General features: G+C 35.6%; 2 protein-coding genes across 2 annotated transcripts; both read right to left on the bottom strand.

Moving 5' to 3' along the window:
• Nucleotides 1–39,927: 39,927 nt before the first annotated feature.
• LOC142235637 (uncharacterized) lies at nucleotides 39,928–42,442 on the bottom strand. The gene is made up of 3 exons (XM_075306900.1): nucleotides 41,656–42,442; nucleotides 40,234–41,153; nucleotides 39,928–40,179 (listed from the first exon to the last, which is right to left on the bottom strand). The coding sequence occupies exons 1-3, from the start codon at nucleotides 42,440–42,442 to the stop codon at nucleotides 39,928–39,930; spliced, it is 1,959 nt and encodes a 652-aa protein (XP_075163015.1).
• LOC142235636 (uncharacterized) lies at nucleotides 42,439–45,036 on the bottom strand. Its single transcript, XM_075306899.1, has one exon. It carries the CDS (start codon nucleotides 45,034–45,036, stop codon nucleotides 42,439–42,441), a length of 2,598 nt encoding a protein of 865 aa, XP_075163014.1.
• Between the last annotated feature and the right edge of the window lie 27,053 nt (nucleotides 45,037–72,089).

The following is a 72,089-nucleotide window of genomic DNA, read 5'->3' as shown; positions in this document are numbered from 1 at the left end:
GATCTTTAACAACCGTGCCAGAATTGGTCCATATCGGTCCATAATTATATATAGCCCCCATATAAAACGTTCTCCAGATTTGACCTCCGGAGCCTCTTGGAGGTGCAAAATTGATCCGATCCGGTTCAAATTAGGAACGTGGTGTTAGTAAAGGTTGATTCTTTTGAGGTTAGGATTTTCATGCATTAGTATTTGACAGATCACGTGGGATTTCAGACATGGTGTCAAAGAGAAAGATGCTCAGTATGCTTTGACATTTCATCATGAATAGACTTACTAACGAGCAACGCTTGCAAATCATTGAATTTTATTACCAAAATCAGTGGCAGAAAATCCGCTTTTTTATCGACAAATTTTGTTCAGCGATGAGGCTCATTTCTGGTTGAATGGCTACGTAAATAAGCAAAATTGCCGCATTTGGAGTGAAGAGCAACCAGAAGCCGTTCAAGAACTGCCCATGCATCCCGAAAAATGCACTGTTTGGTGTGGTTTGTACGCTGGTGGAATCATTGGACCGTATTTTTTCAAAGATGCTGTTGGACGCAACGTTACGGTGAATGGCGATCGCTATCGTTCGATGCTAACAAACTTTTTGTTGCCAAAAATGGAAGAACTGAACTTGGTTGACATGTGGTTTCAACAAGATGGCGCTACATGCCACACAGCTCGCGATTCTATGGCCATTTTGAGGGAAAACTTCGGAGAACAATTCATCTCAAGAAATGGACCGGTAAGTTGGCCACCAAGATCATGCGATTTGACGCCTTTAGACTATTTTTTGTGGGGCTACGTCAAGTCTAAAGTCTACAGAAATAAGCCAGCAACTATTCCAGCTTTGGAAGACAACATTTCCGAAGAAATTCGGGCTATTCCGGCCGAAATGCTCGAAAAAGTTGCCCAAAATTGGACTTTCCGAATGGACCACCTAAGACGCAGCCGCGGTCAACATTTAAATGAAATTATCTTCAAAAAATTAATGTCATGGACCAATCTAACGTTTCAAATAAAGAACCGATGAGATTTTGCAAATTTTATGTGTTTTTTTTTTTAAAAAAGTTATCAAGCTCTTAACAAATCACCCTTTATATGGTCGCTAACAACCATACCAAAATTGGTCCAATCACACAAAAATTGGTCCATATCGGTCCATAATCATGGTTGCCACTAGAGCCAAAAATAATCTACCAAAATTTTATTTATATAGAAAATTTTGTCAAAATTTTATTTCTATTGAAAATTTTGTCAAAATTTTATTTCTATAGAAAATTTTGTCAAAATTTTATTTCTAGAGAAAATTTTGTTAAAATTTTATTCGGTTCATAATAAAATTTTCATAATTGTCAAAATTTTATTTCTATAGAAAATTTTGTCAAAATTTTATTTCTATAGAAAATTTTGTTCAAATTTTATTCGGTTCATAATCATGGTTGCCACTCGAGCCAAAAATAATCTTCCAAGATTTTATTTCTATAGAAAATTTTGTCAAAAGTTTATTTCTATAGAAAATTTTGTTAAAATTTTATTTCTGTAGAAATTTGTGTCAAAATTTTCTTTCTATAGATAATTTTGTCATACAATTTAGAAGATGGTGTTAGGAGGTTATAAGATGCCTTGCCATCGGCAAGCGTTACCGCAACTTAAGTAATTCGATTGTGGATGGCAGTGTTTAGAAGAAGTTTCTACGCAATCCATGATGGAGGGTACATAAGCTTCGGCCTGGCCGAACTTACGGCCGTATATACTTGTTTGGTTTTAAAAAGATGAAGTCGTAGGTGGTGATGGAAACAACCGTGGTGCAATGGGTAGCATACTCGATGTACATACAAACGGTCAGGGGTTCGATTCAGTTTCGACCAAACAGTAAAAGGTATTTTTCAGCGTTGGATTATATCTTCACAGTAATACTGATGTCATTTCTGAATGTTTCACCGAAATGTGGAACGCCGTTTAGACGGCGGTAAAAAGGAGGACCCTTGTTAGCTAAACATAGAATCGGGCAACACTCAGTGATAAGAGAGAATTGAACCACTGTGGTATCACAATGGGCTTAAGAGTTTAAGTGAGCCTGAAATATCGGGCTTTACGTTACCTAATGTAACCTATCCTAGGTGGTGATTCCTCTCGTATTCTTTGTACTAAAGGTGCAGAGACTTCTGTGCAGGAAAGTGGACTACGTCTTTTGAAGTGATCTTGAGCTAGAGTTTTGTGCAATTTGTTTTTCAGTTATTCATTATCTGTATTGATCCATACTATATAATAGAATATCTAATATATCGGAGAAAAAGCAGCCGTCCGTTTTATTCAATTTATCGATTCTACCTTTGGTCTACTTGTATTCTGGATTTTTTTCATTACCTACCAAAAATGTATCTAAGCAAACCATTTTGTATTTTGTACAGGTACATACTAAATAATCGTTCCTTTTTCTGGAATAAATACATTACCCAGCAACTAGGTAACCACATCTCATTACACTTGGCATTACCAGGAGTAAAGCTGTCATTACAGATTGCATTACATTGCGTTGGCTGTTAATGACTTAATAAAATAGAATAAATGGTGGCATTATTAGGTATAATTATTCACATAATTAAGCATTTACTTAAAACACTCAAAACGAATATGTAATGTAACGTTAATTCTGAAGATTTTTTTGTTGACATATTTTTCACAAATTTTTCATAATAATTGTGTTTTAATTTAATGGCATTACCATATAATGGTTTATAAATAAATGCTTTATTATACCTCATTAACATTACACTTCCAAAATGCACTTAAACTAGATTTAAACTGTCATTTGTCTTAAAAAAGGGAAAATTCATTTTTAGTAGATTTCGAACCTAATGTGAATGGTACATTATAACGTCATTCATGAATGCAAATCCCTTAAACAGCCTACATTAATTTCTATTTTAAGTGTGAAATTAATTTACGCGTAATCTTATTTAGATGATTTTTTAGATCTTTTGTTTATGTCTACAGTATTCGTTTCTATTCAAGTAGTGCTCCTGTTACAGGATTACTCGTCATTTGATCCATTGTAATCGGCTAGAGAAGTCACCATTTTCGAGATTTGGTTGCCTGAGACAATAAGTGGCTATTTTGCAAGCTTTGGTATATCTACAAATAAGTGACTACATCTACTTATTTCATGGCCGAATGTATGCCTGGGGAGAAATACTTTCCTCCTAGGACATGCGTTTGTAATTGTAATCCGAAGCGATACCAATTAATAAGTGGTTATTCATTTTTAAATAGGCTTACCAACAAGATTACCGAGTAATGAGAGTTTTTGCTGGGCAGTGTTGTGGAAGCTAACGCAGTTCTTATGCTGTATCATTATGCGTTAAATGGTGTTCACTTTTTCTGACTGTGCGTTACAATTTTTGAAAACAGCAATTCCATCAAAACTGCTGCAGTGAATTATATCCCTTTTCACATTCCACATTCGATTAATAGCATACGTAGTAACTCCAGGTTTTGTATGAACTGTGTACGTCTTATGTTGCTAGTTTTACCTCTTCTTCCAGCATATGAAATAAAATCAGCATTCGATATTTGTCAATAAGAGGCATATCTATCTATTAAAAAAAAATAATGGATAGATGAAGTAATCATATATAGCTTTTGAAATATTTAAAAAAAATATATTTTGTTATTTTAAAATATTTTTTATATTCAAACGGTCGTAACACCCAAATTTTTTTATGAGGCTTATGACCGCGATGAGGGTAGACATAAAGCCCAAACTAAAATTGGGCGTTGTGACCGCGCCAATGGAGGTCATAACGCCAAAAAATCATTTTTGGCGATATGTCCGGTCCCCAAAAAATTCACTTCTGGAACATATACCCCAAACATATTTTGCTTTAAGTATATATATTTTCAGGATTGGTCCAAACAAAATATTGTTTGTATTGTTGAAACATATTATGTTTCACCTAAGGGCATACACTAAAAAAAATAATGAAATTTTCTTTGTGTGTATATATTTTTAAGGCGCCAATTGGTTACTTCCATTATTTTACTTGCAGCATACTCTCTAGGTCTCTCTTTCTAAACACATATATGTTTATAGGCTATTTCTAAATTAATATATGTTTGCATCTAAGCATATTATATTTACAAACAGTTTATGTCCCAAACATAATATGTTCTAACATATTAACATATATGTCCCAAACATGTTATGCTAGTTTATAAACATTATATGCTTGCACTTAAAAATATTGTGTTAAAAAATTAAAATAAACATATAATTTTTACACCCAAACATATGAAAAGCAGTCTTTTTCGTCCGTGTAGGTACGGCCGATGAACTGTTTTCTTCTATGCCAGTAGAATTGATGGAGATAAACATTCTTCTTCATATACAAAATATCTTCATCATCAAGGACACTCAAGGATTTTTCAAGTTCGTCCTCACTTTTTTGTCACTCAAACATTATATTCACGTAAATACATAGTATCGCACATAAATTATGAATTTAGAAAATACTTATGGAACGTCTAGACCAAAGACAATAAACTTGAGAAAGATAGGAAATTGGCTTACGTCATACCAAATGTTGCATTTACCATGTTAGTTCAATACATGTTTCTAATTTTTTTTACTTGTTTTTCGTTTTTATTTTTTAAATGAAAAACTTAATTTTCTTAATGAAAAAATGTTAAATTTTAGGCAACAACAAAAAAATTAAATTTTCCCGTTTAAGGAAATTTATTTCGTGCACTTAATTTTTTTTTTGCATTTTAATGCTATGTCAATAATTGTCGTATACGCGTTTGGTTCGAGTATGAAACTAACACGGTAAATGGTTTGATCTCCTCAGTAGCCAATTTCCTATCTTCCTAGAGTTTATTGTCCTTGGTCTAGACTTCATGTTCTATCACCATTTATTTTTGGCACTAAAAGATGTACAATAGATACTGATCACTATACGATTTTGGAAATAACTTGAAAATAGCTTCATGCGATCGCAAAAGATCGTTATAAATTTTAACAAAGAAATACAAATGTATACAGTGGATAACAGATATCAGAAACTCAGAAAAACACACATTTTTTGTTTCTTATATACGTTTTTTTTCTTATTGGGAATTTTTGTTCGTAAGAAATAGAGGGTATGGTGTTTTTTAATAACTTTCTTATATGAATAGTTTCCTTATATGAGATGTGCTTATATCCGTTACCTACTGTAAATAATAAATCATAAATCTTTTTGTTCTTCCTTTTTTGGTTTGTTCCAATGTAAAATACGACAAAGGCGTAAGGAAATTAAAAAAAAAAACACATAAATTAGGCATATATTATATATGGGCTCATAAACCTGTTATGTCCCAGCAAAAAAAATTTGGAAGTTCTGCGAAAGGCACAACTTTAAAAGCACTTCCAGAAGATTCACTCCCAATGATGTTCTTTATTTTAACTTCCCAGGAAGTTCTTTTAATTCAATTTTTTATAACATGTTTTTTCATACTTTTAATGGGTAATTTTAACTTTTTTTATTTCAAATAGGTTGCAAACAGAGTATGAATATCATATAATGGTACAAATCATTTAAATTTTGTCGAAAAAAATTCTAAACCCAATATGAAAAAATTTTAAATTTTTGATAATTTTTGAGATCAAACGTTTCCGACAAGCGTTAGAATCCATTAAAAATTATAAAATTTACATCCAAAACATTGAATTCGGATCACACCTAAAGAAGTGATGCAAATTCAATGCAACGGCTGTTGAAATGGAGAACTTCCGTCTTATGACAAGCCCATGTTAAATTCATCGCTTCTGCGTCAATTTTGCACCACTTCCGGATCCAAAAAGAACATTTTCATTACTTTTTTGGCGACGCTTTTTTTTGCTGGGGTGTATAAACCTACAACAAAATGTCGTACAAACATAAAATTTTAACAAATCTAATTGAATTCAGTAAATTTCAACAGTTCTTGCACTGATCAGTAAGAACTTTTAATTATGTTCCACCAGTAAGAAATGCGGTGATGATAAATACGATCTAGGTCATCAAATGAACACAATATAATAGCAGGGTTAAAAATAGTATTTTTGGGTTCAAATTGTACAAAATTTCAAAAATATGTTAATGGGTTGGAATATAGTACAGAAAGAATAAAAAATATTTCTCATCTTGTAAAATGACGAACGTGCCATTTGTGCTCAAAAGAGACTTGCAGAAAACAAAAACACCAGTCATAGAATTACCCTTAGTAACACTTACTGCCAATATTTTTGAATATTTAAGTTGGAGGGTACATCGCACTGGCTGAAATATGGTTTGAATAGAGAACATCCCACTGCGCCTCGATATTTCTGGGACTTTTACAGCATTTCGAAGACGAACTGAATATCTCCAAATAGGTCAGCGTAGTACAATTGTACTTTTGGGAAGTTGGGATGTACCAAATTTAGTGCAATTGTACTAACTTTTATCTCCCTGTCACTAAAGTATGTGAGTTTTGAGCGTTATGCGTTTAGTTTCACTGTGTAAGTCTAGTGGAGAGGTCGTTGATGCGAGTGTTTTTTTTTTAATTCTTAGAGAGTGTACACAAGTATATATGTAAAGACAAATATTGTAGATTCTGAAAACATTACACACATTTTATATATAGGACAATTGCAACAAGTATATACGGCAGTAAGAGACCATATACTGACACCACGTATTAAATTTCAATCAGATCGGATGCAGTTTTGCTCTTCCAAGAGGCTCCGGAGGTTAAATCTGGGGATCGGTTTATATGGTGGCTACATATAATTATGGACCGATAGGGACCAATTCCTGCATGGTAGACAATATACTAACACCACGTACGAAATCTCAACAACCGAATCGGATGAAATTTGCTTCTCTTAGAGGCTCCGGAGGTCAAATCTGCGGATCGGTTTATACGGGGGCCAGATATAATTATGAAACGATTTGGACAAATTTTTGCCTGGTTATTAAAGACCATATCCTAACACCATGTACCAAATTTTAGCCGGATCGGATGAAATTTGCTTCTTTTAGAGGCTCCGCAAGCCAAATGTGGGGATCGGTTTATATGGGGGCTATATATAATTATGAACCGATGTGGACCAATTTTTGCACAGTTGTTAGAGACCACATACTCACATCATGTACCAAATTTCAGCCGGATCTGGAGATCGGCTTATATGGGGGCTATAGATAATTACGGACCGATGTGGACCAATTTTTGCACGGTTGTTAGAGACTATATACTGACACCATGTACAACATTTCAGCCGGATCGGATGAAATTTGCTTCTCTTAGAGGCTCCGGAGGTCAAATCTGCGGATCGGTTTATATGGGGGCCAGATATAATTATGGACCGATTTGGACAAATTTTTGCCTGGTTATTAAAGACCATATCCTAACACCATGTACCAAATATCAGCCGGATCGGATGAAATTTGGTTCTCTTAGAGACTCCGCAAGCCAAATCTGGGGATCGGTTTATGTGGTGGCTATGCGTAAAAGTGGACCGATATGGCCCATTTGCAATACCATCCGACCTACATGAATAACAACTACTTGTGCCAAGTTTCAAGTCGATAGATTGTTTCGTTCGGAAGTTTGCGCGATTTCAACAGACGGACGGACATGCTTAGATCAACTAAAAATTTCATATCGATCCGGAATATAGATAATTTATGGGGTCTTAGAGCAATGACAAAGTTAATATACCCCCCATCCTATGGGGCAGGGTATAAAAATCGATAAAGTAAATGATCTGTACAACGAAAACAAGTATGTACGGCCGTAAGTTCGGCCAGGCCGAAGCTTATGTACCCTCCACCATGGATTGCGTAGAAACTTTTTCTAAACACTGCCATCCACAATCGAATTACTTAAGTTGCGGTAACGCTTGCCCATGGCAAGGTATCTTAAAACCTCCTAACACCGTCTTCTAAATTGTATGTAAGTCCATACGTGGTTATATTAAATCAAAAAAGATCGATCAAATACGCATATAATTCAGTTTGACAAAATTTTCTATAGACATAAAAAATTTTTAACAAAATTTTCTATAGAAATACAATTTTCACAAAAATTTCTATAAAAGAAAATTTTCACAAAATTTTCTATAGAAAGAAAATTTTGATAAAATTTTCTACAGAAATAAAATTTTCACAAAAATTTTCTATAGAAATAACATTTTGACAACATTTTCTATAGAAGTAAAATTTGGAAAAAGAAATCTATAGAAATAAAATTTGGGAAAAATTTGCTAAAGAAATAAAATTTTGACAAGATTTTCTATTTAGAAATAAAATTTTAACAAAAATTTTCTATAGAAATAAAATTTTAACAAAATTTTCTATAGAAATAAAATTTTGGTAAATTATTTTTGGCTCGAGTGGCAACCATGATTGTGAACCGATATCATATGCTGACACCACGTACCAAATTTCAACCGGATCGGATGAAATTTGCTTCTCTTAGAGGCTTCGCAAGCCAAATCTGGGGATCGATTTGTATGGGGGGCTATATAATTATGGACCGATATGGACCAATTCCTGCATGGTTGTTGGATACCATATACTAACACCACGTACCAAATTTCAACCGGATCGGATGAATTTTGCTCCTCTAAGAGGCTCCGGAGGTCAAATCTGGGGATCGGCTTATATGGGGGCTATATATAATTATGGATCGATATGGACCAATTTCTACATGGTTGTTAGAGACCATATACTAACACAATATACCAAATTTCAGATGGATCGGATGAAATTTGCTTCTCTTAGAGGCTCCGAAAGCCAAATCGGGGGATCGGTTTGTATGGGGGCTATATGTAATTATGGACCGATATGGACCAATTTCTGCATGGTTGTTAGAGACCATATACTAACACCATATACCAAATTTCAGCCGGATCGGATGAAATTTGCTTCTTTTAGAGCAATCGCAAGCCAAATTTGGGGGGTCCGTTTATATGGGGGCAATACGTAAAAGTGGACCGATATGGACCAATTTTTACATGGTTGTTAGACGCCATATACTAACACCATGTACCAAATTTCAGCCAGATCGGATGAAATTTGCTTCTCTTAGAGCAATCGCAAGCCAAATTTGGGGTCCGTTTATATGGGGGCTATAAGTAAAAGTGGACCGATATGGCCCATTTGCAATACCATCCGACCTACATCAATAACAACTACTTGTGCCAAGCTTCAAGTCGATAGCTTGTTTCGTTCGGAAGTTAGCGTGATTTCAACAGACGGACGGACGGACGGACATGCTTATATCGACTCAGAATTTCACCACGACCCAGAATATATATACTTTATGGGGTCTTAGAGCAATCTTTCGATGTGTTACAAACGGAATGACAAAGTTAATATATAAAATAATATATAAAAATATTGTCGTGAGGCCAAAGATTTCATGTCCATAAAATATGAATTTTGCTTGGCAAAATTCTCTCTGATATACAATTTTTTCTTTGTTCAAAAGTCGATAAACTTTTCAATGCAGTCGATTTGTCCTTATAGTTAAGTGATTCGACTTAAAATTGGGTATCCTAACATGAATGAAAATTTCGTTTTACGAACGGTTGGGTTTTTGTTTTTCGCTTAAATTGAAAAACATGATTGGCGACATTCTGTCTGCTGCGTTCGAAATGTGTGCATAAATATTTTGAATACAATAACAAGTCATTCCAAAGGGTTGAAATAAATAAAGTGTGCAACAACAAATGGCCATGCGTAAAGGACTGAAAAAATATATGACAGAAGCATTTGGAATTATCTGCGTTTGTGTTTTGCGGTATTGTAAAAATGGAACACAATCTACATTTATTGAAGGTAAGCAATTGTGAAATATGAATACAGTTTTCCATTGAAGCCTATTTATATTAAACAGACTAAAATAATATTCCTTTCTTTATGAAAATATAAAATTAATTTCGTTTAGTGAGCATTTTTATACACACCACCATACACTAGTAGAAAATGTTTCGTTATATTAACGAAATGTGTTGTTAAAAGTCAGCCAATGAAACAAATTCGTTAATACAACGAATGTTTTCGTTAATATAACGAATTTTCTGCAAATCAACGTAACGTTTCGTACTATTAACGAATATTTTCATTATATTAATGAAAATGTTTCGTTATATCAATGAACATGTTTCGTTGGCTGAATTTTAATGAAATTTCTTTGTGTATGGAATGCTAATGGGGGTATAATAAGTTTGTCATTCCAATTGTAACACATCGAAATATCGATTTCCGACTATGTTATATAAAGTATATATATCCTTGATTCTAAGACGATATAAGCATGTCCGTCTGGATGTCTGTTGTAATCACACTATAGCCTTCAATAATAAAGCTATCGTGCTTAATTTTGACCCAAGCTCGTTTTTTTTTTTGGCTTCAAGCAGGTCAAGTTTGAAGATGAGCTATATCGTTGCAGGTTTTGATATAGTCCCCATATAAACAGACCTCGCGATTTTGGTCTTGGGCTTTGGAAACCGTAGTTTTTATCCAATTTGCATGAAATTGCAAATCTAGTGGTATTTTATGACCATAAAAAGGTGTGCCGAAAATCGTGAGTATCGGTCCAAAGTTTGATACAGCCCCTATATAGACCGATCTCCCGGTTTTACTTCTAGAGCTTCTATAATACGTTGTTTTTATCCAATTTGCCTAAAATTAGAAATCTAGAGGTATTTAAGGACTATAAAGAGGTACCGAAACTGGTGAGTATAGGTCCATGTTTTGGTATAGCCACCATATAGACTGATCTCCCGATTTTACTTCTTGGGCTTGTAGAAACCGTACACGCAAAAAAATAATTCCTTCCTCCCAAACGAAATTCTAGACAAACAATGTTCGTTTCTCATTTGCTTTTCGCTGTAAGGAAGTGTATTTGGAAGAAAAGTATATACTATTTGTGATAAACGTTTATTCTTTTCCACACTGGTAGAAAAATGTTTCGTACTATTAACGAACGGGCTTCGTTGATATTTTTTCGTTAATATTACGCAATTTTTCGTTATAAGAACGAAAGTGATCGTTAATACAACGAAATCAATCGTTAAAAGACAATTTTGCGTTTTGGCTTTTCGTTATATTAATGAAACACGTTTCGTTAATATTACGAATATTAACTTTGTAATTTTATCAAGAATTTCAATAAACAAATTCTCTAAGATGGAATTATTATAATCATTTGCACATAGAGAGTAAATTTTGGAAACTTTTAGCCCTTAAAATAGTCGTTTTATATACTCCGAAACTGGAATTGAAAATTTCATTTATAAAACGAAAGCGATCGTTAATATAACGATATGGATCGTTAAAAAATAAATTTTAAATTGTTATATTTCGTTATATTAATGAAATATGTTCATTAATAATACGAATGGGAGTTTGAGTATTTCTGCCTATCCGTACTCTCTCTCTCTCTCTCTCTCTCTCTCTCTCTCTAAAACATCTCTCCATACTCTCTCTCTAATACGTGTGTAGCGTCTATGCAATTTGTACATACACATCTAAGCATGGCAATAAGCACATGTTTGCGTGTGCGTCTTGAAAAACAAACGGTAAAAAGTTCAACAGAAAACTTGTCTGATGGGCAAACCTTAACAACATTTACGTTCTTTTCGCTGAAGAGTGCACAGTCTCATTACAGTTTCGTTGTGAATAAAAAACCTAGATTGTGGGTGAGTTAAATTGGTGTTTTTTGTATATTCGCAAGAAATTTAGTATAAATTTTTAATCTTTAGTGAAAATGCCCCGGGGAAGTGAACTTTCAGATGAAAAACCTTGGTTGGATAAATGGAAACGGCGATACGATTATCATTTTTTGGTCTTAGAAATAAGATGTTTTTTTTCTTAAGTGAAAGTCACAATATATGATTACTAAATTACTTAATTTATCAATAAATATTATTTCCTACTATATATAATTCATATTTCAAATATATTAACAAAAATAATACACTACCAATAACTACACTCAAATGCAATACTTGGTTGGGTTTCATTAATATAACGTTTGTGTTCATTTATACAACGTTCGCCTTTCATTCATACAATGAATGATTTTCATTCATACAACGTATAAGCTGCATCCATACAATGAATAAATTTCATTCATACAACGAATAATATTCGTTAATACAACGAAAAGGCTACGTAATAACAACGTAATTATTCGTTAATACTACGAAATGTATTCCATAAAAGGTTTCGTAAATATAACGTAAAATTACGTTGTTATAACGAAATGCTACGTTGGCTGACTTTTAATGAAGAATTTCGTTAATACAACGTAGAAATTCATCGTATTAACGAAACTTTTTCTACCAGTGCAGGATGTAAAAACAAATTCATAGAGACAAACTCACAAAAAAAACATTGTTTTCTTGCTAATTGCATTTTCCTTCACATCTTTCTCACATCCACAAGGTTTTTAGTTCTTAACACCTTTTCCTGTAATACCAACAATGTAGAAGAAATTATACGATTTTACAAATTTTTAAAATTTTTTTACCTTTCGCCTGGACGGAGAATCCAACCGCGGACCATGCACTTTGTCAGCCAATACACTATCCACTGAGCTATGTACCTGTTATGGTCATCAATAGATAAATATCTATATAAGTTATATTTATATAGCATAGCTTGCGGCGCCCACGAACCGAATAAACAAAGTTTATTTAACAGAACCAAACATTTAGTTTGGCACCGTGGAGCAGTGGTTGCTACGCCCGACTTGTATGCCAAGGGTCGTGGGTTCGATCTCTGCTTCGACCAAAGTTTTTTTGTTTTGTTTTTTTTACATATATTCCAGATATGTTCGGAAAATTCCGAAAAAATGTTCAACATTACATTGTAGTATATTAAATTTTGAACTGTAAAATGTGTCTTATTAAAGACCTAAAGTCAGAAAAGAACAGTGTTTGATATAAACGAAATGGACTGTGTTGTTGTTTCAAACATAACTTTTTTTATTGAAAAAATAAAAATTTTGTAACAAACGAATTTTTTTGGTGATAAAAGTTTAAAATTTTCGAAGCAATTCAAAAAACTCTAACAAAAGAAAAACGTTTTCGGTACACGTTTTCCAAACGTTTTTTTTCTTTGCGTGTAGCTTTTATCTAATTTGCCTGAAATTTGAAATCTAGAAGTATTTTAGGACCATAAAGAGGTGTGCCGAAAATGGTGAGTATCAGTCCAAGTTTTGATACAGCCCCCATATAGACCGATCTCCCGATTTTACTTCTACACCCTCAAAAAAAATCGCTTCTCTAACATATGTTCCAAACATATTTTGCAGGAAGCACATATATTATTCGATACTGCCGAAACATTAATATGTTTGTTTTATGTGAACATATTATATGTTTGGAAGCATTTTGAGCCCAAAAATTGTATATGCTTGGAAGAATTTTCCCCAAAGATGATTGTGCTCATCCCCTCACATAATTTTCACTTCCACGATATTTTTTAGTTCTTGGCACAATTTCATAAATTTTTTTTAAATTTTACCTTTCGCCTAGACGGAGAATCGAACCGAGGAGCATACAGTTTGTAAGCCAACACACTATCCACTGGGCTACGTAGCTGTTATAGTCACCAGTAGACAATTATCGTTATAAGTTACATTTATATAGCATAGTTTGTAGCGCCCACGAGCCCATGCAAACATAACATTATTTAACATAAATATACATTTGTTTGCCACGTGGTGCAGTGGTTAGCATGTCTGCCTTGCATGCAAAGGGTCGTGGGTTCAATCCCTGCTCCGACCGAACATTTTTTTTAATTTACACATTTATATTTATACTAAATTAACTTTTTATAATGAAACTTGATATAAACGAAATGGACTGAGCTTTTGGATAAAATATTATTTTTTATTGCAAAAATAACAATTTTGTAACAGAAAACTGTTTTTGGTATAAAAGTTTGAAATTTTGGAAGGAAATCAAAAACTGTAACAAAAGAAGAACGTGGAGTCGAGTTTAAACATACATAAATAATTTCGTAATATACACATAAATTTATTTAAGCGTGAATAGTTTTTTACTAGCATTTAACACCATTTTAAATGCACTTAAAACTGATCGTGTTTTGCACTTAATTTCATTTTTACCTTTAAGGCCGATATTAAGTTGGCATTATCGCTCTAAAATGACCCTGTTTTGCCTTTTACTTTTCTTTAATAATTCTTTTTAAAGAAAATAAACTTTTTAAAATGTATTAGATGCAAAACTCGAACTTAATGTCCGCTTTTATATTTGAAGGTGTCCGTCAACTCCTCTTGGACTACTTATTCATAAAGAGGTACTAAACTTTGTTTTTATACATTTTACTTTAATTTTTTAATTAATTTTTCACTATTTCCTCCTTTTTTCATTTTTCTGTCCCAACTCCAAAACGAGTATAGTGCCCTTTCGTTATTTTTTATGAAGATCCCTTTGTAATTTTTGTATATTTTCCACCGTTTTTTAAATTTCCTTTGCCTGCATATTTTGACTTACTCCTCGTACGTATCGATTTCTTTTAACGAAACACATGTCCAAACTTACACCAAATGCTGCTCTCAAGGCGAAAACACATGCTGTTTTTCTCTTTACTCAGAATACTAATTCTAATATTCAAATTAAATAATATTTAGACTTAAGCATATCATAAAACAGTTTTCCGAAACAAAATACAAGCGGTTTCACAGAAATTGCTCTCTTTTGATTCTCTCGCTGTGTTATGTTGATATCTTTCGTCAACCCTGCCGATTTTTTTCTCTATACTCTCTCTCTCTCTGTCGATCTCTGAATAAAATATCACAACATATATATGTTTACTCGAAATTTGTAAATTTATATATGTTTACATTCACACATATTATTTTTATGAAACATTCATGCCCCTAACATAATATATTGTAACATATTAACATATGTGTCCCAAACATTTAGTGTTAGTTTAGGAACATTATATGTTTGCACTTAAATATATTGTGTTTAAAAATTGTTCCAGAAACACATTTTGTTTATATCGGAACATATGAAAAACATATTTTTCTAACAGTGTAGGGCTTCTATAATCTGTAGTTTTTATCCAATTTACCTAAAATTGAAAATCTTGAGGTATTTTATGACCACAAGTTCGGGTGCCGAAATGGGGTGTATCAATCCATCTTTTGGTTTTACTTTTTGGGCTTCTAGAAACGATAGTTTTTGTCGACTTTGCACGAAATTGAAAATCTGGAGGTTTTTTAGGACTATAAATAGGTGTGCAGAATGTATTGTGTATCGGTACAATTTTTCATATATACCCTTATAAATTGGCCCTCCGATTTGAGGTCTAGATTCTAGAACTGCAATCAGATGTGCTGAATATTGTGTGTATCCGTCCACCGTGGTGCAATTATTAGCATGCCCGCCTTGCATACACAAGGTCGTGGGTTCGAGTCCTGCTTCGACCGAACACCAAAAAGTTTTTCAGCGGTGGATTATCCCACCTCAGTAATGCTGGTGACATTTCTGAGGGTTTCAAAGCTTTTCTAAGTGGTTTCACTGGAATGTGGAACGCCGTTCGGACTCGGCTATAAAAAGGAGGTCCCTTGTCATTGAGCTTAACATGGAATCGGGCAGCACTCAGTGATAATAGAGAAGTTCACCACTGTGGTATCACAATGGACTGAATAGTCTAAGTGAGCCCGATACATTGGGCTGCCACATAAGCTAACCTAACCTATCCGTCCATGTTTTTGCCATAGCCCTCATAAGACCGATCTCCCGATTTATCTCCTTGGGTTTCTAGAATCCATAATTTTTCTCCGATTTGCCTGAAATTGTAAATAACTGGTATTGTAGACCCACAAAAACGTGTAACAGGTTGGCTGACACATAGATGGCGTCGCTAGTATTAAATACATATTATTTTTATATAGTACCAACCTTCAAATGATTCGTGTCAAAATTTGACGTCTTTAAGTCAATTAGTTTGTGAGATAGAGCGTCTGTTGTGAAGAAACTTTTGTTATTGTGAAAAAAATGGAAAAAAAGGAATTTCGTGTTTTGATAAAATACTGTTTTCTGAAGGGAAAAAATACGGTGGAAGCAAAAACTTGGTTTGATAATGAGTTTCCGGACTCTGCCCCTGGGAAATCAACAATAATTGATTGGTATGCAAAATTCATGCGTTGTGAAAAGGGGACGGAGGACGGTGAACGCAGTGGACGCCCGAAAGAGGTGGTTACCGACGAAAACATCAAAAAAATCCACAAAATTATTTTCAATGACCGTAAAATGAAGTTGATCGAGATAGCAGAGGCCTTTGAGATATCAAAGGAACGTGTTGGTCATATCATTCATCAATATTTTGATATGCGGAAGCTCTGTGCAAAATGGGTGCCGCGCGAGCTCACATTTGACCAAAAACAACAACGTGTTGATGATTCTGAGCGGTGTTTGCAGCTGTTAACTCATAATATAACCGATTTTTTCCGTCGATATGTGCCAATGGATGAAACATGGCTCCATCACTACACTCCTGGGTCCAATCGACAGTCGGCTGAGTGGACAGCGACCGGTGAACCGTCTCCGAAGCGTGGAAAGACTCAAAAGTCCCCTGGCAAAGTAATGGCTTCTGTTTTTTGCGATGCGCATGGAATAATTTTTATCGATTATCTTGAGAAGGGAAACCCTTCAACAGTGTTTGAAGGTCGAAATCGCGGCAAAACGGCCCCATATGAAGAAGAAACAAGTAAGTAAAGTCTAAAGTCGGGCGAGGCCGACTATATATATTCGAGATATAGGACAATTTGAGTTTGAGAATTTAATATTTACAATTTTTGCTACTCAGCAGTGGCGATTATTGTTTAAATCTCGCCAAGATATGTTATGGGTTGTGATATATTATTTGGCCAATTTGGGCGATATATCCACAAGTCGGAGCTTTATTTAAAATTCGACCATTCTGTGGAAAGTTTGGCATTACAGTGTGTAGAATATGACTACGATATGGGAAGACCATCACAGAATTTTGTGTAAAATGTTGCCATTTTGGCCATATTAGATCAAGATGATACACTTAAATAGCATATTAAATGTATTCTCTGTGGATACTATCGAGGCAATTGGAGGAAACTCCCATTAAAAATGGGTCTAAAATATGAAACATTCTACCATATTTTCCCTACTCTGGCGTACATATATATCGGAGCTATATCTAAATATGAACCGATTTTGACTAAATTTGAAATGCATAGTTAGAATAATTATCCTGCTATCTCAGCAAAAAACGTAAATGGGAGAATAATTTTGGCCTCCGTAAATCGGGCGATTTACACCCATATGACCATATGCAAAATTTGAAGCAACTCAGGGCAAAACTATGGCTTTTGAAGCCATATAAGTGCAAATCGGACGAAAAATATATATGGGAGCTACATCAAAATCTGAGCCGATTTGAACCAAATTTGGCACGCTTAACGATACTAGTAAACGTACTCCTTGTGCAAAATTTGAAGCAAATCAGGGCAAACCTCTGGCTTTTGAGGACATAGGAGTCAAAATCGGGCAAAATATATATATAGGAACTATATCTAAACCTGAACAGATTTTAACCAAATTTAGCACACTGAATGATACTCTTAAACGTACTCCTTGTGCAAAATTTGAAGCAAATCAGGGCAAAACTCTGGCTTTTAAGGCCATATTAGTCGAAATCGGACGAAAGATATATATGGGAGCTATATCTAAATCTGAACCGATTGCAACCAAATTAAGCACAATTAACAATACTATTAAACGTACTCCTTGTGCAAAATTTGAATCATGACAAAACTGTTGCGTTTTTGGCCATATAAGTTCAAATCGGACGAAAGAAAGAGAAGGACGATCAGACTTAAACTGCAAGCTGTACTTTGCGCACAAAATTACATACGGACGGACGGACATCGCTAAATCGACTCAGAAATCGACTGGAAGGTCGTTATAATCGTTGTATCGCTCTTGAAGGGAACTATGTTGAATAATAAAAACGAATTTTGACAAAAAAAAATGTGTTTTTCTTTGTTAGACCGGGGACTTATCAGCCAACCTGTTATTTTATTGATTGAATATCTGCAAAAGGGTAAAACAATAAATTCAGAGTACGTTTGCAACCTTTTGGATCAATTAAATGTATAAATTCGAGAAAAACGTCCTGGCTTACAACACAAAAAAAATTTTTTGTTTCATCAATACAACGCACTACCGCACAAGAGTGTTTTAACAATGGCTAAATTAAACGAATTAAAGTACGAGTTGCTTGAACACCCACCTTATTCTCCTGATTTAGCTCCCAGTGACTTGTACTTGTTCCCAATTCTAATAAAATTCCTTGCTGGCAAGCGGGTTACCTCAAATGAAGATGCAATTACAGTTGTAAACCACTATTTTGAAGACCTTGAGGAAAACTATTTTTGAAAAACTAACTATTCTCTTTCATTGATAGGCTAAGAAGTTTCCGAACATCCCTCGTATGTAGTTGCGCCTAGATTTCCAATAAATCAGCAGTCTGTGAGCTAAATTGGTTTCCCTCAAAGTAAACATAATAATTAGAACTTTTTTTAAATCTGAATTTGTGGATGACAGTCTTTCGTAGAAGTTTCTACGCCATCCATGGTGGAGGGTACATAAGATTCGGCCTGGCCGAACTTACGGCCGTATATACTTGCTTATTTTAATTTTACCTTTTGCCGGACGGGGATTCGAACAGCGGACCACACAGTTTGTAAGGATCAAAGAAGTAGCTGATCAAGGGAAAATAAAATGTTAATTTTGTAATAACAAGCAACCACCACCAACTTAATTCAATATCGCTCACTGTTAAATAGCGCTCCAAGCTACTAAACACATATATGTTTATAGGCTATTTCTAAATTAATATATGTTTGCATCCAAGCATATTATATTTACAAACATTTTATGTCCCAAACATAATACGTTCTAACATATTAACATATATGTCCCAAACATGTTATGCTAGTTTATGAACATTATATGCTTGCACTCAAAAGTATTGTGTTTAAAAATTTGTGTTCCAAACATATAATGTTTATAGCCAAACATATGAAAAACAGTCTTTTTCATCCGTGTATGAAGACTAGATCAGATTCTGGATTTATAAGAACCGTTTTTGTTTGAGTTTTAGAGAAATCATAAACATATCTTGTAAGTGTGCAAGAAAATGATGAAATAACGCTTTTATTTCAAGTCTAATATCTGTAGACTTATACCATTACCATTATTAAATGAGTACGAAAATCTGGAAATTTTACATTCAGTTTCCAGCAATTTTAATGATCAGTGGGCCTTCTATACCATCAAGAAGTGAAACTGGTCTATAACATACCTTTGATGTCCCAAAAACCCGTTGCCATAACCTTACCACACCCTCAAAAAAAAACCCTTCTTTAACATATGTTCCAAACATATTTTGCAGGAAGCACATATATTATTGGATACTGCCGAAACATTAATATGTTTGTTTTATGTGAACATATTATATGTTTGGAAGCATTTTGAGCCCAAAAATATTATATGCTTGGAAGAATTTTTCCCAAAGACGATTGTGCTTATTGCCTAACATACTCGTAATTTTCACTTCCACGAAATATTTTAGTTTTTGGCACCTTTTTCTGTAATACAAATAATTTTGAAGAAATTATTCACTTTTCTAAATTTTTTAAATTTTACCTTTCACCTGCACGGAGAATCGATCCGAGGACCATACAGTTTGCAAGCCAACACACTATCCACTGGACTACGTAGCTGTTATAGTCACCACAAAAACTTGAACTTAATGCCTGCTTTTATTTTTGAAGGTGTCCGTCAACTACTCTTGGCCTACTTATTAATAAAGAGGAACTAAATTTTGTTTTTATACATTTTACTGTGTAATTTTTCACTATTTCCTCCTTATTTCATTTTACTGTCCCAACTCTAAAAAGAGTATAGTGACCTTTCGTTATTTTTATGAAGACCCCTGATTTCTTTTAACGAACCAAGAAAAAACATTGTGCCCATAATGCCAAAATGATAAACAAAACACATGTCCACACATACATAAAATTCTGCTCTCAAGACGAAACCATATGCTGTTTGTTTTTCAAATGTCTATTCTCTTGGTTCCGAATGTCTATTCTCTTTATTCAAATTAAATAATATTTAGCATATCAAATTTTTGGCCTTATCATAAAACAGTTTTCCGAAACAACATACAAGCGGTTTCACAGAAATTGTTCTCTTTTTATTCTTTCGCTGTGTTATGTTGATATCTTTCGTCAACTCTCCGGGTATCCATCTCTGTTTCTTTCTCTAAACTCTCTCTGTCGCTTTGAATAAAATATCACAACATATGTATGTTTAGTCGAAATTTGTAAATTTAAATATGTTTGCATTCACACATATGATTTTTATGAAACATTCATGCCCCAAACATAATATTTTCTAACATATTAACTAACACATTTAGTGTTAGTTTAGGAACATTACATGTTCGCACTTAAATATATTGTGTTTTAAAATTGTGCCCGAAACACATTTTGTTTATATCGGAACATATGAAAAACATATTTTTCTAACAGTGCAGCCGATTGAATTGTTTTCTCCTTCTTTGTGGCGCTTCCTCCAGCTTCAGTCCATTGTTTGGATTGTTCTTTTGTCTCTGGAGTATAGTGGTGGATCCATGTCTCATAAACAGTTATGAAACGATGCATTTTATTTCGCTTAAACCGATCCAAACAAGCTTGAGAAATGTTCATTCTTATGCGTTTTTGATCGACTGTTAACAAATGCGGCATCCATCTTGCAGAAAGCTTTTTCATCTGTAGTTCTTCATGCAAAATTAAATGGCCTCGATCATTTGAGATGTCCATGATATTAGCAATTTCACGCACTTCGATCATTTAATACCATATCATGCACTTTGGCTACAATTTCTGTTGTTGTTGCGGTTTTTGGACGTCCACTACGTGGTTCATCTTCAAAGCTTGTACGGCCACGTTTAAATTCAGCAACCCAATTTTTTACTGTTGCATATGAAGGAACACTTTCACCTAACACATTCACCATATCATTACGAATTTCTTGTCCCGATAAACCTTTTTTATGTAAATATTTAATGACAGCACGCATTTCTAATTTTTCCATTGTAAAAAAATTGCGGATGCATCTTTTTTGAACACCTGTTTCTATATGAAGGAGTGGCCAGATCGAAACAAAATATAACATGTGTTCATAACATAGAAGATGGAAACACTTAACTTTTTCTGTTTATACCGCGCTTTTTGTGGTAGGCTAAGAAGTTTCCGAACTGCCCTCGTATTAGAAGGAACAGGCTGGCTTGGTTATTATGATAAAGAGGATAATGATCTATATAGTTTATTTTTTCACCCTTTAGTTGTTATTGATCGTAATTGTATGTATAAGTTTTGTTGGAACAAAACACACAAATACAATTCACAAATTCACATTAAATATTGAATATTTGTTATAAGAAACGCATATTTTCTTTTATTTCCAACAAAATTAATTAAAGTTTTGGGGCGCAATATCATATTTTTAATTAATTGACAATTAATTGATTCCGTGACAAAAGTTAATTAAATTTTAGTTGAAAATCGTGTTGGTTTTTAATCAAATTGGCTGATAATTTTCGTGATTGAAGACATTTCAATAGCTTGAATCTGCGATTTTCCTGATTGAAATCAAAAAAAAAATTGTATGTAGGCTTCGATGTGGAAAAGGTACTAATTTTTTCCCATGTTAGATTTTGTAAACTGGAGTTTTTGGAATAAGTGCAAAAAATTAGAGATTTCAGGAGCATAAGATCTTGGAGTGAAACACCATATAAAGATTTCGAATACTGAGATGTTGATTCGTGATGTTTCAATCCATAAACATAACGGGTAACATTGTTGAAAAACGAGTGCAATTTACCTTTACTGGCCGAATTACAGTTTGCAAAGAGTTCGGTACCATATAGTGCCCATCCATTAAAAACGGGAAGCAAAAAAGTTTTTCGACTCTTCAAAAGAGTTCTCCAGTTGATTTAGTGGTTTGATGCCATCACGAGCGGTCTTGATATTTTCAGGGTCGAACCTCAACGTCTCCAAACTTCTACAATTTAGTTAGAATTTAGTCTTCTGACTTTTTGGGGAAGGTAGACGCCGGAAAATGGAATCTCTAAACATAACTTTTTGATATGTACAGGGGACCTTTATATGTTAAGTAAAAAACTTAATTTATATGACATAGATGGAAAATTTTTTAAGAACTTTAATTCAAAGGAAATTTAAAGTTTTTATGTTGTCTGGGAAACTTTTCCTTTCGCATGAAACATGGAGGATGGCTCAATGACTTTTAAATATTTTGTGGGTAGGGTTTCACCTCAATCCGACTTTGTGCCAAATAAATCAAGATAAATTTCTCCGGTTTATTAGAAATAAGGAAGATTTTTTCAGTTTTGACTTTATAAAAATTTGGAAGGATTGACTTTTATGTTTTTAGCTGGAGTTCTTTCATAAAATTCTTCTTCAATTTTTCGTTATAAGTCGGAAAGTGGATTGGTGCCAACGTCAAAAGTCGATTTTCAAAAAGGTTAAAGTCAAATTTAAACATATCACAGACAACAACAACAAAATTAACCAAGTTCAGCTACTGTCCTAAAATGTTCCTAATAAATGGTGGTGGATGTGATGAGGGAGTGAGTGGCATTTTGCTATTGTTAAAGAATATCCTTTACACTCAGTACACCACAATCAGCTATAAGAAACCCAATCACCACATTGTCGTAAAAGGATACAAAACACGAAGACCGAAATACATAATAAACAAAAGGTTTGGTTAAATCCATACCATAATAGTTACACTTGCTTAGATAATTGATGGATCTACCAACCATAAGTAATAAAATAATTGTGGCAATTTTATGTGTGCATCTATGTGATATGTATGCTCCAATGAATTCCCAACTTAGAGGACTGATGTATGTGAATTTTTTTAACACACACTTTTGGTTTCATCATAAAAAGATAGATAATGCTTTAGCCTCTTTATGAATCGTGAAATAATTTCGTTACTGAATTCTGACGATCGTATCCAAATCTAACGATTTTGTCATAAATTTGATGACTTTAGCATGATTCTACGCCTAAAATACTTTATTGGTGCAATTTGTTTATAAACCTGGCTTTTATTGGCACTCATTGGCGGAGCTAGGAAATTTTTCAAAAATTTCTAAAGAGAAAACGTTAGTGTGAGAAAAGTATACGTACATAATTTTTAGACATAATCTGCACTGGAAAAATTATTGTCGTGAGGCCGACGATTTCATGTCTGAATGCGAATTTAGCTTAGCATAGAAGGCGCGATTCTTTGATATAAAGTTTATCTTCTTGGTCAAAAGTCGATACACTTTTCATTGAAGTCGTTTTGTACTTACACGCAAAAAATAATTCTTTCCTCCCAAACAAAATTTTAGACAAACAAAGTTCGTTTCTTATTTGCTTTTCGTTGAAAGGGAGTGTATTTGGAAGAAAAGTATATACTTTTTGTGATAAACGTTTATTCTTTTCCAGGATGTAAAAACAATTTCATAAAGACTAACTCAAAAAAAATTTTTTCTGGCTAATTGCATTTTCCCTCACATCTTTCTCACTTCCACGAAGTTTATTAGTTCTTAGCACCTTTTTCTGTAATACAAACAATGTAGAAGAAAATATACGATTTTATAAATTTTAAAATTTTTGTTTACCTTTCGCCTGGACGGAGAATCGAACCGCGGACCACGCAATTTGTAGGCCAACACACTATCCACTGAGCTATGTAGCAGTTATTGTCATCAACAGACAATTACCCATATAAGTTATATTTATATAGCATAGCTTGCGGCGCCCACGAGCCGATTAAACAAAGTTTATTTCACAGAAAAATACATTTAGTTGGGCACCATGGAGCAGTGGTTGCCACGTCTGAGTTGCATGCCAAGGGTCGTGGGTTCGATCCCTGATGTTTTTTGTGTTTTTTATACCCTCCATCATAGGATGGGGGTATATTAACTTTGTCATTCCGTTTGTAACACATCGAAATATTGCTCTAAGACCCCATAAAGTATATATATTCTGGGTCGTGGTGAAATTCTGAGTCGATCTAAGCATGTCCGTCCGTCCGTCCGTCTGTTGAAATCACGCTAACTTCCGAACGAAACAAGCTATCGACTTGAATCTTGGCACAAGTAGTTGTTATCGACGTAGGTCGGATGGTATTGAAAATGGGACATATCGGTTCACTTTTACGTATAGCCCCCATATAAAGGGACCCTCAGATTTGGCTTGTGGAGCCTCTAACAGAAGCATATTTCATCCGATCCGGCTGAAATTTGGTATATGGTGTTGGTATATGGTCTCTAACAATCATGCAAAAATTGGTCCACATCGGTCCATAATTATATATAGACCCCATATAAACCGATCCCCAGATTTGGCTTGCGGAGCCTAAAAGGGAGGTAAATTTCATCCGATCCGGCTGAAATTTGGTACATGGTGTTGGTATATGGTCTCTAACAACCATGCAAAAATTGGTCCACATCGGTCCATAATTATATATAGCCCGATATAAACCGATCCCCAGATTTGGCTTGCGGAGCCTCAAAGAAAAGAAAATTTCATCCGATCCGGCTGAAATTTGGTACATGATGTTGGTATATGGTCTCTAACAACCATGCAAAAATTGGTCCATATCGGTCCTTAATTATATATAGCCCCCATATAAACCGATCCCCAGATTTGGCTTGTGGAGCCTCTAAGAGAAGCATATTTCATCCGATCCGGCTGAAATTTGGTACATGGTGTCGGTATATGGTCTCTAACAATCACGCAAAAATTGGTCCACATCGGTCCATAATTATATATAGCCCCCATATAAACCGATCCCCAGATTTGGCTTGCGGAGCCTAAAAGGGAGGTAAACTTCATCCGATCCGGCTGAAATTTGGTACATGATATTGGTATATGGTCTCTAACAACCATGCAAAAATTGGTCCACATCGGTTCATAATTATATATAGCCACCATATAAACCGATCCACAGATTTGGCTTGCGAAGTCTCCAAGAGAAGCAAATTTCATCCAATCCGGTTGTAATTTGGAACATGGTGTTAGTATATGATCTTTAACAACCGTGCCAGAATTGGTCCATATCGGTCCATAATTATATATAGCCCCCATATAAAACGTTCTCCAGATTTGACCTCCGGAGCCTCTTGGAGGAGCAAAATTCATCCGATCCGATTCAAATTAGGAACGTGGTGTTAGGTTAGGTTAGGTTAGGTTATGTGGCAGCCCGATGTATCAGGCTCACTTAGACTATTCAGTCCATTGTGATACCACAGTGGTGAACTTCTCTCTTATCACTGAGTGCTGCCCGATTCCATGTTAAGCTCAATGACAAGGGACCTCCTTTTTATAGCCGAGTCCGAACGGCGTTCCACATTCCAGTGAAACCACTTAGAGAAGCTATGAAACCCTCAGAAATGTCACCAGCATTACTGAGGTGGGATAATCCACCGCTGAAAAACTTTTTGGTGTTCGGTCGTAGCAGGAATCGAACCCACGACCTTGTGTATGCAAGGCGGGCATGCTAACCATTGCACCACGGTGGCTCCCGTGGTGTTAGTATATGGTCGCTAACAACCATACCAAAATGGTTGCCACTAGAGCCAAAAATACTCTACCAAAATTTTATTTGTATAGAAAATTTTGTCAAAAATTTTATTTCTATAGAAAATTTTGTCAAAATTTTATTTCTAGAGAAAATTTTGTTAACATTTTATTCGGTTCATCATAAAATTTTCATCATTGTCAAAATTTTATTTCTATAGAAAATTTTGTCAAAATTTTATTTCTATAGAAAATTTTGTTCAAATTTTATTCGGTTCATAATCATGGTTGCCACTCGAGCCAAAAATAATCTACCAAGATTTTATTTCTATAGAATATTTTGTCAAAAGTTTATTTCTATAGAAAATTTTGTTAAAATTTTAGTTCTGTAGAAATGTTTGTCAACATTTTCTTTCCATAGAAAATTTTGTCAAAATTTTTATTTCTATAGAAAATTTTGTTAAAATTTTATTTCTGTAGAAAATTTTGTCAAAATTTTATGTCTACTTTGTCAAACTGAATTATATACGTATTGGATCGATCTTTTTATACCCTCCATCATAGGATGGGGGTATATTAACTTTGTCATTCCGTTTGTAACACATCGAAATATTGCTCTAAGACCCCATAAAGTATATATATTCTGGGTCGTGGTGAAATTCTGAGTCGATCTAAGCATGTCCGTCCGTCCGTCCGTCCGTCTGTTGAAATCACGCTAACTTCCGAACGAAACAAGCTATCGACTTGAAACTTGGCACAAGTAGTTGTTATCGATGTAGGTCGGATGGTATTGAAAATGGGCCATATCGGTCCACTTTTACGTATAGCCCCCATATAAAGGGACCCTCAGATTTGGATTGTGGAGCCTCTAACAGAAGCATATTTCATCCGATCCGGCTGAAATTTGGTATATGGTGTTGGTATATGGTCTCTAACAATCATGCAAAAATTGGTCCACATCGGTTCATAATTATATATAGCCCCCATATAAACCGTTCCCCAGATTTGGCTTGCGGAGCCTAAAAGAGAAGCAAATTTCATCCGATCCGGCTGAAATTTGGTACATGGTGTTGGTATATGGTCTCTAACAACCGTGCTAAAATTGATCCATATCGGTCCTTAATTATATATAGCCCCCATATAAACCGATCCCCAGATTTGGCTTGTGGAGCCTCTAAAAGAAGCAAATTTCATCCGATCCGGCTGAAATTTGGTACATGATGTTGGTATATGGTCTCTAACAACCGTGCAAAAATTGGTCCACATCGGTCCATAATTATATATAGCCCCCATATAAACCGATCCCCAGATTTGGCTTGCGGAGCCTCAAAGAGAAGCAAATTTCATCCGATCCGGCTGAAATTTGGTACATGATGTTGGTATATGGTCTCTAACAACCATGCAAAAATTGGTCCACATCGGTCCATAATTATATATAGACCCCATATTAACCGATCTCCAGATTTGGCTTGCGAAGCCTCAAAGAGAAGCAAATTGCATCCGATCCGGCTGAAATTTGGTACATGGTATTGGTATATGGTCTCTAACAACCGTGCAAAAATTGGTTCACATCGGTCCATAATTATATATAGCGCCCATATAAACCGATCCCCAGATTTGGGTTGCGGAGCCTCAAAGAGAAGCAAATTTCATCCGATGCGCCTGAAATTTGGTACATGATATTGGTATATGGTCTCTAACAACCATGCAAAAATTGGTACACATCGGTTCATAATTATATATAGCCCCCATATAAACCGATCCCCAGATTTGGCTTGCGAAGTCTCCAAGAGAAGCAAATTTCATCCAATCCGGTTGTAATTTGGAACATGGTGTTAGTATATGATCTTTAACAACCGTGGCAGAATTGGTCCATATCGGTCCATAATTATATATAGCCCCCATACAAAACGTTCTCCAGATTTGACATCCGGAGCCTCTTGGAGGAGCAAAATTCATCCGATCCGGTTCAAATTAGGAACGTGGTGTTAGTATATGGTCGCTAACAACCATACCAAAATGGTTGCCACTAGAGCCAAAAATAATCTACCAAAATTTTATTTGTATAGAAAATTTTGTCAAAAATTTTATTTCTATAGAAAATTTTGTCAAAATTTTATTTCTAGAGAAAATTTTGTTAACATTTTATTCGGTTCATCATAAAATTTTCATCATTGTCAAAATTTTATTTCTATAGAAAATTTTGTTCAAATTTTATTCGGTTCATAATCATGGTTGCCACTCGAGCCAAAAATAATCTACCAAGATTTTATTTCTATAGAATATTTTGTCAAAAGTTTATTTCTATAGAAAATTTTGTTAAAATTTTAGTTCTGTAGAAATGTTTGTCAACATTTTCTTTCCATAGAAAATTTTGTCAAAATTTTTATTTCTATAGAAAATTTTGTTAAAATTTTATTTCTGTAGAAAATTTTGTCAAAATTTTATGTCTACTTTGTCAAACTGAATTATATACGTATTGGATCGATCTTTTTATACCCTCCATCATAGGATGGGGGTATATTAACTTTGTCATTCCGTTTGTAACACATCGAAATATTGCTCTAAGTCCCCATAAAGTATATATATTCTGGGTCGTGGTGAAATTCTGAGTCGATCTAAGCATGTCCGTCCGTCCGTCCGTCCGTCCGTCCGTCTGTTGAAATCACGCTAACTTCCGAACGAAACAAGCTATCGACTTGAAACTTGGCACAAGTAGTTGTTATCGATGTAGGTCGGATGGTATTGAAAATGGGCCATATCGGTCCACTTTTACGTATAGCCCCCATATAAAGGGACCCTCAGATGTGGATTGTGGAGCCCCTAACAGAAGCATATTTCATCCGATCCGGCTGAAATTTGGTATATGGTGTTGGTATATGGTCTCTAACAATCATGCAAAAATTGGTCCACATCGGTTCATAATTATATATAGCCCCCATATAAACCGATCCCCAGATTTGGCTTGCGGAGCCTAAAAGAGAAGCAAATTTCATCCGATCCGGCTGAAATTTGGTACATGGTGTTGGTATATGGTCTCTAACAACCGTGCTAAAATTGATCCATATCGGTCCTTAATTATATATAGCCCCCATATAAACCGATCCCCAGATTTGGCTTGTGGAGCCTCTAAAAGAAGCAAATTTCATCCGATCCGGCTGAAATTTGGTACATGATGTTGGTATATGGTCTCTAACAACCGTGCAAAAATTGGTCCACATCGGTCCATAATTATATATAGCCCCCATATAAACCGATCCCCAGATTTGGCTTGCGGAGCCTCAAAGAGAAGCAAATTTCATCCGATCCGGCTGAAATTTGGTACATGATGTTGGTATATGGTCTCTAACAACCATGCAAAAATTGGTCCACATCGGTCCATAATTATATATAGACCCCATATTAACCGATCTCCAGATTTGGCTTGCGAAGCCTCAAAGAGAAACAAATTGCATCCGATCCGGCTGAAATTTGGTACATGGTATTGGTATATGGTCTCTAACAACCGTGCAAAAATTGGTTCACATCGGTCCATAATTATATATAGCGCCCATATAAACCGATCCCCAGATTTGGGTTGCGGAGCCTCAAAGAGAAGCAAATTTCATCCGATGCGCCTGAAATTTGGTACATGATATTGGTATATGGTCCCTAACAACCATGCAAAAATTGGTCCACATCGGTTCATAATTATATATAGCCCCCATATAAACCGATCCCCAGATTTGGCTTGCGAAGTCTCCAAGAGAAGCAAATTTCATCCAATCCGGTTGTAATTTGGAACATGGTGTTAGTATATGATCTTTAACAACCGTGGCAGAATTGGTCCATATCGGTCCATAATTATATATAGCCCCCATATAAAACGTTCTCCAGATTTGACATCCGGAGCCTCTTGGAGGAGCAAAATTCATCCGATCCGGTTCAAATTAGGAACGTGGTGTTAGTATATGGTCGCTAACAACCATACCAAAATGGTTGCCACTAGAGCCAAAAATAATCTACCAAAATTTTATTTGTATAGAAAATTTTGTCAAAAATTTTATTTCTATAGAAAATTTTGTCAAAATTTTATTTCTAGAGAAAATTTTGTTAACATTTTATTCGGTTCATCATAAAATTTTCATCATTGTCAAAATTTTATTTCTATAGAAAATTTTGTTCAAATTTTATTCGGTTCATAATCATGGTTGCCACTCGAGCCAAAAATAATCTACCAAGATTTTATTTCTATAGAATATTTTGTCAAAAGTTTATTTCTATAGAAAATTTTGTTAAAATTTTAGTTCTGTAGAAATGTTTGTCAACATTATCTTTCCATAGAAAATTTTGTCAAAATTTTTATTTCTATAGAAAATTTTGTTAAAATTTTATTTCTGTAGAAAATTTTGTCAAAATTTTATGTCTACTTTGTCAAACTGAATTATATACGTATTGGATCGATCTTTTTTGATTTAATATATACCACGATTTACATACAATTTAGAAGATGGTGTTAGGAGGTTTTAAGATACCTTGCCATCGGCAAGCGTTACCGCAACTTAAGTAATTCGATTGTGGATGGCAGTGTATAGAAGAAGTTTCTACGCAATCCATGATGGAGGGTACATAAGCTTCGGCCTGGCCGAACTTACGGCCTTATATACTTGTTTGATTTAATATATACCACGTATGGACTTACATACAATTTAGAAGATGGTGTTAAGAGGTTTTAAGATACCTTGCCATCGGCAAGCGTTACCGCAACTTAAGTTATTCGATTGTGGATGGTAGTGTTTAGAAGTAGTTTCTACGCAATCCATGATGGAGGGTACATAAGCTTCGGCCTGGCCGAACTTACGGCCGTATACACTGTTTTTTTTTTTTCATATATTCCAGATATGTTAGGAAGATTCCGAAAAAATGTTCATCATTACATTGTAGTATATAAAATTTTGAACTGTAAAATGTGTCTTATTAAAGACCTAAAGTCAGAAAAGAACAGTGTTTGATATAAACGAAATGGACTGTGTTGCTGGTTCAAAAATAAATTTTTTTATTAAAAAATTAACATTTTGTAACAAACGAATTTTTTTGGTGATGTTTAAGGACTGCCTGTTTTGACAGCCCTGGAATTTGTCCAATGTGTAATGGGACAAATTCCTTACCCAATGGTTCGGTTTGGGTATGCAAATTGTATTGAAATATAAAATAAAACGTTACCTTGTATTTGGGCCAACTTAAAACTTACAAGCTTCCACAGTTTCAGGCAACAAACAAATGGTAGCAGTAGAGCCAGCTTCCACTTTTATCAAAAATTTAATTTTATTATGGAACACTTTGGTAAGATGCTTCACTTTATGTTTCGAATATTTAAGTTTGTATATTTTCCTTTACTTTAGGAAACTCAATGTTTGACCCACAGGTATGGTACTTTCTATTTAGTTTATTTCTCTACGCAAGAGTTTTTTTTATAACACAATTGACTCAAACACCTTTTCCCATTAATTAAATGTCTCTATGAAAGAGTTATTCGAACACACTTTCTCATTACTTAGAATGTCTCTATAAAAATCACTATTGGCCCACTGTAGTAAGAACACGATCGTTTCACTTCTACAACCCTTTAATAATAATTTATTATTTGCCAAACTTCAAACTTCTAATAATACAAAAAGAAGAGACAGTTATAATATATGTACATATGTATGTATGTCAGCTTGTGTTTACATTATGTATATGTTGATCGTTGCCCCAAAGTGTTGCAACAACAAAAACGAAAATATTGTAAGTAGAGAATCAAGAATGACATTTACGATATTGGTAGTAGGGATGCCAGTATGAGATACAACAAATAGAGATTCAATATCAAGACTTGAATTCAACGTAATTTCAAACAATTTTTATGTTGAATTAAAATAAAACAAGTATATACGGCCGTAAGTTCGGCCAGGCCGAAGCTTATGTACCCTCCATCATGGATTGCGTAGAAACTTCATCTAAACACTGCCATCCACAATCGAATTACTTAAGTTGCGGTAACGCTTGCCGATGGCAAGGTATCTTAAAACCTCCTAACACCATCTTCTAAATTGTATGTAAGTCCATACGTGGTATATATTAAATCAAACAAGTATATAAGGCCGTAAGTTCGGCCAGGCCGAAGCTTATGTACCCTCCATCATGGATTGCGTAGAAACTTCTTCTATACACTGCCATCCACAATCGAATTACTTAAGTTGCGGTAACGCTTGCCGATGGCAAGGTATCTTAAAACCTCCTAACACCATCTTCTAAATTGTATGTAAATCGTGGTATATATTAAATCAAAAAAGATCGATCCAATACGTATATAATTCAGTTTGACAAAGTAGACATAAAATTTTGACAAAATTTTCTACAGAAATAAAATTTTAACAAAATTTTCTATAGAAATAAAAATTTTGACAAAATTTTCTATGGAAAGAAAATGTTGACAAACATTTCTACAGAACTAAAATTTTAACAAAATTTTCTATAGAAATAAACTTTTGACAAAATATTCTATAGAAATAAAATCTTGGTAGATTATTTTTGGCTCGAGTGGCAACCATGATTATGAACCGAATAAAATTTGAACAAAATTTTCTATAGAAATAAAATTTTGACAATGATGAAAATTTTATGATGAACCGAATAAAATGTTAACAAAATTTTCTCTAGAAATAAAATTTTGACAAAATTTTCTATAGAAATAAAATTTTTGACAAAATTTTCTATACAAATAAAATTTTGGTAGATTATTTTTGGCTCTAGTGGCAACCATTTTGGTATGGTTGTTAGCGACCATATACTAACACCACGTTCCTAATTTGAACCGGATCGGATGAATTTTGCTCCTCCAAGAGGCTCCGGATGTCAAATCTGGAGAACGTTTTATATGGGGGCTATATATAATTATGGACCGATATGGACCAATTCTGCCACGGTTGTTAAAGATCATATACTAACACCATGTTCCAAATTACAACCGGATTGGATGAAATTTGCTTCTCTTGGAGACTTCGCAAGCCAAATCTGGGGTTCGGTTTATATGGGGGCTATATATAATTATGAACCGATGTGGACCAATTTTTGCATGGTTGTTAGGGACCATATACCAATATCATGTACCAAATTTCAGGCGCATCGGATGAAATTTGCTTCTCTTTGAGGCTCCGCAACCCAAATCTGGGGATCGGTTTATATGGGCGCTATATATAATTATGGACCGATGTGAACCAATTTTTGCACGGTTGTTAGAGACCATATACCAATACCATGTACCAAATTTCAGCCGGATCGGATGCAATTTGCTTCTCTTTGAGGCTTCGCAAGCCAAATCTGGAGATCGGTTAATATGGGGTCTATATATAATTATGGACCGATGTGGACCAATTTTTGCATGGTTGTTAGAGACCATATACCAACATCATGTACCAAATTTCAGCCGGATCGGATGAAATTTGCTTCTCTTTGAGGCTCCGCAAGCCAAATCTGGGGATCGGTTTATATGGGGGCTATATATAATTATGGACCGATGTGGACCAATTTTTGCACGGTTGTTAGAGACCATATACCAACATCATGTACCAAATTTCAGCCGGATCGGATGAAATTTGCTTCTTTTAGAGGCTCCACAAGCCAAATCTGGGGATCGGTTAATATGGGGTCTATATATAATTATGGACCGATGTGGACCAATTTTTGCATGGTTGTTAGAGACCATATACCAACATCATGTACCAAATTTCAGCCGGATCGGATGAAATTTGCTTCTCTTTGAGGCTCCGCAAGCCAAATCTGGGGATCGGTTTATATGGGGGCTATATATAATTATGGACCGATGTGGACCAATTTTTGCACGGTTGTTAGAGACCATATACCAACATCATGTACCAAATTTCAGCCGGATCGGATGAAATTTGCTTCTTTTAGAGGCTCCACAAGCCAAATCTGGGGATCGGTTTATATGGGGGCTATATATAATTAAGGACCGATATGGATCAATTTTAGCACGGTTGTTAGAGACCATATACCAACACCATGTACCAAATTTCAGCCGGATCGGATGAAATTTGCTTCTCTTTTAGGCTCCGCAAGCCAAATCTGGGGATCGGTTTATATGGGGGCTATATATAATTATGAACCGATGTGGACCAATTTTTGCATGATTGTTAGAGACCATATACCAACACCATATACCAAATTTCAGCCGGATCGGATGAAATATGCTTCTGTTAGGGGCTCCACAATCCAAATCTGAGGGTCCCTTTATATGGGGGCTATACGTAAAAGTGGACCGATATGGCCCATTTTCAATACCATCCGACCTACATCGATAACAACTACTTGTGCCAAGTTTCAAGTCGATAGCTTGTTTCGTTCGGAAGTTAGCGTGATTTCAACAGAAGAACGGACGGACGGACGGACGGACATGCTTAGATCGACTCAGAATTTCACCACGACCCAGAATATATATACTTTATGGGGTCTTAGAGCAATATTTCGATGTGTTACAAACGGAATGACAAAGTTAATATACCCCCATCCTATGATGGAGGGTATAAAAAGATCGATCCAATACGTATATAATTCAGTTTGACAAAGTAGACATAAAATTTTGACAAAATTTTCTACAGAAATAAAATTTTAACAAAATTTTCTATAGAAATAAAAATTTTGACAAAATTTTCTATGGAAAGAAAATGTTGACAAACATTTCTACAGAACTAAAATTTTAACAAAATTTTCTATAGAAATAAACTTTTGACAAAATATTCTATAGAAATAAAATCTTGGTAGATTATTTTTGGCTCGAGTGGCAACCATGATTATGAACCGAATAAAATTTGAACAAAATTTTCTATAGAAATAAAATTTTGACAATGATGAAAATTTTATGATGAACCGAATAAAATGTTAACAAAATTTTCTCTAGAAATAAAATTTTGACAAAATTTTCTATAGAAATAAAATTTTTGACAAAATTTTCTATACAAATAAAATTTTGGTAGATTATTTTTGGCTCTAGTGGCAACCATTTTGGTATGGTTGTTAGCGACCATATACTAACACCACGTTCCTAATTTGAACCGGATCGGATGAATTTTGCTCCTCCAAGAGGCTCCGGATGTCAAATCTGGAGAACGTTTTGTATGGGGGCTATATATAATTATGGACCGATATGGACCAATTCTGCCACGGTTGTTAAAGATCATATACTAACACCATGTTCCAAATTACAACCGGATTGGATGAAATTTGCTTCTCTTGGAGACTTCGCAAGCCAAATCTGGGGATCGGTTTATATGGGGGCTATATATAATTATGAACCGATGTGTACCAATTTTTGCATGGTTGTTAGAGACCATATACCAATATCATGTACCAAATTTCAGGCGCATCGGATGAAATTTGCTTCTCTTTGAGGCTCCGCAACCCAAATCTGGGGATCGGTTTATATGGGCGCTATATATAATTATGGACCGATGTGAACCAATTTTTGCACGGTTGTTAGAGACCATATACCAATACCATGTACCAAATTTCAGCCGGATCGGATGCAATTTGCTTCTCTTTGAGGCTTCGCAAGCCAAATCTGTAGATCGGTTAATATGGGGTCTATATATAATTATGGACCGATGTGGACCAATTTTTGCATGGTTGTTAGAGACCATATACCAACATCATGTACCAAATTTCAGCCGGATCGGATGAAATTTGCTTCTCTTTGAGGCTCCGCAAGCCAAATCTGGGGATCGGTTTATATGGGGGCTATATATAATTATGGACCGATGTGGACCAATTTTTGCACGGTTGTTAGAGACCATATACCAACATCATGTACCAAATTTCAGCCGGATCGGATGAAATTTGCTTCTTTTAGAGGCTCCACAAGCAAAATCTGGGGATCGGTTTATATGGGGGCTATATATAATTAAGGACCGATATGGATCAATTTTAGCACGGTTGTTAGAGACCATATACCAACACCATGTACCAAATTTCAGCCGGATCGGATGAAATTTGCTTCTCTTTTAGGCTCCGCAAGCCAAATCTGGGGATCGGTTTATATGGGGGCTATATATAATTATGAACCGATGTGGACCAATTTTTGCATGATTGTTAGAGACCATATACCAACACCATATACCAAATTTCAGCCGGATCGGATGAAATATGCTTCTGTTAGAGGCTCCACAATCCAAATCTGAGGGTCCCTTTATATGGGGGCTATACGTAAAAGTGGACCGATATGGCCCATTTTCAATACCGTCCGACCTACATCGATAACAACTACTTGTGCCAAGTTTCAAGTCGATAGCTTGTTTCGTTCGGAAGTTAGCGTGATTTCAACAGACGGACGGACGGACGGACGGACGGACATGCTTAGATCGACTCAGAATTTCACCACGGCCCAGAATATATATACTTTATGGGGTCTTAGAGCAATATTTCGATGTGTTACAAACGGAATGACAAAGTCAATATACCCCCATCCTATGATGGAGGGTATAAAAAGATCGATCCAATACGTATATAATTCAGTTTGACAAAGTAGACATAAAATTTTGACAAAATTTTCTACAGAAATAAAATTTTAACAAAATTTTCTATAGAAATAAAAATTTTGACAAAATTTTCTATGGAAAGAAAATGTTGACAAACATTTCTACAGAACTAAAATTTTAACAAAATTTTCTATAGAAATAAACTTTTGACAAAATATTCTATAGAAATAAAATCTGGGTAGATTATTTTTGGCTCGAGTGGCAACCATGATTATGAACCGAATAAAATTTGAACAAAATTTTCTATAGAAATAAAATTTTGACAATGATGAAAATTTTATGATGAACCGAATAAAATGTTAACAAAATTTTCTCTAGAAATAAAATTTTGACAAAATTTTCTATAGAAATAAAATTTTTGACAAAATTTTCTATACAAATAAAATTTTGGTAGATTATTTTTGGCTCTAGTGGCAACCATTTTGGTATGGTTGTTAGCGACCATATACTAACACCACGTTCCTAATTTGAACCGGATCGGATGAATTTTGCTCCTCCAAGAGGCTCCGGATGTCAAATCTGGAGAACGTTTTATATGGGGGCTATATATAATTATGGACCAATATGGACCAATTCTGCCACGGTTGTTAAAGATCATATACTAACACCATGTTCCAAATTACAACCGGATTGGATGAAATTTGCTTCTCTTGGAGACTTCGCAAGCCAAATCTGGGGATCGGTTTATATGGGGGCTATATATAATTATGAACCGATGTGGACCAATTTTTGCATGGTTGTTAGGGACCATATACCAATATCATGTACCAAATTTCAGGCGCATCGGATGAAATTTGCTTCTCTTTGAGGCTCCGCAACCCAAATCTGGGGATCGGTTTATATGGGCGCTATATATAATTATGGACCGATGTGAACCAATTTTTGCACGGTTGTTAGAGACCATATACCAATACCATGTACCAAATTTCAGCCGGATCGGATGCAATTTGCTTCTCTTTGAGGCTTCGCAAGCCAAATCTGGAGATCGGTTAATATGGGGTCTATATATAATTATGGACCGATGTGGACCAATTTTTGCATGGTTGTTAGAGACCATATACCAACATCATGTACCAAATTTCAGCCGGATCGGATGAAATTTGCTTCTCTTTGAGGCTCCGCAAGCCAAATCTGGGGATCGGTTTATATGGGGGCTATATATAATTATGGACCGATGTGGACCAATTTTTGCACGGTTGTTAGAGACCATATACCAACACCATGTACCAAATTTCAGCCGGATCGGATGAAATTTGCTTCTCTTTTAGGCTCCGCAAGCCAAATCTGGGGATCGGTTTATATGGGGGCTATATATAATTATGAACCGATGTGGACCAATTTTTGCATGATTGTTAGAGACCATATACCAACACCATATACCAAATTTCAGCCGGATCGGATGAAATATGCTTCTGTTAGAGGCTCCACAATCCAAATCTGAGGGTCCCTTTATATGGGGGCTATACGTAAAAGTGGACCGATATGGCCCATTTTCAATACCATCCGACCTACATCGATAACAACTACTTGTGCCAAGTTTCAAGTCGATAGCTTGTTTCGTTCGGAAGTTAGCGTGATTTCAACAGACGGACGGACGGACGGACGGACATGCTTAGATCGACTCAGAATTTCACCACGACCCAGAATATATATACTTTATGGGGTCTTAGAGCAATATTTCGATGTGTTACAAACGGAATGACAAAGTTAATATACCCCCATCCTATGATGGAGGGTATAAAAAGATCGATCCAATACGTATATAATTCAGTTTGACAAAGTAGACATAAAATTTTGACAAAATTTTCTACAGAAATAAAATTTTAACAAAATTTTCTATAGAAATAAAATTTTCACAAAATTTTCTATAGAAATAAACTTTTGACAAAATTTTCTATAGAAATAAAATCTTGGTAGGTTATTTTTGGCTCGAGTGGCAACCATGATTATGAACCGAATAAAATTTGAACAAAATTTTCTATAGAAATAAAATTTTTATGCAATGCTTATCATAGTTTCGGCTATAGGTCGATTAAAAACATAGGAATGATGTTTTTATTTAAGTTTTATTTCCAATATTTCGGTTGACTTCGTCAAAACCGTTTTCAAGGATTTATCCTGGTGTACACAGCTTCACACTCTGTTTTACACAATTTTGATAAAATTTTCTATAGAAATAAAATTTTGACAATGATGAAATTTTATTATGAACCGAATAAAATTTTAACAAAATTTTCTCTAGAAATAAAATTTTGACAAAATTTTCTATAGAAATAAAATTTTGACAAAATTTTCTATAGAAATAAAATTTTAGTGGATTATTTTTGGCTCTAGTGGCAACCATGATTATGAACCGATATGGACCAATTTTTGTGTGATTGGACCCATTTTGGTATGGTTGTTAGCGACCATATACTAACACCACGTGCCTAATTTGAACCGGATCGGATGAATTTTGTTCCTCCAAGAGGCTCCGGAGGTCAAATCTGGAGAATGTTTTATATGGGGGCTATATATAATTATGGAGCGATATGGACCAATTCAGGCACGGTTGTTAAAGATCATATACTAACACCATGTTCCAAATTACAACCGGATTGGATGAAATTTGCTTCTCTTGGAGACTTCGCAAGCCAAATCTGGGGATCGGTTTATATGGGGGCTATATATAATTATGAACGGATGTAGACCAATTTTTGCATGATTGTTAGAGACCTTATACCAACACCATGTACCAAATTTCAGCCGGATCGGATGAAATTTACTTCTCTTTGAGGCTCCACAAGCCAAATCTGGAGATCGGTTTATATGGGGGCTATATATAATTAAGGACCGATATGGACCAATTTGTCCATGGTTGTTAGAGATCATATACCAACATCATGTACCAAATTTCAGCCGGATCGGATGAAATTTTCTTCTCTTTGAGGCTCCGCAAGCCAAATCTGGGGATCGGTTTATATGGGGGCTATAGATAATTATGGACCGATGTGAACCAATTTTTGCATGGTTGTTAGAGACCATATACCAACACCATGTACCAAATTTCAGCCGGATCGGATGAAATTTGCTTCTCTTTTAGGCTCCGCAAGCCAAATCTGGGGATCGGTTTATATTGGGGCTATATATAATTATGGACCGATGTGGACCAATTTTTGCATGGTTGTTAGAGACTATATAGCAACACCATATACTAAATTTCAGCCGGATCGGATGAAATATGCTTCTGTTAGAGGCTCCACAAGCCAAATCTGAGGGTCCCTTTATATGGGGGCTATACGTAAAAGTGGACCGATATGGCCCATTTTCAATACCATCCGACCTACATCGATAACAACTACTTGTGCCAAGTTTCAACTCGATAGCTTGTTTCGTTCGGAAGTTAGCGTGATTTCAACAGACGGACGGACGGACGGACGGACATGCTTAGATCGACTCAGAATTTCACCACGACCCAGAATATATATACTTTATGGGGTCTTAGAGCAATATTTCGATGTGTTACAAACGGAATGACAAAGTTAATATACCCCCATCCTATGATGGAGGGTATAAAAATGATTGGTAATTTGAATTCATGTATACTATTTGAAACAAGCAAACATAAGAAAAAACAATAAATCATGGTGATTTAACATGCCGGGCCCCATTGAAACCCTTGGTTTCAATCAATTGGTAATTTCGCCAACTTTGCCACTGGACGTCTGAGTAGATTAGTTGGAGTTCGCACATCTGCAACTCTAGCATAACCATCATCACCTGAGACAATGTTTGTTACACGTCCAATTGTCCATTTCAACGGTGGGACATTATCTTCATGGATGTTGACCATATCATTAACCTTAAGATCTTGCTGCGGGGTTTGCCATTTATAACGATGTTGAAGTTGAGCCAAATATTCTTTATGCCATCTGCGCTAGAAGTGCGACTTCACTGCAGAAATTTTTTGCCATGATTGCAAATGAGAGACATCTGGGTCAAAATTTTTCCTCTCTGGTAAACTGAGTAAAGGGCAACCAATTAAAAAATGGCCCGGTGTAAGGGCTTGAAGATCATTCGGGTCAGTTGAAGCTGGAGAAATTTTGCGAGAATTCATAACGGCCTCTATTTCCACTAAGGCTGTGGATAATTCTTCAAATGTGAGTCGTGCATTTGGAAGAGTGCGAAACAAGTGACCCTTAGATTTGACCGCCGCCTCCCATAACCCGCCAAAATGAGGTGCTCTTGGAGGGATAAATATAAATTGAATATGTTTCGAGCCAGAAAATGATTCAATTTTGGATTTTGTTTCTTCTAAGTGGAATTGTTTGTGGAATTCCTTTAATTTTGACTCAGCGCCAATAAAGTTTGTAGCATTATCGCAATATATTTTGGATGGGAGACCTCTTCGACCAATAAACCGCTTGAGAGCTGCTATGAAAGCATCACTTGAAAGGTCGGAAACGGTTTCGAGGTGGACTGCTTTTGTCGCAAAACAGACAAAAACAGCTATATACGATTTGTACGGCGTTTTTCCTCTAATTCTGAGATACGTTGCAATCGGACCAGCAAAGTCAACACCAACAACCTGGAATGGGCGAGAGCCAGATACACGATCCTTTGGCAAATTTCCCATCACCTGAGTCAAAAGCTTTGGCTTATATTTAGTGCAATGTATACAGCTATAAACCACTTGTCTTGCTAACGAGCGACAATTGATGATCCAGAATTGTTGTTGTATTAACGACACCAGAGCTCTAGGGCCAGCGTGGTAATTTGATTGGTGAAAATGGTTTATCATAACTTTAACAAATGGGTCAGATTTAGGCAGGAGGAATGGAAACTTCATATCTTCGGGTAAATCGGAATTTAGAAGTCGACCTCCAACACGAATTAATTCAACCCCATCAACTTCTTGTATGAAGAGAGCCAAAGATGATAAATGGTTGGGTAAAGTCCCAGATTTGTTTAATTTCATTCGAAAAATAATGCTGTTGAATCGCCCAAATAATCCGGTGAAGTGAATGACTCAGTTCATCAGGAGATATTGTGAGGCAGTTGCTAAGTTTTTTCGACTGAAAACGGAGCATATATGAGAAAATTCTGAGGCATTTCAAATAGTTGCTAAATTTGTGAATCGCTTTTAGTATATATGGCACATCTTCCCCTTGGACGAGTAAAATTGTTTTCCTTTTTTCTATTGTCATTTCTTCTTTGCTGACATTCGGACCATCGAACGGTGGCCATTCAGATTCGGAAGATCGTAGAAATGAAGGGCCATAAAACCAATTAGAATTCTCGAGTTCGGTAACTGAACAACCTCGTGACACTAAGTCAGCAGGATTCTGGTCCGTAGGTATATATCGCCAATATATATCATTTGTCAAATTTTGGATTTCAGAAACTCTATTACCGACAAAAGTCGATAAAGTTGATGAATGAGTTCTGATCCAATGTAATGCAATTTGCGAGTCAGACCAAAAATGTATTTTTGAAATCGAATAATTGAAATGATTTTTCAGTTGATTCCAAAAAATTGCAAGTAAATGTGATGCACATAGTTCTAACCGGGGCAAAGATCTTGTTTTTAGTGGGGCAACTCTAGATTTTGAAGCTACCAGATTTGTGACAATATTGCCGAATGAATCGATGCAACGGAAATAGAGACAACAACCATAAGCTTTAATAGAAGCATCTCCAAATCCATGTACTTGTAGATCAATCAAATTGGTTAAACGAATGAATCGAGAAATTTTTAATTGGGGCAGATTATGGTAATCAGCCAAAATATTAGTCCAAGCTGTATCAATTTCTTGAGGCACAGATTCATCCCAATCGCATTTTAAAATCCAAAGTGTTTGTAGCAAAATTTTTGATTTAATGATTAGAGGGCTGATTAACCCCATTGGGTCAAAAAGCGTAGATGTAAGAGACAGAATTGTTCTTTTCGTATTATGTGAATACGATTTTAATGGGCGAAATTCAAAGTGGAAAGTATCATCAGAGGTGTACCACGATATTCCTAATGTGCTAGTAGAGTCATCGTCAATTCGAACCTCTTTTATACCAGCATCAGTTAAGCTTAGATTGAGACAGTTACTATGCCATTTGGAGAGAGAGAAATTTGAATGAGTCAATATTTCTGTTACCTCCTCCTTGATGAGTTGCAATGTATGCAAATCATCAGCGCCAGTAATCATATCATCAACATAGAAATCTTTTGTGACAACAGCCTTGCCACATTCGTGAGAATTGGAAATTGTTCTGCGGCATAATGAAGACTTCGTATTGCTAAATATGGGGCAGATGCAGTTCCATATGTGACAGTATTCAGGGTATATGTTTTAATCGGATTGGTAGAATTATCACGCCATAACATCAGTTGCAAATGTCGATCATCAGGATGGACCAATACCTGCCGATACATTTTTTCAATATCGGCTGTAAGGCCATACCTATGACATCTGAAGCGCAATAAAGTTATGAGTAACTGATTTTGAATTGTGGGACCAACCATCATGATATCGTTAAGAGACAATTGAGATGAGGATTTGCATGATGCGTCAAAAACCACACGAAGTTTGGTCGAGACTCTTTGAGGTCGTAAAACACAATGATGGGGAATGTAATAGTTTGGAGAAGAAATCGATTTTTCTTCTATTGGAGACATATGTCCTAGCTCTTCATATTCTTTCATAAACTTTGAGTACTGTTCCTTCAATTCAGAATTTTTATTTAATTTTGGTTCAATAGAAAGAAAACGACGAAGAGCTATGTCTCTTGAATCACCAAAAACCATTGGGTCTTCCTTAAGAGGCAATCTCACAACGATTCTTCTATCATTTTGGACCGATACATTTTTAATGAAATGATTTTCGAATTCCTGTTGTTCCAATGAAAATGGTTGGCGTTTGCCTTCAACAGATTCTAATTTCCATAGCATTTCGACATTATTACTGATTTTTGAAAATATATCTTCTGAGACAACATAACTTGTTTTTGAGGGTCGATTCAAATGATTACTTGTATATTTTCCGGAAACAATCCACCCTAAAAGTGTCTTCTGTAAAGTCGGTAGATTTTCCCCAAGACGAATTTGTCCCACAGAAAGAAGTGAGAAAAATGACTCGGCACCTAGTAACATATCGATACCACGCCTACGATGGAATTCAGGGTCAGCTAATTCAATGTTGTTGGGTAGATTGAAATCCGTTATCGATAAATTCTCATCAGGATGATAGCCAGTTATCTTTGGGGAAATTAAGAAATCGAGGGACAATTCGAAATTATTTAATCGAGATCGGACAGTACTTTGTGTTTTGTATGAAACTTTTATACCAGAAGCACCAATTCCCAAAATATCTATAGGATTTTTCGATTTCCGTAAATTGAGTGAATTTGAGAAAGATTCCGTTATGAAATTTACTTGAGAGCAAGAATCAAGAAGTGCTCTCCCCATTCTAAAATTCCCTTCAGAATCTCGAATTAAAACCAAAGCAGTCGCTAAAATAACATTACTTATTTGTGAGTCAGAATTTTGTCGAAATGTACCGTGAGTTGAGGCAGATGACGTAGTCGGAGTTTCTTCTTGCTCCTCTTGCTTATGTAAAAGCGAGTGATGTTTTTGTTTACAAAATCTGCATGAATATCGCGATGGACACTGCATATACATGTGTCCCTTTGACAGACAGTTGAGACAAAGTTTTTGTTGTTTTGCTTGCTCCATTCGTTGATTTGGGGTCAAAACAATGAATCGTTGACAAGTTGTTATAAAATGACCAGATTTTGAGCAATGATTGCAAATTATTTCTTGAGTCATATTTTTCGCCAGCAATGAGTGTTGCTTCGATGGTTGATTATTATGTGAATAATTCGATGAGGTAGATGGGTTTTGTTGTTTAGATGTTCTTCGGCACTGTGCATCGAGTTGTTGACAACGTCTGTCCAACATAGAGCAGCAATCAGTCCACGAAGGTAATTTCGAGTAATCAATAAACTCATCCCATTTCTGTTTTGTTTCAGGGTCAACTTTGCTCATTGCCAAATGAATTATGAATGCGTCACAAATTTGTTCATATGAGCCAAGTGATTTCAGAGAACTATAAAGGGCTGATATAGTGTCTACAATATTTCTTAATTGCTTTGGGACAGGTTTACTTGATTTAGAAATTTCAAACATTGATGTTACGTTTTCCAAAAAGATCAGTGTGTCATTATCGTACCTCTCTTTGAGTCTGTCGAGGGCACTCTGATAGTTTTCATCTGTGACTTGAAACGCTTTAATTGTTGATAAGGCCTCACCACTAAGACACGAAAGTAAATGGTTGAATTTTTCCGTCACTGGAATATTTGGGTCTTTATGGACTAAATTGTTGAAAGTATTTATAAAATTTTTGTATTCTAAATACTTTCCATCAAACTTGGGAAGTTTCAAGTTAGGAAGACGACTTGATGAGTGTTGAGGGACAGAAAAAGATTGTTCAGTAACACTATGCCGTCTGCCACTACCAATCAGATCTAAAATTTTGGTCTTAATAGTGATGTAAAGTTCGTCTATATCAGCCCTACCATCGTCTAGAGGAGACAGCCTTTCAATTTGGTTCTGATAATACGAAGCCTGTTTGTAGTATGACTCAATAATGCCCAATCGACATTCTAATTCAGTATGAGACAATGTATTTTTCCCTTCAACAACATTTTTGATCCGGGTCATACTACCTTTCGATGAGGCACGACGCTGTTTTAATTCTTCAAGCGATGGGCTTGGCTGTGTAATCTCTTCACTGTTTGGCATTGTATATTTTTTGGTTCAAAATTATTTATACAAAAACTCCGCAAATTTACTTCCCAATAAATTTAAATTTTGAGACAGAATCAATATAATATGGTTGATAATTTGAATGTTGTTGTAAAAAATTCACCGAGGCAATTTATTTCCTATGTGAGGATTGCAATGTATGCGATGTGATTGCCCTTTGAAATTCCAACAACAATCCAATATGTGGAAAATCAAATTAAGAAAATGGTGGAAATTCGATGTGGGCCAATAACATAAATGATTTTATTCGCGGCACAAAATATTACAGAATGCAATTTAAAAATGGCGTAAAATTTCCAGGGGCAAAAACAAATGTATTCCAATAACGTTGTCAGTGATTATGTAACCGCACGAATTATACAAATGGGTTTTCGTGGTACTGAGACACTCGCTACTGAATTTTATTAAATTCAGAATATTAAAAAATGTTACAATGCCACTGAATATTAGTCCTGTCACGGTCGCCAATGTTTAAGGACTGCCTGTTTTGACAGCCCTGGAATTTGTCCAATGTGTAATGGGACAAATTCCTTACCCAATGGTTCGGTTTGGGTATGCAAATTGTATTGAAATATAAAATAAAACGTTACCTTGTATTTGGGCCAACTTACAACTTACAAGCTTCCACAGTTTCAGGCAACAAACAAATGGTAGCAGTAGAGCCAGCTTCCACTTTTATCAAAAATTTAATTTTATTATGGAACACTTTGGTAAGATGCTTCACTTTATGTTTCGAATATTTAAGTTTGTATATTTTCCTTTACTTTAGGAAACTCAATGTTTGACCCACAGGTATGGTACTTTCTATTTAGTTTATTTCTCTACGCAAGAGTTTTTTTTATAACACAATTGACTCAAACACCTTTTCCCATTAATTAAATGTCTCTATGAAAGAGTTATTCGAACACACTTTCTCATTACTTAGAATGTCTCTATAAAAATCACTATTGGCCCACTGTAGTAAGAACACGATCGTTTCACTTCTACAACCCTTTAATAATAATTTATTATTTGCCAAACTTCAAACTTCTAATAATACAAAAAGAAGAGACAGTTATAATATATGTACATATGTATGTATGTCAGCTTGTGTTTACATTATGTATATGTTGATCGTTGCCCCAAAGTGTTGCAACAACAAAAACGAAAATATTGTAAGTAGAGAATCAAGAATGACATTTACGATATTGGTAGTAGGGATGCCAGTATGAGATACAAAAAATAGAGATTCAATATCAAGACTTGAATTCAAAGTAATTTCAAACAATTTTTATGTTGAATTAAAATAAAAAAATGATTTGTAATTTGAATTCATGTATACTATTTGAAACAAGCAAACATAAGAAAAAACAATAAATCATGGTGATTTAACAGGTGATAAAAGTGTATACTTTTCGAAGCAATTCAAAAAACTCTAACAAAAGAAAAACGTTTTCGGTACACATTTTCCAAACGTTTTTTTTTCTTTGCGTGTATAGTTAAGTGATTCGACTTAAAAATGGCTATCTTAACACTAAACAAATATAGACGGCCGTAAGTTCGGCCACGCCGAATTTTGTGTACTCTCCATGGATTGCGTAGAAACTTCTACTAAAGACTGTCACCCACAATCGAATTACTTGGGTTGTGGTAATATTTGCCGATGGCAATGTATCTTAAAACTCCTTAACATCGTCTTATAAATTAACAGGTTGGCTTATAAATCCCCGGTCTAACAAAGAAAAACACATTTTTATACCCTTCACCACTACTGTGGTACAGGGTATAATAAGTTTGTGCATTTGTATGTAACGCCAAGAAGGAAAAGTCTGAGACCCATCGTTTAGTATACCGATCGTCTTAGAATTAAATTCTGAGCCGATTTAGCGATGTCCGTCTGTCTGTCTGTCTGTCCGTCTGTCTGTCTGTCTGTTGATGTATTTTTGTGTGCAAAATACAGCTCGCAGTTTTAGTCCGATTGTCCTAAAATTTGGTATAGAGTCCTGTTTCGGCTCAAAGATGATCCCTATTGATTTTGGAAAAAATCGGTTCAGATTTAGATATAGCTGCCATATATATTTTTCACCGATCTGGTCATAATTGGCGTGTATATCAACCGATCTTCCTCAAATTCCGTACATCCGAATATTTTATGAGTCTCGAAAAACTTGCAAAATATCAGCCAAATCGGTTCAGATTTAGATATAGCTCCCATATATAGCTTTCGCCCGATTTACACTCAAATGACCACAGAGGCCAATATTTTGCTCCGCTTTAGTTGAAATTTTGCACAGGGAGTATAATTAGCATTGTAGCTATGCGCGCCAAATTTGGTTGAAATCGGATCAGATTTAGATATAGCTCCCATATATAGCTTTCGCCCGATTTACATGCATATGACCACAGAGGCCAATTTTTAACTCCGATTTAGTTGAAATTTTGCACATTGAGTAGAATTAGCATTGTAGCTATACGTGCCAAATTTGGTTGAAATCGGATCAGATTTGGATATACCTCCCATATATAGCTTTCGCCCGATTTACACTCATATGACCACAGAGGCCAATTTTTAACTCCGATTTAGTTGAAATTTTGCACTGGGAGTAGAATTAGCATTGTAGCTATGCGTGCCAAATTTGGTTGAAATCGGTTCAGATTTAGATATATCTCCCATATATAGCTTTCGCCCGATTTACACTCATATGACCACAGAGGCCAATTTTTAACTCCGATTTAGTTGAAATTTTGCACAGGGAATAGAATTAGCATTGTAGCTATGCGTGCCGAATTTGGTTGACATCGGTTCAGATTTAGATTTAGCTCCCATATGTATGTTTTTCTGATTTCGACCAACATTTTCCTTGTAAAATCGCCACTGCTTAGTCTAAAAGTTGTAAAAATGACTCTAATTTTCCTAAACTTCTAATAAACTTTTGCGAAGTTTCCTTAAAATTGCTTCAGATTTTAATGTTTCCCATATTTATACCCTTAACCACTACTGTGGTACAGGGTATAATAAGTTTGTGCATTTGTATGTAACGCCAAGAAGGAAAAGTCTGAGACCCATCGTTTAGTATACCAATCGTCTTAGAATTAAATTCTGAGTCGATTTAGCGATGTCCGTCTGTCTGTCTGTCTGTCTGTCTGTCCGTCTGTCTGTCTGTCTGTTGATGTATTTTTGTGTGCAAAGTACAGCTCGCAGTTTTAGTCCGATTGTCCTAAAATTTGGTATAGGGTCCTGTTTCGGCTCAAAGACGATCCCTATTGATTTTGGAAAAAATCGGTTCAGATTTAGATATAGCGGCCATATATATTTTTCACCGATCTGGTCATAATTGGCGTGTATATCAACCGATCTTCCTCAAATTCCGTACATCCGAATATTTTATGAGTCTCGAAAAACTTGCAAAATATCAGCCAAATCGGTTCAGATTTAGATATAGCTCCCATATATAGCTTTCGCCCGATTTACACTCATTTGCCCACAGAGGCCAAATTTTTGCTCCGATTTAGTTGAAATTTTGCACAGGGGGTAGAATTAGCATTATAGCCATGCGTGCCAAATTTGGTTGAAATCGGTTCAGATTTGGATATATCTCCCATATATCGCTTTCGCCCGATTTACATGCATATGACCACAGAGGCCAATTTTTAACTCCGATTTAGTTGAAATTTTGCACAGTGAGTAGAATTAGCATTGTTGCTATACGTGCCAAATTTGGTTGAAATCGGTTCAGATTTGGATATATCTCCCATATATAGCTTTCACCCGATTTACATGCATATGACCACAGAGGCCAATTTTTAACTCCGATTTAGTTGAAATTTTGCACATTGAGTAGAATTAGCATTATAGCTATACGTGCCAAATTTGGTTGAAATCGGTTCAGATTTGGATATATCTCCCATATATAGCTTTCGCCCCATTTACATGCATATGACCACAGAGGCCAATTTTTAACTCCGATTTAGTGGAAATTTTGCACAGGGAGTAGAATTAGCATTGTAACTATGCGTGCCAAATTTGGTTGAAATCGGTTCAGATTTAGATATATCTCCCATATATAGCTTTCGCCCGATTTACACACATATGACCACAGAGGCCAATTTTTAACTCCGATTTAGTTGAAATTTTGCACAGGGAGTAGAATTAGTATTGTAGCTATGCGTGCCAAATTTGGTTGACATCGGTTAAGATTTAGATTTAGCTCCCATATATATGTTTTTCTGATTTCGACAAAAATGGTCAAAATACCAACATTTCCCTTGTAAAATCGTTACTGCTTAGTCGAAAAGTTGTAAAAATGACTCTAATATTCCTAAACTTCTAATACATATATATCGAGCGATAAATCATAAATAAACTTTTTCGAAGTTTCCTTAAAATTGCTTCAGATTTAAACGTTTCCCATATTTTTTTACTAACATTGTGTTCCACCCTAGTGCATTAGCCGACTTAAATTTTGAGTCTATAGATTTTGTAGAAGTCTATCAAATTCTTCCAGATCGAGTGATATTTAAATGTATGTATTTGGGACAAACCTTTATATATAGCCCCAACACATTTGACGAATGTGATATGGTATCGAAAATTTAGATCTACAAAGTGGTGCAGGGTATAATATAGTCGGCCCCGCCCGACTTTAGACTTTCCTTACTGGTTTTTTACTAAAATTGTGTTCCACCCTATTGCATTAGCCATCTTAAATTTTGAGTCTATAGATTTTGTAGAAGTCTATCAAATTCTGTCCAAATCGAGTGATATTTAATTGTATGTATTTGGGACAAACCTTTATATATAGCCCCCAACACATTTGACGGATGTGATATGGTATCGAAAATGTAGATCTACAAAGTGGTGCAGGGTATAATATAGTCGGCCCCGCCCGACTTTAGGCTTTCCTTACTTGTTTTTTTTTCAAAATTCGTTTTTATTATTCAACATAGTTCCCTTCAAGAGCGATACAACGATTATAACGACCTTCAAATTTTTTGGTAGTACTCCTTCCGTTTTGCCGAAGGAGTACTACCAAAGTTTCGGCGATCACCTCTTCATTTCAGCCAAATTTTTTCCCTGCGAACATCCATTTGAGGTCTGAGAACAAGAAAAAGTCGCTGGGGGCCAGATCTGGAGAATACGGTGGGTGGGGAAGCAATTCGAAGCCCATTTCATGAATTTTTGCCATCGTTCTCAATGACTTGTGGCAGGCACGGTGCGTTGTCTTGGTGGAACAACACTTTTTTCTTCTTCATATGGGGCCGTTTTGCCGCGATTTCGACCTTCTCAAAATAATCGATAAAAATTATTAATTTAATTTTTAACTCCGATTTAGTTGAAATTTTGCACATTGAGTAGAATTAGCATTGTAGCTATACGTGCCAAATTTGGTTGAAATCGGTTCAGATTTGGATATATCTCCCATATATAGCTTTCGCCCGATTTACACTCATATGACCACAGAGCCCATTTTTAACTCCGATTTAGTTGAAATTTTGCACTGGGAGTAGAATTAGCATTGTAGCTATGCGTGCCAAATTTTGTTGAAATCGGTTCAGATTTAGATATATCTCCCATATATAGCTTTCGCCCGATTTACGCTCATATCAGTGCTGCCGCTAGTGAAAAATTGAGTGAAGTAGATTTTGGAAAAAAGTGGAGTAGATTGAATAAAATTGAAGTAGCATACATTTTTGAAAACAAAACAATAGAATTCATTTTATTATACCCTCCACCATAGGATGGGGGTATATTAACTTTGTCGAAATATTGCTGTAAGACCCCATAAAGTATATTCTGGGTCGTGGTGAAATTCTGAGTCGACCTGAGCATGTCCGTCCGTCCGTCTGTTGAAATCACGCTAACTTCCGAACGAAAGAAGCTATCGACTTGAAACTTGGCACAAGTATTTGTTATTGATGTAGGTCGGATGGTATTGCAAATGGGCTATATCGGTCCACTTTTACGTATAGCCCCCATATAAACGGAACCCCAAATTTGGCTTGCGGGGACTCTAAGAGAAGCAAATTTCATCCGATCCAGCTAAAATTTGGTACATGGTTTCAGCATATGATCTCTAACAACCATGCAAAAATTGGTCCACATCGGTCCATAATTATATATAGCTCCCATATAAACTGATCCCCCGATTTGGCTTGAAGAGCCTCTAAGAGAACCAAATTTCATCCGATCCGGCTGAAATTTAGTACATGGTGTAAGTATATGGTCTCTAAAAACTATGCAAAAATTGGTCCACATCGGTTAATAATTCAATGATTAAAACCGCTATGTTCATCGTAATTAAAGGAATAGGAAAAACAATTAGGTAATATGGGGAAACATTTTAAAATTTGAAGCAGAACAAAAAGTGAAGCAGATTTTTGGAAGAAGGAGTGACGAAGTAAATTTTGTGAAAATGAAGCAAAATACTTCGATTGAAGTAGTAGCGGCAGCACTGGCTCATATGACCACAGAGGCCAATTTTTAACTCCGATTTAGTTGAAATTTTGCACAGGGAGTAGAATTAGTATTGTTGCTATGCGTGCCAAATTAGGTTGAAATCGGTTCAGATTTCGATATAGCTTCCATATATATACTTTTCCGATTTGGGAAAAATGACCAAAATACCCACATTTTCCTTATAAAATCGCCACTGCTAAGTCGAAAACTTATAAAAAAGACTCAAATTTTCCTTTATTTCTAATACATATCTATCGACCGATAAATCATAAATACACTTTTGGGAAGTTGCCTCAAAATTGGTTCAGATTAAAATGTTTCCCATATTTATACCCTGCGCCACACTGTGGAACAGGGTATTATAAGTTAGTGCATATGTCTGTAACACCCAGAAGGAGACGAGATAGACACATGGTGTCTTTGGCAATAATGCTCAGGGTGGGTCCCTGAGTCGATATAAACATGTCCGTCTGTCAGCCTGTCCGTCCGTCCGTCTGTCTGTGAACACATTTTTGTGATCAAAGTCTAGGTCGCAATTTAAGTCAAATCGCCTTCAAATTTGGCACATGTTCCTAATTTGGGTCAGAATAGAACCCTATTGATTTTGGAAGAAATCGGCTCAGATTTAGATATAGCTCCCATATATATCTTCCCATATGTACTTATATGGACCCAGAAGTCAGAGTTTTATCCCGATTAGCTTGAAATTTTGCACAAGGAGTACAATTGGTAGTATAGTCATGTGTGCTAAATTTGATTGACATCGGTTCAGATTTAGATATAGCTCCCATATATATGTTTTTCTGATTTCGACAAAAATGGTCAAAATACCAACATTTTCCTTGTTAAATCGCCAAACACTTAGTCGAAAAGTTGTAAAAATTACTCTAATTTTCCTAAACTTCTAATACATATATATCGAGCGATAAATCATAAATAAACTTTTGCGAAGTTTCCTTAAAATTGCTTCAGATTTAAATGTTTCCCATATTTTTATTATACCCTGCGCCACACTGTGGAACAGGGTATTATAAGTTAGTGCATATGTTTGTAACACCCAGAAGGAGACGAGATATACTCATGGTGTCTTTGGCAATAATGCTCAGGGTGGGTCCCTGATTCGATATAACCATGTCCGTCCGTCCGTCCGTCTGTCTGTGAACACATTTTTGTGATCAAAGTCTAGGTCGCAATTTAAGTCCAATCGCCTTCAAATTTGGCACATGTTCCTAATTTGGGTCAGAATAGACCCCTATTAATTTTGGAAGAAATCGGTTCAGATTTAGATATAGCTCCCATATATATCTTTCGCCCGATATGGACTAATATGGACCCAGCAGCCAGAGTTTTATACCGATTTGCTTGAAATTTTGTACAAACATAACACTTAGCCGTATAGACAAGTGTGCAAAATTTGATTGAAATCGGTTCAGATTTAGATATAGCTCCCATATATATCTTTCGCCCGATATGGACTTATATGGACCCAGAAGCCAGATTCTTGGCCGAATTTGGTTGAAATTTTGCACTAGGAGTACAATTAGTAGTATAGTCAAGTGTGCAAAATTTGATTGAAATCGGTTCAGATTTAGATATAGCTCCCATATATATCTTTCGCCCGATATGGACTAATATGGTCCTAAAAGCCAGAGTTTTGGCCCAATTTGGTTGAAATTTTGCACAGTGAGTAGATTTAGCATTGCAGCTATGCGTGCCAAATTTGGTTGAAATCGATTCAGATTTAGATATAGCTCCCATATATATCTTTCGCCGGATATGCACTTTTATGGACCCAGAAGCCAGAGTTTTATCCCGATTAGCTTGAAATTTTGCACAAGAAGTACAATTGGTAGTATAGTCATGTGTGCCAAATTTGATTGAAATCGGTTCAGACTTAGATATAGCTTCCATATATATTTTCCCCCCGATATGGTCTAATACGGCCCCAGAAGCCAGAGTTTTGGCCCTATTTGGTTCAAATTTTGCACTAGGAGTACAATTAGTAATATAGTCATGTTTGCCAAATTTGATTGAAATCGGTTCAGATTTAGATATAGCTCCCATATATATGTTTTTCTGATTTCGACAAAAATGGTCAAAAGACCAACATTTTCCTTGTTAAATCGCCACTGCTTAGCCGAAAAGTTGTAAAAATGACTCTAATTTTCCTAAACTTCTAATACATATATATCGAGCGATAAATCTTAAATAAACTTTTGCGAAGTTTCCTTAAAATTGCTTCAGATTTAAATGTTTCCCATATTTATACCCTGCGCCACACTGTGGAACAGGGTATTATAAGTTTTTTTTTTACTAAAATTGTGTTCCACCCTAGTGCATTAGCCAAATTAAATTTTGAGTCTATAGATTTTGTAGTCTATCAAGTTCTGTCCAGATCGAGTGATATTTAAGTGGATGTATTTGGGACAAACCTTTATATATAGCACCCAACACATTTGCCGGATGTGATATGTTATCGAAAATTTAGATCTACAAAGTGGTGTAGGGTATAATATAGTCGGCCCCGCTCGACTTTAGACTTTCCTTACTTGTTTTTTACTAACATAGTGTAACATCCCAGGGCGTTAGCCAACATAAATTTTAAGTCTATAGATTATAATTTTTTTTCAGATGGAGTCAGATTTAAATGTATGTATTGTGGACAAAAACCTTTATATATATCACCCAACACATTTGACGGATTTGATATAGTATCGAAAATGTGGATTTACAAAAATGGTGCAGGGTATAGTACCGTCGGCCCCGTCCGACTTTAGGCTTTCCTTACTTGTTTATTCTAATATTCGAAAAAATTACAAAGTTAATATTCGTAATATTAACGAAACGTATTACATTAATATAACGAAAATCCAAAACACAAAATTGTCTTTCAACGATTTATTTCATTGTATTAACGATCACATTCGTTCTTAAAATGAAAAATTTCGTTATATTAACGAAAAAAAATCAACGAAGCCCGTTCGTTAATAGTACGAAGCAGTTGTCTACCAGTGTTGTTATTTATTTTCGATTAGGGTTACCTTCAAGATTATCGGGTAATGAGAGTTTTTGTTGGGTTGTAACATTTTTGATTTGCAAGAAAAATTGTTTGTTTAATTTTTGTTGGGAGTCCTAAATTTCGGTCTAAGCGTTTAAAAACATATAACCTTTCATATGACAAAAGGACGAAAAAACTAAAAATAACGAGATATCTCAAAAACTGTTCCAAACAACCTTCGTTTTCGAATTCAACAGATGGAAATACATAAGAAAAGTCACCTCTCATCAAATGTACACGACAATATTTTATTTTGTAAGCTAGTGTATTCAATGTATACTCATAAAAACGATACGAACTTTCAAAAATACAGAAACCCAAAGTACTTCGATATCGAGTGACTGCTTTTCTATCGACTGCGGTTTCGGAGTACAAACAGAAAAAGGGTATTAATTTTGTACCTTAATTAATTAATTTTGCACAAACAAACTTTTCACTTTTAACCCACCGACTGGTGAGAAGGTCCCGGGGATCTTTTTCATTTTCAAACTGAAATTACACATTGATGGCCCAAGGGAAGTATACCCGGTCCCCACATGTTTTCCAAGGAAATTTTATCTAGAATCGTTTAGAAGAGTCTCAAAGCGATCCAACTAGTTTAGTTTCTGTTGAGATTTGAATGTGTTTAGTACGAGAACGTGTGAAAAGATCCTCTGGGAGCTTGTACTGAAATTCCAATAAATCGTTACTAAATGCACAGTCTTTTCGCTTTTTTTATACCCTTCACCACTACTGTGGTACAGGGTATAATAAGTTTGTGCATTTGTATGTAACGCCAAGAAGGAAAAGTCTGAGACCCATCGTTTAGTATACCGATCGTCTTAGAATTAAATTCTGAGTCGATTTAGCGATGTCCGTCTGTCTGTCTGTCTGTCCGTCTGTCTGTTGATGTATTTTTGTGTGCAAAGTACAGCTCGCAGTTTTAGTCCGATTGTCCTAAAATTTGGTATAGGGTCCTGTTTCGGCTCAAAGACGATCCCTATTGATTTTGGAAAAAATCGGTTCAGATTTAGATATAGCTGCCATATATATTTTTCACCGATCTGGTCATAATTGGCGTGTATATCTACCGATCTTCCTCAAATTCCGTACATCCGAATATTTTATGAGTCTCGAAAAACTTGCAAAATATCAGCCAAATCGGTTCAGATTTAGATATAGCTCCCATATATAGCTTTCGTCCGATTTACACTCATTTGCCCACAGAGGCCAATTTTTTGCTCCGATTTAGTTGAAATTTTGCACAGGGAGTAGAATTAGCATTGTAGCTATGCGTGTCAAATTTGGTTGAAATCGGTTCAGATTTACATATAGCTCCCATATATAGCTTTCGCCCGATTTACACTCAAATGACCACAGAGGCCAATTTTTTGCTCCGATTTAGTTGAAATTTTGCACAGGGAGTGTAATTAGCATTGTAGCTATGCGTGTCAAATTTGGTTGAAATCGGTTCAGATTTAGATATAGCTCCCATATATAGCTTTCGCCCGATTTACACTCATATGACCACAGAGGCCAATTTTTTGCTCCGATTTGGTTGAAATTTTGCACAGGGAGTAGAATTAGCATTGTAGCTATGCGTGCCAAATTTGGTTGAAATCGGTTCAGATTTAGATATAGCTCCCATATATATGTTTTTCTGATTTCGACAAAAATGGTCAAAATACCAACATTTTCCTTGTAAAATCGCCACTGCTTAGTCGAAAAGTTGTAAAAATGACTCTAATTTTCCTAAACTTCTAATACATATATATCGAGCGATAAATCATAAATAAACTTTTTCGAAGTTTCCTTAAAATTGCTTCAGATTTAAACGTTTCCCATATTTATACCCTTCACCACTACTGTGGTACAGGGTATAATAAGTTTGGGCATTTGTATGTAACGCCAAGAAGGAAAAGTCTGAGACCCATCGTTTAGTATACCGATCGTCTTAGAATTAAATTCTGAGTCGATTTAGTGATGTCCGTCTGTCTGTCTGTCTGTCCGTCTGTCTGTCTGTTGATGTATTTTTGTGTGCAAAGTACAGCTCGCAGTTTTAGTCCGATTGTCCTAAAATTTGGTATAGGGTCCTGTTTCGGCTCAAAGACGATCCCTATTGATTTTGGAAAAAATCGGTTCAGATTTAGATATAGCTGCCATATATATTTTTCACCGATCTGGCCATAATTGGCGTGTATATCAACCGATCTTCCTCAAATTCCGTACATCCGAATATTTTATGAGTCTCGAAAAACTTGCAAAATATCAGCCAAATCGGTTCAGATTTAGATATAGCTCCCATATATAGCTTTCGCCCGATTTACACTCATTTGCCCACAGAGGCCAATTTTTTGCTCCGATTTCGTTGAAATTTTGCACAGGGAGCAGAATTAGCATTGTAGCTATGCGTGCCAAATTTGGTTGAAATCGGTTCAGATTTAGATATAGCTCCCATATATAGCTTTCGCCCGATTTACACTCATATGACCACAGAGGCCAATTTTTTGCTCCGATTTAGTTGAAATTTTGCACAGTGAGTAGAATTAGCATTGTAGCTATGCGTGCTAAATTTGGTTGAAATCGGTTCAGATTTAGATATATCTCCCATATATAGCTTTCGCCCGATTTACACTCATATGACCGTAGAGGCCAATTTTTAACTCCGATTTAGTTGAAATTTTACACAGGGAGTAGAATTAGCATTGTAGCTATGCTTGCCAAATTTGGTTGAAATCGGTTCAGATTTAGATATAGCTCCCATATATATGTTTTTCCAATTTCGACAAAAATGGTCAAAATACCAACATTTTCCTTGTAAAAATGACTCTAATTTTCCTAAACTTCTAATGCATATATATCGAGCGATAAATCATAAATAAACTTTTGCGAAGTTTTCTTAAAATTGCTCCAGATTTAAATGTTTCCCATATTTTTATTTTTTACTAACATTGTGTTCCACCCTAGTGCATTATCCGACTTAAATTTTGAGTCTATAGATTTTGTAGAAGTCTATCAAATTCTGTCCAGATCGAGTGATATTTAAATGTATGTATTTGGGACAAACCTTTATATATAGCCCCAACACCTTTGTCGGATGTGATATGGTATCGAAAATTTAGATCTACAAAGTGGTGCAGGGTATAATATAGTCGGCCCCGCCCGACTTTAGACTTTCCTTACTTGTTTATTGTTTGAAAACATCTCTGCTAAATAGCTAAAATCTACACTCATAGAGAAAAGTCTGCTAAAAACAGCAATTGGTGTCAGCTCTTATATTTTTATACTTTAGCAAACACTCAATAGTAAATTTTGCAGGTTTTGAAATCTTTCCCAAAGTATGTTTAAGAAATAGAATAGACGTCTACCAAAAATTGTAGATTTTTTACTTGATTTTATTACAAGAGTAGTCTAACCAACAGAGGAAAAATATGATTGTCAAATTTATTTGGGAATTTTTTTTTAATTTGGTGAATTCTAACAAATTAGCTTTCTAAAAATAAATTTCGTGTTGTTGCATTACTATGTAACAAAACGAAATAAAAATAAAGATTAAGGGACTTATAAGTTATATGAAAAGATGATGTACAGTGGGAGAAAAGATGATTCAATTTGTAAGAGGAAATTTCCCAAATGTTTTCTCCATAAGGAGTTAGCATAAAGGGCCCAAAATTGAGTTATCTCTCCCAGCCAGATCTATACTAAAGGCTGTGGAAAGGTTCATTCGCCCGAACCGAAACATGTACAGTCCAGGCGTGTATAGATTTGTATCTGGCGTTTTCTTTTCAATGGCTCTATTAACCATTTTCCTTAATCTACACTGAAAAAAAGCATACCCGGTTCCAAAGATTTTGTCTTTACTTTGAAAAATTTGGTATTGATTCCGAGTCAAAGAAACGGAGAATACAAGTAAGGATACTGTTAAGACACAATTCTCTTTTAAAATCGGGTTTTGTGTACTTGCTTCTAGAAAGCAAATTTTAATTTTTCGCTTTTTCAGCTTTTTTTCTTCATATGCTATCAAAGTCCTTTAAAAACAAGTTAACGACGACTTTATTTTCCAAATTAAGACTCGAATTCTAGTAGAAATTATGCTGTATTTCAAGTAAAAAACGTCTTTAAAATAAAGTGTTGAAAAACATGTCCTATATTTGAACGATTTTTGCTTTGTGGTCAAGATGCAAAAAGACCACAAATTTAAAAACAATTTCATTAAATTTAAAGATTTTTTCTAAATTATTAAAGTCAAGTTGACCTTAGCCCAAACATTTTTTCTTTCATGTTATGAAACCCAATTTTAAGTGAAATCACTTAATTATAAGGACAATACGACTTCATTGGAACGTTTATCGACCTTTGGTCAAGGAAAAAAACTTTATACTAGAGAAATGCGTCTTCTATGCTAAGCAAAATTTGCATTCGTATTTTAAAGACATGCAATTTTTGACCTTACGACAATATTTTTTTCAGTGTATATCTGTCCATAAAGCTCGAAAAATAATTGTATAATTGGTAGATTTGTGGTAAAATTTTCTTCAAATTTTGGTAGATTAGTTTTGGCACGAGTGGTAACCGTGTACACGCTGCTCGCCATGATAGCCCAAACCTTGTGAATTAAATACCTATATTTCCTAGAAAATCTGCCCTCGCTACCCACTGTGCTATAGAAAGCCATTTGTCTATTAGACACTAGGCCAAAAACTTTCATTACCAATGTGTCACATGTCACCAAAATGGTTTCAATAGCCTTTAGCAACGTTGAACATATTGTGGATGTATTGTGAACTCATACATATGTCATTTCATCACCGTGTTGTGTATGTTTTTTCCGCAATTTTATCTTATTTTGATTCTCTCCATAATTGCGGTATTTATGGGGTCTTATCAGCATTTATGTTTTCCCACAACGGCCTAACAATAAACATTTGGGTATATGAGGACTTTCCGGTTGTTATGAATGTGCCGTGCTCTCGAAAAAGCCCATTTGCCAAAGGAAACCCTGCCCAACATCCAGGCCGACACTTGGGCACGTTTTCATCCCAGGAGGGATTTCCATTGCTAAAACGGGAGCAAATATGCCATAGCTTAGCGGATAGATGTGAACTGCAAACATTTTTGGGTATGGGTTTGCATAGGAAAGGAAAGTTGTCAACAAATTCCTTATCTTATTGGGTCGCATCGTATTTTTTTGCCAACATCACAGTAAAATTAAAGGGAACATATTTTGCCCAGACATTTAGATCGGATATATGCCTTTAGCATGCCATTTATGGCGATTTTCTGTGGTTATGTTTTTTATAGAAAAGTTTGCATTGGCCTTTTCCCAGTGTTGCCTCCGGGAAAGAAGTGTTTGTTTTCTTTCGTTGCGACCAGATTTCAAGAAGGAAATGGTGGAGGACGAAAACACAATCGAGAAGATGCTAGAGGAAACTCAATGCTGTAACCTTTGTCCTGTATCTATTTAACTGTTCATATTAACTCTGAATGAAAAAAGGATTTGAATTTGAATTAGTCTCTTTCCTTGGAGGATGGTCAGATATCAAAATACCACACAATGTTTAGATACATCTACACCCGCCAGCAATTTGGTATCGACCAATCTTGCAGATGTAATTTGTTCTACTCATACCCTACACTAAAGACGAGCAATGTGAAGTTTTTGGCCGAAGCCAAACTAAAATGCTATCAAAATGTTGTCAATAAGTCAAATCGGAATATTGGTCTAAAAGAGAGTTACATATATCGAAACATTGATCAATATGAACTACATTTGGCATAGCTCTTTTTGCATCCCAAATATCTCTAGATTTTGAATTTAAAGCAAATTGGATCAAAATTACGGCTTCCATGGCATTAAGACGTAAAATCGGGAGATTGATCTATATGGGGGCATATCTCTTTGTGGATCTAAAATACTTCAAGTTTTTCACCATTTTTATACCCTCCATCATAGGATGGGGGTATATTAACTTTGTCATTCCGTTTGTAACACATCGAAATATTGCTCTAAGACCCCATAAAGTATATATATTCTGGGTCGTGGTGAAGTTCTGAGTCGATCTAAGCATGTCCGTCCGTCCGTCCGTCTGTTGAAATCACGCTAACTTCCGAACGAAACAAGCTATCGACTTGAAACTTGGCACAAGTAGTTGTTATCGATGTAGGTCGGATGGTATTGAAAATGGGCCATATCGGTCCACTTTTACGTATAGCCCCCATATAAAGGGACCCTCAGATTTGGCTTGTGGAGCCTCTAACAGAAGCATATTTCATCCGATCCGGCTGAAATTTGGTACATTGTGTTGGTATATGGTCTCTAATAACCGTGCAAAAATTGGGCCATATCAGTCCACTTTTACGTATAGCCCCCATATAAAGGGACCCTCAGATTTGGCTTGTGGAGCCTCTAACAGAAGCATATTTCATCCGATCCGGCTGAAATTTGGTACATGGTGTTGGTATATGGTCTCCAACAACCGTGCAAAAATTGGTCCACATCGGTCCATAATTATATATAGCCCCCATATAAACCGATCCCCAGATTTGGCTTGCGGAGCCTAAAAGAGAAGCAATTTTCATCCGATTTGGCTGAAATTTGGTACATGGTGTTGGTATATGGTCTCTAACAACCATGCAAAAATTGGTCCACATCGATCCATAATTATATATAGCCCCCATATAAACCGATCCCCAGATTTGGCTTGCGGAGCCTCAAAGAGAAGAAAATTTCATCCGATCCGGCTGAAATTTGGTATATGATGTTGTTATATGGTCTCTAACAACCATGCAAAAATCGGTCCATATCGGCCCTTAATTATATATAGCCCCCATATAAACCGATCCCCAGATTTGGCTTGTGGAGCCTCTAAGAGAAGCATATTTCATCCGATCCGGCTGAAATTTGGTACATGGTGTTGGTATATGGTCTCTAACAATCATACAAAAATTGGTCCACATCGGTCCATAATTATATATAACCCCCATATAAACCGATCCTCAGATTTGGCTTGCGGAGCCTCAAAGAGAAGCAACTTTAATCCGATCCGCCTGAAATTTGGTACATGATGTTGGTATATGGTCTCTAACAACCATGCAAAAATTGGTCCACATCGGTTCATAATTATATATAGCCCCCATATAAACCGATCCCCAGATTTGGCTTGCGAAGTCTCCAAGAGAAGCAAATTTCATCCAAGCCGGTTGCAATTTGGAACATGGTGTTAGTATATGATCTTAACAACCGTGCCAGAATTGGTCCATATCGGTCCATAATTATATATAGCCCCCATATAAAACGTTCTCCAGATTTGACCTCCGGAGCCTCTTGGAGGAGCAAAATTCATCCGATCCGGTTCAAATTAGGAACGTGGTGTTAGTATATGGTCGCTAACAACCATACCAAAATTGGTCCAATCACACAAAAATTGGCCCATATCGGTTCATAATCATGGTTGCCACTAGAGCCAAAAATAATCTACCTAAATTTTATTTCTATAGAAAATTTTGTCAAAATTTTATTTCTATAGGAAATGTTGTCAAAATTTTATTTCTAGAGAAAATTTTGTTAAAATTTTATTCGGTTCATAATAAAATTTTCATCATTTTCAAAATTTTATTTCTATAGAAAATTTTGCCAAAATTTTATTTCTATAGAAAATTTTGTTCAAATTTTATTCGGTTCATAATCATGGTTGCCTCTCGAGCCACAAATAATCTACCAAGATTTTATTTCTATAGAAAATTTTGTCAAAAGTTTATTTCTATAGAAAATTTTGTTAAAATTTTATTTCTGTAGAAATTTTTGTCAAAATTTTATTTCTATAGAATATTTTGTCAAAATTTTTATTTCTATAGAAAATTTTGTGAAAATTTTATGTCTACTTTGTCAAACTGAGTTATATACGTATTGGATCGATCTTTTTTGAATTAATATATACCACGTATGGACTTACATACAATTTAGAAGATGGTGTTAGGAGGTTTAAGATACCTTGCCATCGGCAAGCGTTACCGCAACTTAAGTAATTCGATTGTGGATGGCAGTGTTTAGAAAAAGTTTATACGCAATCCATGATGGAGGGTACATAAGCTTCGGCCTGGCCGAACTTACGGCCGTATATACTTGTCACAATTTCACCAAGAAGAAAAGTCGACTGATCGGTTTATATGGAGGCTATGCCCGAACATGGACCGTTTGAACTTGACTTGCCTGCAGAAAAAAAGTTTTTTGGAAAATTTCAGCACAAAAGCTTCACTATTGAAGGATGTAATGTAATAATAACAGATTTACGCTTATACAGACAGTTGGATATCGTTAGAGTATTTGGTGGTGGTCATAAAAACTATGAAGTATGTCGCTCGCAATAAACAAATAACATTCTTGACATTCATGTTTGGAGGAAACAGCGTTAAATCCTGCACTGTTAGAAAAATATGTTTTTCATATGTTTCGGCCACAATTTTTAAACACAATATATTTAAGTGCAAACATGTAATGTTCCTAAACTAACATTAAATGTTTGGGTCACATATATTAATATGTTAGAATATATTATGTTTGGGGCATGAATGTTTCATATAAATAATATGTGTGAATATAAACACATATAAATTTACAAATTTCAAGTAAACACATATATGTTGTGATATCTTATTCAGAGAGCGACAGAGAGAGAGAGAGTATAGAGAAAGAAATAGAGATGGAAACCGGAAGGGTTGACGATAGATATCAACATAACACGGCGAGAGAATCAAAAGAGAGCTATTTGTGTATGTTGTTTCGGAAAACTGTTTTATGATAAGGCCAAAAATTTGATATGCTTAAGTATAAATATTATTTAATTTGAATATTAGAATGAGTATTCGGAGTAAAGAGAAGAAACATTCAGAACCAAGAGAATAGGCATTTGAAAAAAAAACAGCATATGTTTTCGCCTTGAGAGTATCATTTTATGTATGTGTGGACATGTGTTTTGTTTATCATTTTGGCATTTATGGGCACAACGTACAAGCAGTAAGTCAAAATATTCAGGCAAAGGAAATTAAAAAAAAAAAAACGGTGGAAAATATACAAAAATTACAAAAGGGATCTTCATAAAAATAACGAAAGGGCACTATATTCTTTTCAGAGTTGGGACAGTAAACTGAAAAAAGGAGGAAATAGTGAAAAATTACATAGTAAAATGTATAATATAAAAACAAAGTTTAGTTCCTCTTTATTAATAAGTAGTCCACGAGGAGTTGACGGACACCTTCAAATATAAAAGCGGACATTAAGTTCGAGTTTTGCAGCTAAAACAATTTAAAAAGTTTATGAACAGATTCCGGGTTGATACGACTGGAATGGACTGTATGTGAGATTAGGCTCCCAGAATAGTTTGATCAGAAAACCAGAAAAAGAAAAAAAGGCAGTATCAGTTTCAATTGATAACAGAGATATTTTATTGCAGACGGCGGCAGCTTACCATTATATAAAGGGACCCTCAGATTTGGTTTGTGGAGCCTCTAACAGAAGCATATTTCATCCGATCCGGCTGAAATTTGGTACATTGTGTTGGTATATGATCTCTAATAACCGTGCAAAAATTGGGCCATATCGGTCCACTTTTACGTATAGCCCCCATATAAAGGGACCCTCAGATTTGGCTTGTGGAGCCTCTAACAGAAGCATATTTCATCCGATCCGGCTGAAATTTGGTACATGGTGTTGGTATATGGTCTCTAACAACCGTGCAAAAATTGGTCCACATCGGTCCATAATTATATATAGCCCCCATATAAACCGATCCCCAGATTTGGCTTGCGGAGCCTAAAAGAGAAGCAATTTTCATCCGATTTGGCTGAAATTTGGTACATGGTGTTGGTATATGGTCTCTAATAACCATGCAAAAATTGGTCCACATCGATCCATAATTATATATAGCCCCCATATAAACCGATCCCCAGATTTGGCTTGCGGAGCCTCAAAGAGAAGAAAATTTCATCCGATCCGGCTGAAATTTGGTATATGATGTTGGTATATGGTCTCTAACAACCATGCAAAAATTGGTCCATATCGGCCCTTAATTATATATAGCCCCCATATAAACCGATCCCCAGATTTGACTTGTGGAGCCTCAAAGAGAAGACAGCCTTCATCTGATTCAGTTGATATTTGGTACGTGGAGTTAATATATGGCCTCAAACACCCATGCAAAAATTGGTCGAAATCGGTCCATAATTATGTATAGCCCCCATATAAACCGATCCCCAGATTTGACCTCCGGAGCCCCTTGGAAGAGCAAAATTCATCGGATTCGGTTGAAATTTGGTACGTGATGTTTCTATATGGTATCCAACAATCATGCATGAATTGGTTCATATCAGTCCATAATTATATATAGCCCCCATATAAACCGATCCCCAGATTTGACCTCCGGTGCCTTGTGGAGAAGCAAAATTCATCCGATCTGGTTGAAATTTGGTACGTGGTGGTAGTATATGATATTTAACAACCATGCCAAAAGTGGTCCATATCAGTCCATAATCATATATATCCCCGATATAAACCGATCCCGAGATTGGTTTTTGGTCCATATCAAGTTCATAATTTGCATGGTTGTTAGAGACCATATACCAACATCATGTACCAAATGTCAGCCGGATCGGATGAAATTTTCTTCTCTTTGGGGCTCCGCAAGCCAAATCGGGGGATCGGTTTATATGGTATATATATAATTAAAGACCGATATGGACCAATTTTTGCATGGTTGTTAGAGACCACATACTAACACCATGTACCAAATGTCAGCCGGATCGGATGCAATGTGCTTCTCTTAGAGCAATCGCAAACCAAATTTGGGGGTCCGTTTATATGGGGGCTATACGTAAAAGTGGACCGATATGGACCAATTTTTGCATGGTTGTTAGAGACCATATACTTACACCATGTACCAAATTTCAGTCGGATCGGATGAAATTTGCTTCTCTTAGAGCAATCGCAAGCCAAATTTGGGGGTCCGTTTATATGGGGGCTATACGTAAAAGTGGACCGATATGGCCCATTTGCAATACCATCCGACCTACATCAATAGCAACTACTTGTGCCAAGTTTCAAGTCGATAGCTTGTTTCGTTCGGAAGTTAGCGTGATTTCAACAGACGGACGGACGGACATGCTCAGGTCGACTCAGAATTTCACCACGACCCACAATATATATACTTTGTGGGGTCTTAGAGCAATATTTCGATGTGTTACAAACGGAATGACAAAGTTAATATACCCCCGTCCTATGGTGTAGGGTATAAAAAATGTTTGTTTTTTAGTCTTTTAAATTTTTTTTATCCAAATGAACATCCAAGGCACAACTTCTAAAGCAATGAATAGGATCCAAAAATAGAGTACTTCCGTCCTATGACAAGCCCATGGAGATGATCCAAGTTTGCATTTCTTCAGGATAACCAATTACGTTTTTGGAAGCTCTTTATACCCTTCACCACTACTGTGGTACAGGGTATAATAAGTTTGTGCATTTGTATGTAACGCCAAGAAGGAAAAGTCTGAGACCCATCGTTTAGTATACCGATCGTCTTAGAATTAAATTCTGAGTCGATTTAGCGATGTCCGTCTGTCTGTCTGTTGATGTATTTTTGTGTGCAAAGTACAGCTCGCAGTTTTAGTCCGATTGTCCTAAAATTTGGTGTAGGGTCCTGTTTCGGCTCAAAGACGATCCCTATTGATTTTGGAAAAAATCGGTTCAGATTTAGATATAGCTGCCATATATATTTTTCACCGATCTGGTCATAATTGGCGTGTATATCAACCGATCTTCCTCAAATTCCGTACATCCGATTTTGCTGATATTTTGCAAAATATCAGCAAAATCGGTTCAGATTTAGATATAGCTGCCATATATATTTTTCACCGATCTGGTCATAATTGGCGTGTATATCAACCGATCTTCAAATTCCGTACATCCGAATATTTTATGAGTCTCGAAAAACTTGCAAAATATCAGCCAAATCGGTTCAGATTTAGATATAGCTCCCATATATAGCTTTCGCCCGATTTACACTCAAATGACCACAGAGACCAATATTTTGCTCCGATTTAATTGAAATTTTGCAGAGGGAGTATAGTTAGCATTGTAGCTATGCGTGCCAAATTTGGTTGAAATCGGTTCAGATTTAGATATATCTCCCATATATAGCTTTCGCCCGATTTACATTCATATGACCACAGAGGACAATTTTACTCCGATTTAGTTGAAATTTTGCACAGGGAGTAGAATTAGCATTGTAGCTATACGTGCCAAATTTGGTTGAAATCGGTTCAGATTTAGATATATCTCCCATATATAGCTTTCGCCCGATTTACACTCATATGACCACAGAGGCCAATTTTTAACTCCGATTTAGTTGAAATTTTGCACAGGGAGTAGAATTAGCATTGTAGCTATGCGTGCCGAATTTGGTTGACATCGGTTCAGATTTAGATTTAGCTCCCATATATATGTTTTTCTGATTTCGACCAACATTTTCCTTGTAAAATCGCCACTGCTTAGTCTAAAAGTTGTAAAAATGACTCTAATTTTCCTAAACTTCTAATACATATATATCGAGCGATAAATCATAAATAAACTTTTGCGAAGTTTCCTTAAAATTGCTTCAGATTTAAATGTTTCCCATATTTTTATTATACCCTGCTCCACACTGTGGAACAGGGTATTATAAGTTAGTGCATATGTTTGCAACACCCAGAAGGAGACGAGATAGACACATGGTGTCTTTGGCAAAAATGCTCAGGGTGGACTCCTGAGTCGATATAGCCATGTCCGTCTGTCCGTCTGTCCGTCTGTCCGTGAACACATTTTTGTAATCAAAGTCTAGGTCGTAGTTTTAGTCCAATCGACTTCAAATTTTGCACAAGTATGTGTTATGGCTCAGAATAGATACCTATTGATTTTGGAAGAAATCGGTTCAGATTTAGATATAGCTCCCATATATATCTTTCGCCCGATATGGACTAATACGGTTCCAGAAGCCAGAGTTTTACCCCAATTTGGGTGAAATTTTGCACTAGGAGTTCAGTTAGTAGTGTAGTCTAGTGTGCCAAATTTTATTGAAATCGGTTCAGATTTAGATATAGCTCCCATATATATCGTTCGCCCGATTTACACTCATATGACCACAGAGGCCAATTTTTTGCTCCGATTTAGTTGAAATTTTGCACAGGGAGTAGAATTAGCATTGTAGCTATGCGTGCCAAATTTGGTTGAAATCGGTTTAGATTTAGATATATCTCCCATATATAGCTTTCGCCCGATTTGCACTCATATGACCACAGAGGACAATTTTACTCCGATTTAGTTGAAATTTTGCACAGGGAGTAGAATTAGCATTGTAGCTATACGTGCCAAATTTGGTTGAAATCGGTTCAGATTTAGATATATCTCCCATATATAGCTTTCGCCCGATTTACACTCATATGACCACAGAGGCCAATTTTTAACACCGATTTAGTTGAAATTTTGCACTGGGAGTAGAATTAGCATTGTAGCTATGATTGCCTAATTTGGTTGAAGTCGGTTCAGATTTACATATATCTCCCATATATAGCTTTCGCCCGATTTACAGTCATATGACCACAGAGGCCAATTTTTAACTCCGATTTAGTTGAAATTTTGCACAGAGAGTAGAATTAGCATTGTTGCTATGCGTGCCAAATTTGGTTGAAATCGGTTCAGATTTAGATATAGCTCCCATATATATGTTTTTCTGATTTCGACAAAAATGGTCAAAATACCAACATTTTCCTTGTAAAATCGCCACTGCTTAGTCGAAAAGCTGTTAAAATGACTTTAATTTTCCCAAACTTCTATTACATATATATTGAGCGATAAATCATAAATAAATTTTTGCAAAGTTTCCTTAAATTGTTTCAGATTTAAATTTTTCCCATATTTATACCCTTCACCACTACTGTGGTACAGGGTATAATAAGTTTGTGCATTTGTATGTAACGCCAAGAAGGAGTAATCATAGACCAACCTTTTAGTATACGGATCGGCTTAGAATTAAATTCGGAGTCGATTTAGCGATGTCCGTCTGTCTGTCTGTTGGTGTATTTTTGTGTGCAAAGTACAGCTCGCAGTTTTAGTCCTATTGTCCTAAAATTTGGTATAGGGTCCTGTTTCGGCTCAAAGACGATGCCTATTGATTTTGGAAAAAATCGGTTCAGATTTAGATATAGCTGCCATATATATTTTTCACCGATCTGGCCATAATTGGCGTGTATATCAACCGATCTTCCTCAAATTCCGTACATCCGAATATTTTATGAGTCTCGAAAAACTTGCAAAATATCAGCCAAATCGGTTCAGATTTAGATATAGCTCCCATATATAGCTTTCGCCCGATTTACACTCATTTGCCCACAGAGGCCAATTTTTTGCTCCGATTTAGTTGAAATTTTGCACAGGGAGCAGAATTAGCATTGTAGCTATGCGTGCTAAATTTGGTTGAAATCGGTTCAGATTTGGATATATCTCCCATATAAAGCTTTCGCCCGATTTACACTCATATGACCACAGAGGCCAATTTTTAACTCCGATTTAGTTGAAATTTTGCACAGGGAGTAGAATTAGCATTGTTGCTATGCGTGCCAAATTTGGTTGAAATCGGTTCAGATTTAGATATAGCTCCCATATATATGTTTTTCTGATTTCGACCAACATTTTCCTTGTAAAATCGCCACTGCTTAGTCTAAAAGTTGTAAAAATGACTCTAATTTTCCTAAACTTCTAATACATATATATCGAGCGATAAATCATAAATAAACTTTTGCGAAGTTTCCTTAAAATTGCTTCAGATTTAAATGTTTCACATATTTTTTTACTAATATTGTGTTCCACCCTAGTGCATTAGCCGACTTAAATTTTGAGTCTATAGATTTGTAGAAGTCTATCAAATTCTGTCCAGATCGAGTGATATTTAAATGTATGTATTTGGGACAAACCTTTATATTAGATCTACAAAGTGGTGCAGGGTATAATATAGTCGGCCCCGCCCGACTTTAGACTTTCCTTACTTGTTTTTTACTAAAATTGTGTTCCACCCTATTGCATTAGCCATCTTAAATTTTGAGTCTATATAAATTTTGAGTCTATACCCTGCACTACTATACAAAGTGGTGCAGGGTATAATATAGTCGGCCCCGCCCGACTTTAGACTTTCCTTACTTGTTTTTTGCTGAGTTTATTTCGGAATTCAATATATCAAAATGGTTTTGTAAAGTTACAAAACAATTAAATGAACTGTCAACAGTCAGGTGAGTGGTTTAGAAATTTTGTTGTAATACATTGACTGTTTATAAGAAACTTTTCTCGAATAAACAATAATTTCATAAAAAACGCCTATAAGAAAAAGCGTGTTTTTATCGGGCTATCTTATATCCAATATACGCCCAATAGAAAATGACAATGTAATTAGGAATTTAGAGCAACTGAATCATTTGCTTCATATCTCAGCAAAAATAAAATTTCTGTTGTGTTTTTCAGTTAGAAAATTACACAAAACAAAATTAACTAACGTCGATAGGAATGGGTAGGTGCACGGAGACAAAAGAGTCTCAAGTTAACCACCCACTGAAGGTTGCTCCAAGGCGCCTTTCTCTATTACTGTGGCAACGGCATTTCATGTACGTCAAGGATATTCATCGCTCCCTTCTGATTAAAGCTCATTCGTGCTTATTGTTATTCGCCTTCTCCTCTTTTATGACCTTTCCAATTTGCCCTTGGTCATGATATGAAGATTACTCCAGTTATGTTGTTTCCGGCATCTATCAATGCTGGTGTCTATGAATGTGAATCCTTCACTGGGCTGTGATATTCAAATTAAATTCTGAATGTTTTACAATGGAAGTCTACAATGCGGATAAGTACACTGATGATTATGATGAAATTCGGGATTCTTTTCACAGTGCTGCGAGCAAACAGACAAAAGCTTTAGCCTTGCTATTATTAAATATTTATATGCTAAATCACCCTTGTGAGGTCAGAGCATAATAATTTGATAAAAATCTCAGCATACTAATGCACATTTAGAATGTTCAATAAGTATGCATGAGACTTTTATACAATGTAAAGCAATTTTCTTTAAAAATCTCGGAAAATATCTTTGCGGACAATACCCCCCAGGGGTACTCAATATTATGCGAACATTATTTTGTCCAAGTTTGGCCACACACTAAAGCTTCCTCTGTCACAAGGGATACACACACACCTGTGGATTCGCTTGTAACAAGTTTTATGAGAGTATCGGAAATCATACAAATTGGATTTTAGTTCAAAATTTCGGCATTGTGTTAAGCACCGTTTTATAGCAAGAATGAACAACCTCGTGCGAAAATTGAAGTAAATTGGACTCCACATTTTGATATTAATAAAGGGTGATTTGTTAAGAGCTTGATAACTTTTTTTTAAAAAAAAACGCATAAAATTTGCAAAATCTCATCGGTTCTTTATTTGAAACGTTAGATTGGTCCATGACATTTACTTTTTGAAGATAATTTCATTTAAATGTTGACCGCGGCTGCGTCTTAGGTGGTCCATTCGGAAAGTCCAATTTTGGGCAACTTTTTCGAGCATTTCGGCCGGAATAGCCCGAATTTCTTCGGAAATGTTGTCTTCCAAAGCTGGAATAGTTGCTGGCTTATTTCTGTAGACTTTAGACTTGACGTAGCCCCACAAAAAATAGTCTAAAGGCGTCAAATCGCATGATCTTGGTGGCCAACTTACCGGTCCATTTCTTGAGATGAATTGTTCAACGAAGTTTTCCCTCAAAATGGCCATAGAATCGCGAGCTGTGTGGCATGTAGCGCCATCTTGTTGAAACCACATGTCAACCAAGTTCAGTTCTTCCATTTTTGGCAACAAAAAGTTTGTTAGCATCGAACGATAGCGATCGCCATTCACCGTAACGTTGCGTCCAACAGCATCTTTGAAAAAATACGGTCCAATGATTCCACCAGCGTACAAACCACACCAAACAGTGCATTTTTCGGGATGCATGGGCAGTTCTTGAACGGCTTCTGGTTGCTCTTCACTCCAAATGCGGCAATTTTGCTTATTTACGTAGCCATTCAACCAGAAATGAGCCTCATCGCTGAACAAAATTTGTCGATAAAAAAGCGGATTTTCTGCCAACTTTTCTAGGGCCCATTCACTGAAAATTCGACGTTGTGGCTCGTTAGTAAGTCTATTCATGATGAAATGTCAAAGCATACTGAGCATCTTTCTCTTTGACACCATGTCTGAAATCCCACGTGATCTGTCAAATACTAATGCATGAAAATCCTAACCTCAAAAGAATCACCCTTTATAAAATCATTGATATTAATATCATAAAGTGTCGTTCAAATCAGGAAAATTGAATGCTCTGGTGTACTTTTTAACTGCAATTCACGAAATTACATCCTCGCATAGAAGAAAAATCAACTAACATTAATGAAAAATCATGACAATTTTAAGCACACCTTACGAAAATTTTCTTCTGCTTTAGTTATTATTGAACATATGTG

This window comes from Haematobia irritans, chromosome 4 (genome assembly GCF_050003625.1).
Source record: "Haematobia irritans isolate KBUSLIRL chromosome 4, ASM5000362v1, whole genome shotgun sequence".
Classification (NCBI taxonomy): domain Eukaryota; kingdom Metazoa; phylum Arthropoda; class Insecta; order Diptera; family Muscidae; genus Haematobia; species Haematobia irritans.
The sequence above is the reverse complement of the archived record's forward strand: the minus strand, read 5'-3'. Positions and strand labels throughout refer to the sequence as shown.

Bases quoted from the DNA above. Each gene is read 5' to 3' on its own strand.
- LOC142235636 (XM_075306899.1), bottom strand. From the start codon at position 45,036: ATGCCAAACAGTGAAGAGATTACACAGCCAAGCCCATCGCTTGAAGAA.
- LOC142235637 (XM_075306900.1), bottom strand. From the start codon at position 42,442: ATGATTACTGGCGCTGATGATTTGCATACATTGCAACTCATCAAGGAG. The intron at 41,154-41,655 runs GTAATAGAGTTT...TCATACAAGAAG, and splicing joins AACTTTATCGACTTTTGTCG to TTGATGGGGTTGAATTAATT. The intron at 40,180-40,233 runs GTCTCTCATTTG...TCGCACTTCTAG, and splicing joins GGAAAAATTTTGACCCAGAT to CGCAGATGGCATAAAGAATA.